The 60,948-nt window shown below is 35.8% G+C and overlaps 1 protein-coding gene across 2 annotated transcripts; it reads left to right on the plus strand.

Annotated features, from left to right (window-relative positions):
• The first annotated feature begins 12,251 nt into the window (after positions 1-12,251).
• LOC110775483 (uncharacterized) lies at positions 12,252-60,408 on the plus strand. 2 transcript variants are annotated; one of them, XM_021980085.2, is made up of 19 exons: positions 12,252-12,613; positions 23,031-23,162; positions 26,453-26,524; positions 29,737-29,807; positions 29,906-30,005; positions 30,079-30,177; positions 32,968-33,094; positions 38,787-38,920; positions 39,012-39,071; positions 42,375-42,610; positions 42,874-43,303; positions 43,676-43,999; positions 44,098-44,697; positions 44,834-45,007; positions 49,428-49,652; positions 49,751-50,034; positions 50,747-51,031; positions 54,009-54,131; positions 60,054-60,408. In XM_021980085.2, the coding sequence occupies exons 1-19, from the start codon at positions 12,464-12,466 to the stop codon at positions 60,184-60,186; spliced, it is 3,759 nt and encodes a 1,252-aa protein (XP_021835777.1). In that variant the 5' UTR covers positions 12,252-12,463; the 3' UTR covers positions 60,187-60,408. The 2 variants fall into 2 exon arrangements, with proteins under 2 accessions (XP_021835777.1, XP_021835778.1); XM_021980086.2 differs by having other exon boundaries at positions 38,790-38,920.
• The last annotated feature ends 540 nt before the right edge of the window (positions 60,409-60,948 follow it).

Genomic DNA, 60,948 nt, shown 5'->3' on the forward strand with positions numbered 1-60,948 from the left:
GTTCCCAAGACCATGAATTGTTTACAGGTCTGTTAGTATACAATTTTTGTATACTTTAATCTTCTAAATTATGCTACCTAAATATATTTATTACTAATGCATGATTTTGGAAAGTAGTAGAAGAGAAATGATTTTTACAGGTTTATAACTCATGATTGAGTGTGTGTATGAAGTAAAGGAACAACATCAGAATTACACCAAGGAAAAATGAGTTGGAAATCCATTAGATTCGTTGGAATAGTGAAGAGGAACTCAGGCTCGGAACTTGGAACTTCAGATGTAAACTAGTTCCAGTTCCACCAGCATGTAAGTTCCTTCCAAATATGATGGGTCATATCAACGAATCAACTCACATGCACTATATAATTGGAAGTCACTTTGAACATCTCAAAGGAACTCAATCATGTGAAATGCTAGTAAGGTTGTTCCCTCATTTTACTTGTGTTAATTAATGTTGAATATTTTTTTGATAACCTGTTTCCCTTAAATTGTTGTGCAAACTAACCTTATTTGTGTCATAGGTTTTATTTTGAAATTTAATATTTATAAAATGCATAATAATAAGTTCCATTGATCAAAGGAACTCTTCCTAAGATCTGGTGGAACAATCAACGAACTCAAGGTTACAGTAACTTGATAAATGGTACATAAACTATTTGACATTAAATTTATGGTGTCAAAGTTTTTCATGTACAAGTTCTTGATTCTTGTTAACCTAAGTTCCATGGAACAAAATATACGTTTCAATGGTTCTTTCATGAAGTAAATTTTTCAGGAACATTATATTTTGTTATTATGTTTGAGTATATATTTATTTTAGACTAACCTGTTAATCATAACTTTGCACAAATGTATTACACTTGAGTGTTATTTTTCCCCAGATTACTCATATTAAAATAACTCAAGATGGAGAATGAAGACCATAGGAACATGTTCTAGCTTACTTGGAACATGAAAAATGAGGTGGCTTCAACTAAGGGGGAACACCTCGTTATATCTCGACAACGATTGTTCTATGAGAGAAAATTCACCATTATCGTTCGGTTGCTACCTACAATGGAAAACTTATAACTTTTGACAATTAAGGTAAGATTGGTTCCAAATGAAAAGTTGGTAAGTCAAGTTCCCGTTCTATTGTGAATTTTTTTTGTCAGGTAATTAATGCACATTTGTTTAGAGTTTCCAAAATTATGTTTACTCAGATTATTTTAAAAATAAATTACATCATCAGTAATAACTAGAAATGTCATAGTTGAACGGAATCAAAGAGGGAACACATACTTTGTGGATCACAATTTGGTTCCTAACAATAACTTGATATTTCTAGGGGTTATTGAAGATGATCCAGAGTTTACAAAAAAACATAAAAATGTGTGATGAAATAAGTGAATATATTACTTGTGATTGAAACTAACATGTCTATTCCCAGCAAACAGGTTAAAGTTTATTTCAACATTGAACTCGCAAGTTCCTATAGAATTAATCGAGTCTCTAATGATAAAATATGTCACTATTAAAAGCAACAGTAGCCAACTACATAAGCTCATGTCGAAGAACTTCAAACTAAGGTTCAAGTTCCAATTCATGAAGCCAAAGATCTACTCGATCAATCAATATCGTGCAACAAGTTCCACTACTGCTCTAGTATTAGAGAAATTGTCAGTTTCATTCATCGAGTTCCTGTGTGCACTACAACATTCATTCAATCAATTTATCAATGACATCGGCAAAGGAACTCGGAGAAGGTTGGTTCTTGAAAGGAACAACCAGTAAAAAAGGAACTTTTGAAGAATGATTGACAATATTCGAGTGTAAGTGAAAGTTTCCATAAGATATGAGGGCATCAAGATGATGGAACTAGCACTCAAGGAACTCGAACATAAATTCATCAAAATTAGTCCAGCACCTCAAAGTAATCATACACATGATAAAAAATTATATAAGGTACATTTTTCTTATTCATATCATATCATGTTTTAATGTGTTATATTGTTTACTTATTAATTTAATTGTACAAGTCTTGAAATGCATTATGTGATTATGCTTTCCTTATGATTTCATCTATTCATGGACTGTTTAGAGGATCAATACTTAATGAAGCAATGACATGAGCATAACCTAGTCTTTTCTATGAGTTTTGTTGATTTGGAACTCCTATACATATTTAGATAAGGCAATTATGTATGCTTAAAGTAAATGTGTCGCAGTTATATTTTGTGCTGTAAAAGGCATACTCACTTGCCCAAAGAGTATTAGAGGTCTCATAATAGAACTATATGGATGCTATCAAACAAGAAAATCCTAAGTTGCCAAAGAAACAATGGAAGAAACATTGATGGAACTAGGCAAGTAGATTCCCATAAAAATAGTTCTTTATCTTGCTTAATATTGTCAGAGGGAACAAACCTATATTTTAACCAACTTCCACTTATCCACACCATATGTATTTGAAGAACAACATCTTTCCACAAGACTGGTTTGTGTGTTCGTGATTGGGTTGAGCATTATACTACATTCGCAAAGAGTGTTCTATTGTGCCGAGCCATTAGCATTATTCTACAACCTTTGGGTTGTGTGTCCGTGCTAAGTACAATCATACTCTACAATCCAGTATTGTATCTCTACGTTGTATTCTTTATTCCTATCATTAACATTTCATAACTTCGAAGATCCTTATTTCCAAAATTATCATTCCACTCATATCCCGACACTTCAAATATACTACTTCCCACGAGCTCTAAGTTAATATTCATTGATTTGTATGGTTTGATGATACATAAAGAGTTATAAATGGATGGATACATTTTGAGGGGGAAGTTTGTGGAAGAAGTGAGAAGCAAGTTTATTATACTTTATCAATTGATAATTCGAGGGAAATCATTAGATGGAGCTACACTTACAAGCTCCAAAATGAAGAGAGGAATGGTAAGAAACTCTGGGGGAATAAGAGAGGAACAAATGTAAATGATTCATATTTGGTGGTGGAACTCAAGTATATATGAATATATTCTCTCTTTACTGTTGTACTTAAAAACTCTAGGAAAGTGCCACAACGTGTAATGACACCCTTGTTTAAAAAAAAAAAAAAAAAAAAAAAAAAAAAAAAAAGGTATGATGAAAAAAAAAAAAATAAAAAAAAAAAGAAAAAGAAAAAGAAAAAGAAAAACAAGGGTGATCAAATCTTTATTATTTCCTAGATGACATATGATTCTGAAGACGTTTACTCATGGAATCAGTTGAAAGGGGAACATAAGCAAAAATTGAAAGAACTTGATGAAATATGTTCAAGTTCCTTTTATCAGTGTGTTTCTCAAGGAAAGTTGGTGGTTGAAGAGAAGTAAACTTGATTGGTACATATCATGGTTATGTTTAGAAGAAATTTCAAGATTGTGAGGTAAAGTGATAAACTCTAATGATTGTTGAGAACCTCACTTTGAAAACCTAACTATAGAGCACACTATCTATTTCAAAGTTCCCTCTATTCAAATTGCTCCATAAATTTCTTTCATACTTCTTTGAGCCCGATATTACAATATCATACTCTCTTAATCCATTTTTGACTTTCAAATTTGATCTATGCTTGACTTTAATTTATTATTTGTCAAGTTCCTTCAGTAATTTTAAAGTTGGATCTTTGGATTGTGAATTGGAAATTCGTGTAGCATATGCATCCTAAGTTTGAAAATTGAGCATCTTGAGACTTTTAGGACTAACAAGTGTTTAACCTTTATGGTGGTAATTGTGGCATATAGCAATATGTATATATGATTTACCTAAAGCAAATATGTGTAAAATTGTCCTTTTCGATAATGACAAAAGGGGGAAGATTATGTATAATGCTTATTGTCTAATATAGTCAAGTCTAAATCCTCTTATGCATGACTTGTTCAATAGTTTCCAGTCTGTATTATTAAGGGGGAATTAATGTACATCTTTAATGTTTAATTTGCGATAAGCATCATTTGTTTGTCATCATCAAAAAGGGGGAATATTGTTGAGTAATATAGTGTTTTGATGATTATGAACAAATGATGATTATCTAACTAATGTGTGTATTGTTTAGATGTGCATGAACAAGTAATGACGGTTAATACAGATCATTTAGTTGGAAGATTATGAAGATATATACAAGAAGAAGTGAAGTTCCTGAAAGGAACTCAAGAAGTGAAGGGAACTTCAGAAGAGAAGTCTAATTATATAAGTATACCATTAGACTTAGAGTTTGTGTCCTTAACTACTGCATACTTGTTTATTAGTTTAGTTTTCTTCATCTTGCTTGTATTGGTTGTCATCACTGACTTTATGGTTTTGATGACAACTAGCAAACGACTAACCTATGTTTGAGTTCCAATATGTATACGAAACAAATATAGGTTTGATGAAGAAACAAACATGAAGAGTTCAAGTCAATAAATCAAGTATCCAAGCTGCAACAAAGTTCTTCAAAGGAACACAAACAGATCAGTTCCTCAGCAGATCCTACGAGGAACAACGAGTATAAAGTTCCTGAGTAGGAACAAGCATGGAGAAGTTCCAGAGGCGGAACTATCAACATGAGGCTCTTGAGTTGGAGCATCATGAAGCATGAAGAAGAAAATAAGAGTTTATTTTCTATGATTCATGTAAGTATGTAGAAACTTGAATAATTGAGGAACACGGTGCCAAAAGGAACTTGTCGGAACTTATGAGAAATAACGTCAGTTTATCTTCCTAGAATACTCCTAGTTTTAAGGTAATTTTAAGTGTCAATAACGTGGCTTTTAACACTCCTAGTTGTTAGGGATTTACCTTTGACTTTGAGTATTTATCTCCTAGTAAAACTCTATTTACTTATGTTTTTAAAATAAAAGATAATTTTTATAAAATCTTATTTTAATTAGGATTCTGATTTTTATATCATATATTTATTTATTTATTATTTAAAATTCGTTTTTAATAATGTCCTATTTATTCTAGGATTTGTTTTGAATATCTTTTGTAGTTTAATGTGTTTAAAATTTTATTTTTAATAAATAAAAAATAATTAATCTTTTTGTAAAATAAAATCTGATTGTTAGTTATTTTATTTTAATAAAATTTATTTTTCTATTTTATTAAAATCAGATTTAAAAGGTTTTGTTTTAGAAAATTAAAATCATTGTTTTACGTTGTTTTGGAAAAACTACATTAGTGGAGAAATAATAGGAGATCATGGAAAACCTGATTATGCTTAGCCCTAACTCCATGATTTTCTCTACTGACTAAAGTCATGGGATCATGCCTAAATTGAAGGGCTTAGTGGTTGTTAGTGGAGAAGATTATGGAGAAAGTGGTTGAGGTTTCTTCCTCTATAAAAGGAGAGCTTTCTCATTCATTCAAGGGTGTCTGACTTCTCGGTCATTCCACAGAGTCTGGTTTACGTGGAAGGTAATTAAAGAAGATATATTTGTTCCACGTTTTTGAGTCAGTTCCTGCAGTTCCGAGTTCCTGTCAGTTCCGAGTTCCTTTACAGTTATTCACTCTCTACATATTAGAGTTTAATCAATTATCAAATGTCTATATTTTAAGAGTTGTTCAAGGGTTGAGTGAGCTCTTGTAATGGGTAATTTGTCAAGGGTTTGAGTGAATTCTTGTATAAGTTTTGGGCAGGAACTTGAGTGAGTTCCTGATGTGTATGGGGTAGGAACTTGAGTGAGTTCCTGTTGTATTTGGGGAGGCTTTGAGTGAAGTCTATGAGAGAGAAGCTGATAGGCTTTGAGTGAAGCAAAAGAGTCAAGAGAGACTTCTAGGGAAGTCAGTGAGAGCGTAGTTGTTTGAGGAATAACTATTGAAACTTGAGTTCGTAGAGGAACTCAAGTAATGCCCGAGTTCCTTATAGGTTTGTAACTGAGTTGTTGCCCTATAGTGAAAAGAGTTTAAGTTGAAATCCCTAGTGGGTCGAGGTTTTCTTTCTAGTTGGGCGTAGAAAGTTTCCTCGTAAAATCTCTCTTGCATTGTTTCTCTACTTGCTTAAAGTTTCTTTATAATTCCGCAAAATTGGCTAGAAAGTTCCATACTACAATTCACCCCCCCTCTTGTAGTGTTCCATCCGAATAACAATGATGCATCATTGGGATCGGGATTAGAGAGCTTGTATTTATTTTTGTTTTGCTAAGTGACTTGGTTTGTTAATTTGGACTTGAAATTTGTCGTACTATTTACATTTCCTTATTTGCGTTGATTGTTTTTTTAATTTAATATATAATCGATTATTTATAAACCTAAAAGTTAGTTTTATGTTTTCGGCTGCAAAATTCTGAATAAGCCGTTACTTTTTCACACGGGCAATAATACTTTGGTAATTCTCTATAGTTATAAATATTATATTTATAAAAGGGTTATTTCAGAAAAAGGGAATTGTCGTGGTGTTACATTATCCAACTCTGCCAAGGACATTCTTGTTATTCCCGTGTTTTCGGTTGCTTCGGAAAGTTCTTTTAGCATGGGTGGAAGAGTGATTAGTGCTCACCGTTCTAGGCTTCATTCTCAAATCGTGGAGGCTTTGATATGCTTGCAAAGTTGGTTGATTGATGATGTGAAAGGTAATATTTAGAGTTATATATGTATCTTTTTTCTCTTACTTTTATTATATAATTTACATTCTTCTCTAATATACTTTTTATTTGGTTTTATAAATGCAAAGGCACACTTGATTGGAAGAATTCGTCATACACAATGAATGAAGATTGTGATTACGATAATGAAGCTCAAGATATCATTGACATGGTGTGTAGCATATCATCATTTTATTCTTTGTTTTATATTTGTATATAATTTTTGACTAATATTCCTATATGGTTGGTCATTGACTCATTTTGTTATTTTTTTCTTTGTTTTAGGATATTGATGATGTTAATAGTGATGAAGAATAGCCCTCTTGAAGTTGATAGATGGACCAAGTGAAGAATGGAAGATGTAACATTGTAGTTTGTTAAGAATTAAGAATTAAGAATTGTAGCATTATTGAAGTTTCTTAAACTTTTAATATTATTTATGTAGGATTTGTTAAAGGATTTTGTGTCATTTAACACCTTAAAAAAAATTAGTTTTTGTAATTAAACACCTTACTTATTTTTTATTATATTTAAACACCTTAAAAATCTAAAAATTTATAAATCAACACCGCTTAACGATTTCCATAAGAAAAAAGCGTTGATTTTTAACCATGCTATAACTTCCAAAGCATAATTTGATGGTAGAAGGAGTTGTTTACCACCATATCATGCATTGGGAACTTTAGTATAGTTAAAAACTAATATTTTCTCTAACAAAAATCGTCAAGTGGTGTTGATTTCTAAATTTTTTTGTTTTTTAAGGTGTTTAAAAACAATAAAAAATAAGTAAGGTGTTAAATTACAAAAACTAGTTTTTTTTAAGGTGTTAAATGACAAAAAATCCTTTGTTAAATTTGATTTTAGTGAATGCTTGTGTAATAGTCCTATATTTTAAGTCCCATTTTAATAAAAGACTAATCATTCTTTAGTAATCCAAATACGTTTAAAGCTTTGTTTAATGCAGTAGGAGTTAGTTAATTTGTACTTATGATTTTAATATATTTTAAGAAAAACAAAATTTGGAGGAATGACACGTGTATGTCATAGGAAGTGCCACCAAAAATGTTTTGTTGTCAATTATTCACTACATTTTAGATGAAAATGGCAACCCAAAAATCTCTCTCCTCTAGCTTGATTATCTGCTGCTGCTTCTGTTTCGTTCGTTTTCTACAACACGAGTTCGGATTTTGCCAATAGTTTCTTCAGGAAAGTTGTAGCCCTTGAAAAGCTAATCAATTTAGCCTCAAGAATCACTCAATTTGGAGTTGTATTGTGGGAGATACGCCCTCTTCTTGTCACTGCTGCTGCAGTTGTTGCTTTCAGCACCAACTTCTGTTTTCCATGATTTGGGGATACTTGTGTTCATTTCTAGCTTCTGGTTTCTAAACAAAAGTTGTAGATATCTTTGAGTAGATGATTTTAGGCGCAAAATTCACTCAATTTGGAGCCATATTTTAGGAGATATGCTCTTCTGAAATCAGTCGCTGCTGCTGGCTACAAGTTGTGTTGATACCTCAATTCATTGTTGTTGCGGCCTTGTTGTTATTGATCTTTCCTCTGAGTTCCCAACTCTGATTTGATTAGCGAAGTAGAACCCTTGTTAAGATAATATATGGAGCTTATTAAAGAGTTGAGTTCATTCATATATTATGAAGATTGAACTATGGATGTATAATTGGGAGTTCAAGCAAAGGAGTGATGGGTATCATGAAATTGGTGTTGATGATCGGATTATGAACCTGAGATCGTACTCTTGGAGTATTATTGTCGTATGCTTAAGGTACACATTGTCCATCCATTTTTCTAAAAGTTGGCTTTTGTTTCCTGAATTTTAAGAATTATATGATTTACATTTAAGAATAAAATTTTGATTTATTTTCAAGTTCTATGTTGCTGTGATTTGGAATTTGAGATTTCGGAAAGAAAGTATGAAATGTACATTTATTTTAATATTTCAAAGAACTTCCTATTTTGATTTCCAATGTGAAATATATGATTGATATGAATGTGTGAATTGTGAAAGCTTGAGTGTGAGATTTGTGAAAAGTAACGTGTGTCTTGGTATATGATCGGTGCCAGATTTTGTTGAAAATAGTTATGCCTATATAAGAATGATATGGGTTGTGAAGTTACTAGTCATTTGCATTATGGAAAGCTATGGATAAGCCTAAGTTAGTGTAATTATGTTGGTATGTTTGATAAATAGGGTTTGAGCATCTTTCTAAGTATTCGAGCTATGGTGTGACAAATTTTGAAATAACCTACGGAGTTCATGATTAGAAAATTATGAGTACGTGACTCATATATATTGACCTATTTTTTGGGATTAATAAGGTTATCAAGAACTAGCTACCAGTTGACCCATACGTGAGAGATTGATTTCTTTTGTACTCTTTGTTTTCTTGAACCACTATTTGAGCCATAAAATTTTATAACAAGATCTACAAATTATTTTTATAAGACTGTTATTTTCTTTATTTATGTTATGATTAAATTTATCGCTAAATGATAATTTCAACAATATACCAGTTATTGTATGATCTTAGTTTGAATATGACGAAAATGATTGGTTACAACGAAAAACACTTTTTGAACTAAGTTTTATGATTTGGTAATCATAGGAAGTAAACTAATTGATCTTCTAGAATCTAGTTTTTGAACTACTCAACATATTATGTATTTTAATCAATTACTTGATTTTCCAAATTATGAAGTAAGACCTATATTTAGCAAGTTATTCTTATCGAGTGGGAAGCTCAACATTTTATTAAATTATTTCGTTTGAGATATTTATATGATTTTCTGTAAAGAGTATGTTTGAATTTGAAAGACCAAGATTATTCTCTGAATAAGATGAAATAATATATTTATATTTCAAAACGATTAAATTGTGGATTTACATATCCGTTTTATACTTTAACCCTAATGAGAATTAGTTATAAGATCTATGTGATAGAGTTTTGTACGTCACCATGTGCGATTGAGCATGAAGTTAAGTTTGACTAGTATGGATTGAGCTATTAAGCTTGTTTGGGTATAGTATTTTATTGAGAAGTCAGATTCATTTAGAATTACTTATAAGTGATCATACTTTATGACGATTATGCAATTAAAGGATATGAGCTTATTATGCTATTGCGAATATAAGCTAATGGTTTAGAGGTGTGATCTTTGTGTTATATACCAAATTGATTGAGCAATTGTGTACTTCAAATTAAGGGCTCTGTGGATTAACAGTGAGTTTGGAAATTTGAGCTGAAGAATATGATTTGTGATTAAGCTTAAGAAATTTGAATTGCCCTAAAGTTTAATTCGCACTCAGGTGCGGTTAAGAGTGTAGAAATTTATATAATACTATGTTTAAAATTGTTTTTCAAAGCATCATGTATACGAAATTTGTGAAAAGTTATGAGTAATTCATTTTGATCTTTAAGCGAATATATTGAATTTTGTATAAGTATGGTTTGTGCCAAGATTTTTAATTGTGTTTAATTCAGATGTGATTTGGTTTGTGATACAAGCCTTGAAGACTTATTTTATATATTTCTTAAATTTGTTAAATTAGTTTTCAAATGTGTTTTAGTGGGGAAGAAGCCGTTAACAACGGCCATGAACAACACTTGTGTATTTGTGTGTGATACTGTGATCTGTGTAAATGCACATCTGTGCATCTGTGTAAATGTACATATGTACATCTGTGTGGGGACATGTCCTAAAAAGTCTTGCAAGCATGTGTGAAAAGGTGGGTGACGACCCCTAAAAGTTTGGAGACAGTGGTTCTTCAACCCATCTCTATTCGTGTTATCTTCCCCGATTTATATATACGTTTGAAAGATTAAATGTGTTTGATTATGCTAGAAGTAGCAAATATTGTGAAGTTTGTAAATGTGTGTGATTCGAAATGCAAATGATTTGCCAAAAGAAAAAAAAAACAAATATCTCTTAAATCTTTGAACTTGTGCAAGCCTTGAATTATCAAAGATTTCTAAGAAAAACATTTTTGATATTACAATGTGATATTATTTCCAAAATAAATTTCGTATTAAGTTTATTGTTCCCAAATTAAGGAATGTATATGTGTGATGTGGAGGTGAGCCTCAACATGAAGATTTTCTCCATGTTATATCGGGAAGCGGAGAATTAGTCTTAGTTAAGTTGTGTTAGTTGGTTAAGCTCAGGTAAACTCTGAGATACGAGTTGAGAATTGGTGATGGATTCATTTTCAAAGCATGTGAGATTAGTTACGTTGAAAATTGGATTTGAGGATTTCTAAAAATATAAATCTTACGATCTTTGGAAATCACCTGTAGATTGAGTCCAAGCCCTTGCTTGGTTTATTTATGAATTATGAACATCAAAGTTTTGTTCAATGTTTCAAGTACTTTAAATCATTGCAATTTGATTACTGAGCTTAATTTGATTATGATTTGATTCGTATTGAATCGGTTTTATCTTCGAAATAAATAACTCACGAAATTATGTTTTAAGCCACTAAAATGAGTTTCAGGTTGGGCAATGTGTACTCAGTTTCCCTGACTTTGTTCTTTGAACCTGTCCTGGTGGGGGCAGATTCCTATTCGTGATTTTGCAGGGTTAGTTAACGCTGGAAGTTGAATCAGGGATCGCAAATGCAAAAAGAGATATTGCTAGCTGAATTTCATATAGAAGGTTGTAATAGTTTTTGTGTGAATATTATTAAAGTTAAATATGAGGAGTTATTGAATATTATGGATTAATTCCTTGTGGGTTAAGAGCTAAGTTTGATTAATGCTATTAAGTAATTCTAATTAGCAGCTCGTTAAGAGCGGGCTGTTATAGCTTGTACAGGCAAATAGTGTTGTTATTGAAGTTTTATTAAACAATGTTTTAAGGTTAAAATTAAAATTAGGGTCGTTTGATGAAAAAAAGAAATTAGGATCCGTTTTGGACCTGGATTCATAAGATCAGTCGGATCTGGATCTTCAATTTCATTACCCATCAAATTCGGGTAGGATCTGTATCCTTGCCTACAAACGGTTCTGGATCTGAATCGATCAGGACCTTACGCGTTGCCATCCTTGTGAGTCAGGACACATACAAAAAATAAATAAGGCAAATTTGCCAAAAAAGACCTTTTATAACTCAAATTTTGCGAGAAAGGACCTTATATAATTTATTTTGTGAAATCACACCTTAATGTAAATTTTATTTGCGAAAGACAACCTAAAGGAAGTTTTCGGCATTGACTGAGCTTTTCCGGCCATTAACTTGCACGTGAGCAACACGTGTTGCTTAAGTTTGGCTAAAGACACTTTTTTCCCGAGTCTTGAATTTTTAAACTTAATTTTTTTTCGATTTTTTTTTCAACTTTAGGTTTTAAATCTTAGAATTTTGGAGGAAAATTGGGTTTAATTAACAAAATAAAGCTACACGTGCTTTTCACGTGCAAGTCAAAGGCCGGAAAAACTCAGTCAATGTCGGAAACTTCCACTTGGTTGTCTTTCACCAAAAAAAATTACATTAAGGTGTGTTTTCACAAAAAAAAAAACCCCATTAAGGTGTGTTTTCACAAAAAAAATTTACATTAAGGTGTGTTTTTACAAAAAAATTATATAAGGTCATTTCTGGCAAAATTTGAATTATAAAAGGTCATTTTTGGCAAATTTTCCAATAAATAAAATCAATCGTGATTATTTTTATTTTAGTGGGAACTGGGAAGAGTAAGAATAGAAAAGAAAAAGAAAAAGATAAAGAAAGAAGGTATATCGGGTTTAATCCTAGTTGCAGCTCATCTTTTGAGATCAAGAACGCTGGAATTGAATTGGAGGTGAATCTGTAATTGGAGATAAAGAAGCTGGAATTGGAGGTAAATCTGTAATTGGTGATCAAGAAGCTGGAACTGGAGGTAAAATATGTCGATACCGAGGGAGCCGGAACAAGTGATGAAGTTTCGAGGAGGATCCGTGCTTGGGAAGAAGACTATCTTGAAGAGTGACCATTTTCCAGGCTGTCAGAACAATCGCCTTTCTCCTCACATTGAAGGCGCCCCTAATTATCGCCAGGTCTTTCTTATCTGCAATCATTTCATTTTTAGTCTACCACTCAAATTAGGTTACTCAATTGACGAGGGATTAGGGATTAGGGATTAGGGATTAGGGATTAGCTTTGGAGATTAGGGATTCAACCCATAAATTAGCTTTGGATTAGATTAGGGATTCAACTCATAAATTAGCTTTGGATTAGGGAGTTACTAAATTATAAATTAATAGTATAGAGTCTTCTTTAAAGCTAGATTGTTCAAAGAAAACATGTTATTGGTACTAAGAGTATATCTGTTCAAGTCATAGCATATCATTTGCGTTCATCACTTTCAAATGCAGGATGTTTAAGGGGACAATTTAAACAATTAAGGAGGACTTACAAGAAAAGACCTATAAGTAGATACAGTGGCGGATCCAGAATAACAAAGTAGTGGGTGCGGATCCAGACCTACGGTAGATTAGTCGTACAAATTGGCAACCATAAAGCTTCTCTTGAATCCAAACATCTTCGCTAAATCGAACTCTGTTGTCATGTTGAGCCTCAAAAACTTAGGCTTGGCTCAAATTCAAGAATCTAACATGCTAGCTCGTAGTTGATCAGACTTGAATCTAATTTTTTTTTTTTGGTGGGAGCTCAATTGAAACTTAGCCCTACACAAGGATTCCTCAATACTATAATAACCATTGTCATATTTTTTCCTGTCGTAAACCTCCCACCTTGTACCATATGCTTTAATTAACGATGTGGTACACAATTTTATTGACTTTGCCTAAGTGAGTGATCTATGGCAGAGGGAGTGTTTCATTATCTATGAAATTTTTAAATTTTTATGTTCTTTATAATATATATAATTATAGTCCATAAAAGACTTATACGGGTATTTTTTTTGCTAGCCTGATTTGATATATCCAAAATGCACCAGTGACCCACCCAAGCTTAAAGATTCAGAGGTGTCATTCACCAAAGTTAAAGTTAGCTTTTATGTGTCCCCCTTGCTTGTGCCCTATGCTTATTATTGTTTGGGAAAGTTGTTTTAATTCCTGTAAGTTGCTTGTCATCTATCACTCTATGCTAATGTGTTTACATATTAGTTCTTAAATGTTTAATTATTTTGTGTAATTAGGCCCTGTTCTGTTCACCTTATTTCCACTTATTTCAGGAAAAATATGTTCAGATAAGTTCTGATAAGTTCAATTAAGTTCAGATAAGATAAGTTCAGGAAAAATAAGGGTTGACTAAGTACAATTTATAACTAAAATAAGTTTTGATAAGTTTTAATTGTTAGCTAAATAAGTAATTGGAACGACTTAACTGGATATTGCGTAATACGAACTGAAACAATTGTCGTGCCGTGGCCGGACCACTGCTCTAAAAGACAATTCCGCGCTACCTCCGATGCAGTAGAACGCTTGCGGTTGCCCTCCAGGGTTTACACGACACCGAGAATTATGTGCACTCACAATCCCCGATTGGAGACCAGAATATTTGCCCAGAAAGAGAGGAATTTGAGAGAGAGATCGATTGTAAGTTTCTGTATGTTTTTGTGGAAATGAACGATGAATTTATAGTGAGGCTTTTGGGAAACTGTAACAGCAAAAAACGGCTAGTGGAGAAGTTACGGGAGTAATGGGGAACTGCAACAGTCATAAAACGGCTAGTGGGGAGTAATGACGTGATTAATGGAGCAGTTTCCAAAGTTAGTGGGTTGATTAAGTCTTCTGACTTAATCAAACCGCCCTTGTCCAAAAAGAATAACCCGGCCCACAAAACCCACCCCACGCCCGCGAACCGCAAGTACCAAGTACCAAGTACCAAGTACCAAGTACCAAGTACCAAGTACCAAGTACCAAGTACCAAGGCCCACGGCCCACGGCCCACGGCCCTCGCCCGAGCCCGGCCCGGCGCGCGCGCGCGTGTGTGTGTTGTGACCACCCATGCCACTCACATGCTTTCTTAAACAAATGTTTCCCTCAAACCCCCAAATATAAACATTGAATATGGTTTGTGTTTTTCCCATGTGGGACTTTTCATATTCCCACATTTTCCCACTCATTTTCTTTTGTTTTCTCACTAGGATTTCCAACAATCCCCCACAGGTCCGAAGATGAGAAGAAAAAGAAAGAAGTAAAAGAATTGAATTTCTGGGCAAAACAAACAATTGAATAGGTGTCAATGTCTTGCGACTTGAATTGACACTTAGTGACATTCAAGCTAGAATCTCTTTCCTACCAAGTGACTTTCGTATTGAACTTAATAGGGGGTTAGAAACTCATTACTCAAAGCACACAATTGAACATGTATGATATTCTGAATCTCCGCCAATAAAAGTGACGCATTATACTGGCCATACGTCCATAACCTGGATGCTCATAGGTGCTCTAGAGAATAGCCCATGCAATTCTCATAGGAAGCGGCCTCACTTCCACACCTAAGTAGGTGAATCCCATCAAGTGTGAGCTACATCACACCACCAAAAATATGGATATGGGTTCATTAAGAGCCGTATGCTCAACCTCGTTCAATAATAGCAAGCACATCATAGACATCTAAGGGATTGACAGAAAATAAAATTTGTGCTTCTGAATTATTACATAATGTTCCCCTTTGAACTCATGGTGAGTAGGAGTTCATTACCTTACAATTCATCCAATGGGCCTCAAGCCCATCCCCTCCGACGTTTCCAAAACTAGTTTCTTACATAGGCCTTTCGTTAACGGATCCGCGATGTTCTTTTCGGACTTGACATAGTCCAGTGATATCACTCCACTTGACAGCAATTCTTTGACAGCCTTGTGCCTCAAACGAATGTGTCTTTTCTTTCCATTGTAGGCTTGGTTGTTTGCCACGTCAATAGCAGATTGCGAATCACAATGAAGTGCAACTGAAGGAGCTGGCTTCCCCCACAGTGGAATATCTGCAAGCACGTTCCTCAACCATTCTGCCTCATGACCTGCCAATTCAAGAGCAATAAACTCAGATTCCATAGTAGACATAGCAGTACAAGATTGCTTACAGGATTTCCAAGAGACAGCTCCACCCCCTAGGGTGAAGACATAACCACTAGTGGAGTTGACTTCATCATTTCCGGATACCCAGTTGGCATCACAATAACCCTCCAATGCTCCTGGAAATTTGGAGTAGTGCAATCCCCAATCCATGGTACCCCTTAGGTACCTAAGCAATCGCCTTAACGCACCCCAATGCTCATTGCTTGGGTTATGGGTGTACCTGCTCAATCTACTTACAGAATAGGCAATGTCAGGTCTGGTATAGTTCATGAGAAACATGACACTACCAATAATTTTAGCATACTCAGATTGACAAACAGGATCACCTTTGTTTTTCTTTAAATGAATGCTTATATCATAAGGGGTCTTGATTGGATCGACATAAAATGAATCAAACTTTTTAAGAAGCTTTTCAACATAGTGAGCTTGGCTGAGACAAATGCCATTTGGAGTTCTAATAATTTTCACTCCCAAAATCACATCTGCCTCACCCATATCTTTCATTTCAAATTTTGAACTCAAAAATTCTTTTGTTTCATTCACTCGATCCAAATCAGTACCAAAAATTAGCATGTCATCCACATAAAGACAAATAATCACACAACCAGAAGAATCATGTTTATAATAAACGCAAGAATCACCTTCATTTACATGATAGCCATTACTAGTCATCGTCTTGTCAAACTTGTCATGCCATTGCTTAGGCGCTTGCTTAAGCCCATACAATGACTTGACCAGTTTACAAACTTTGTTTTCTTGACCTGGAACAACAAAACCTTCAGGTTGAACCATATAAATCTCTTCATCTAAATCACCATTTAAAAATGCAGTTTTCACATCCATTTGATGCACAACAAGATCATGAATGCATGCAAGAGCAATTAAGGTTCTAATGGTTGCAATCTTAGTTACAGGAGAGTATGTATCAAAATAATCAATGCCATGTTTTTGAGTAAAACCCCTTACCACAATCCTGGCCTTATATTTATCAATGGACCCACATGATTTCAACTTTTTTCTAAAAATCCACTTACAGGTGATGGGTTTACAACCTCTAGGCAGATCAACCAATTCCCAAGTATTATTACTTAGGATTGACTGAAGTTCGCTATCAATGGCCTCTTTCCAGAAAACTGCATCAACCGACCTCATTGCCTCTTCATAGGTTCTAGGGTCGTCTTCTAGGATAAATACATACACAAAATCATCAGTGATCAAGAAAGGTTCAGTTAGGAAAGCAGTAACAAAATCATCACCATAACTTGTTTCCTTTCTTGCCCTTTTGCTTCTCCTTGGTTCTAAATCAGACTCATTATTAGTAGTGGAACAAGGAGCAATGGGTAAAGCATTAGAGGTGCTAGAGGATGGTACATCATTACTAATGCAAGAGATCTTTAAAGGAAAAGTGTTTTCAAAAAACTCAGCATCTCTTGCTTCAATAATGTTACCACTTGCATAAGAGTTGTTAGCACCTTTAACTAAAAAACGATAAGCAGAACTTTGATAAGCATAACCAATAAAGATAGAATCAACCGTTTTGGGACCAATCTTGTCTCTTTTGAAACTAGGTAAGGCAACCTTTGCTAAGCACCCCCACACTTTCAAGTATTTCAGGCTTGGTGCTCGACCTTTCCATAGCTCATATGGGGTCTTGTCCAGCTTCTTGTGAGGCACCCTGTTCAAAACATGACAAGCAGAAAGAATAGCTTCCCCCCACATATTATCAGGAAGCCCAGAACTAATAAACATTGAATTCATCATATTTTTTAAAGTTCTGTTTTTCCTTTCAGCAATCCCGTTTTGTTCGGGTGTGTAAGGAGCTGTTGTTTCGTGAACTATACCATTCTGTTCACAAAACGCCTTAAGAGTGGTAGGGTCATACTCACCCCCCCTATCACTCCTAAGTCTCTTGATTTTCCTGTCTAGCTGGTTTTCAACTTCAGCCTTGTACTTGAGGAACATCTCCTCAGCCTCATCCTTAGACCTGAGAAGATAAACCATGGTGAATCTAGAGCAGTCATCAACAAAAGTAATGTAATATCTTTTACCGCCCCTGCTTTCATAGTTTTTAAAATCCCCCAAGTCACTATGAACAAGTTCTAGTACTTCTGTCTGTCTATCTATTGATTTAAAGGGTTTCTTTGCAAATTTTGCTTCAACACATACTTCACATTTTGCAAAATCAGTTTTAGAAAAGCTTGGAATCATGTTCATTTGTTTGAGTCTTTTAATTGAAGCAATATTAACATGACCCAATCTAGCATGCCATAAATCAATAGACTCAGCAATATAAGCAGAAGAAGTACTAGCTTTCTTATTCATAATTTCAATGGAAACATCAAGAGTAAACAACCCCCCATTACAAAAACCCTTTCCCACAAATTCCCCATTGTGAGTGATAACTAGCCTATCAGAATCAAAGGACAACTTCAAACCAGCTTTCATAAGTAAACTACCGGAAATTAAATTCCTACGCATTTCTGGAACATGCAAAACATTAGTTAAAGTGAGAGTTTTTCCAGAAGTGAGAGTGAGAACGATCTTCCCTTTGCCTTGAACAGTTGCAGAAGCAGAGTTACCCATGAATACATTTTCACCATCAGTCTTCTCGTAGGAAGTGAACATTTCTTTGTTGGTGCAAATGTGCCTGGTTGCTCCTGTATCAACTATCCACTCAGCAACATCACCTGCCAGATTAGCTTCTGAAACAACAGCAATAAAATTGTTAGGATCAGCAACTGCTTCAACAAGGTGAGCTTGATTCTGATCTGGCTTCTTCTTGATCCTGCAATCCCTGGACTTGTGACCAGCCTTCCCACATTCAAAACAGTTACCCTTAAACTTATACTTCTGAATTTTCCCTTGAGGCTTGAACTGACTGCCCTTCCCCTTAAACTTATCAGAATAGAAATTGCCCCTAGGTTCAACCAGATTAGCTTTAGCAGACCCAGAAAATACAAATTGACCCTTATTCTTAATACGGTTCTCCTCCTCAATTTTTAAGTGACCTACGAGTTCCTCTAGGGTAAGGTCTTTCTTCTTATGCATTAACTGGTTTCTAAAGTCTTTCCATGAGAGTGGCAGTTTCTCAATTAAAACAATAGCAAGAGTTATATCACATATACTCAAACCCTCGGCAGCCATAGCAATACAGATATTCTCATATGCATGAATCTGATCAATAATAGGTTTATCATCTTCAACTTGAAAACCTAACCATTTACTAACACAATAACGTTTCGTACCGGCATCATCAGTTCCATACTTTTTCTCTAAACCATCCCAAATATCCCTAGCATGATTATAGCCCATGTAAATGTCAAGCAAAACGTTCGACATATGATGTAACAACATCCCCTTACAGGTTCTATCATCCTTAGCAAACTTAACCTCAAAATCATGCAATTCATCATCGTTAACAGGTTTCACAACATCAGAAATAACATACGCAACATCAATATGCTCCAAATAAAATCTCATCCTAACAGCCCAACGTTTATAGTTTTTCCCATCAAGAGGTTCCAATTTCGACATATCAGGAATAAGAAATTTCGACATATTCATAGCCATAACAGAATAATTGTCTTTTAGATTGTTAGCTAAATAAGTAATTGGAACGACTTAACTGGATATTGCGTAATACGAACTGAAACAATTGTCGTGCCGTGGCCGGACCACTGCTCTAAAAGACAATTCCGCGCTACCTCCGATGCAGTAGAACGCTTGCGGTTGCCCTCCAGGGTTTACACGACACCGAGAATTATGTGCACTCACAAGCCCCGATTGGAGACCAGAATATTTGCCCAGAAAGAGAGGAATTTGAGAGAGAGATCGATTGTAAGTTTCTGTATGTTTTTGTGGAAATGAACGATGAATTTATAGTGAGGCTTTTGGGAAACTGTAACAGCAAAAAACGGCTAGTGGAGAAGTTACGGGAGTAATGGGGAACTGCAACAGTCATAAAACGGCTAGTGGGGAGTAATGACGTGATTAATGGAGCACGCCCGCGAACCGCATTCGCCAAGTACCAAGTACCAAGTACCAAGGCCCAAGGCCCAAGGCCCAAGGCCCACGGCCCTCGCCCGAGCCCGGCCCGGCGCGCGCGCGCGCGTGTGTGTGTTGTGACCACCCATGCCACTCACATGCTTTCTTAAACAAATGTTTCCCTCAAACCCCCAAATATAAACATTGAATATGGTTTGTGTTTTTCCCATGTGGGACTTTTCATATTCCCACATTTTCCCACTCATTTTCTTTTGTTTTCTCACTAGGATTTCCAACATTAATAAGTTCAGATAAGTTTAGTTAAGTTCAGATAAGTTCAGATAAGATAAGTTCAGAAAAAATAAGTGAAAATCAGGTGAATAGAATGCAGCCTTATGCAATAATAATAAAATACTTGAGCTTGTTTCACGATCTTGTCAAGTCTAGGTCTTAAGCCTATACCAAGATCGGGCTCTAGAGAAGCCACTATTGAATAAATATCAAGGGCAATAAACAACACGCTGAACATCTCACACATCATCACCCAATATGTACTCTTGATGACATTGTACAACAGAGCTCCATAATCGAGAGGAAACCACCATAACATTTCCACCAAAGCAACATTTTCAACAACCCTTCCAAGACCCAATCCTCCTTTTGCCTTAGGATCACACACGAAATTCAAGCTCACAGGATAATCCCTATTGTCCTCCTAACTACAGACGATAATAAAAACCCTCACCATCCTTCCAATGTTATTTGCGTTTGTCATCAGAAATTTAAAAAAAATAGAGTAGAAAAAAATATAGAGGTATACTCGACAAACAAGATTTAATTACAAGTGAGAAGTACACCAACTTCCGTCCATTTCACCTCTTAGAAATCTTTGTAATCACTCTTTCCAAAATGACTTCGATCGCGCAATAACCCATAGAGGAACACTTAAATAACTTATCGATTTAGGCTGCTTTATGTTCACCTTGTTTCTACTGAAATTAAGTTCGAATAAGATATGTTCAAGAAAAATAAGCATAACACTCTTAGTCTTAACTTGACAACCCAAAATATGCCATCTATTTGAACCACAATACCTTATGAGAGCAAAACAATGCCATCAATATAATTCAAATTGCAACATGAAGTTTCTCCTTAATCGAACCTTCCGAAATCTCTAGAGGTTGATACATCCAGAGTAAAGAAAAATGTGGCAAAGGATTTATATGACACAATAATCAAGAATAAAACAGTGGACACCCTTTTATCCTCTCCACTGAATGACGAATCTTATTCTCTCAAGGACATCAACAACGAACTCCCAACTCACTATGCCATATTGCCATAGGATTTCTCGAAGTGTAGCTTGAAATCATGTCCTTTGAATGATTTTCATCTAGCTACATTTGCAACAAGAACCACATTCAAGACCTGCCTGTCCTACACAAAATCACATTCTAACCATACATCGAAATTGTGAAATTGTATAGGAAAATAAATCTCCCTACCGACCGTGATGATCCAACCGTCTAACTCATATCAAAAGAAAGGGAAACCGTAGTTCCCCATAAGTTAGGCTAGTCCCGTATTACTCCTTGAGTAAATCAAAGTATGACTATCAAAGGTCCAATTGTTCTACCATGGACTTAGTACATAGGTTTATGATGCATTCTTACACAGATAAAACACAATTAATTGCACACACACCGTCTTGCGGAGAATTATTGTACTACTTAATTGGACATAGCTAACTTTCCGAAATTAAGACTCCAAGGCAATGTTGACCTAAAACCCTAGGTATCACGTGTGCACAAAAAAAAGGAGAGAAAAAATGCAAACGTACTGTTAGTTGTCTCAACCTACCGTAGGGAGAAGAGAAGAATATATCATTCACTAGCCACAAACGAAGACAATCAGAGCTCCAATTCGGCCATCACAATCATCTCACCCCTTCTGTATGTAGTTTGTACTAAAAATCTAACGTCATCATGCGTCTTGTGATGTATCTTATCTTCAACTAATAAATCTTGGGATTTTCCCTTAAATCGTAGTTCAGATTTGTAATGTGAGTCTTTAAGGACCTGGATAACTAGGGTTCATTGTAGTTCATCTGTACTTGTTCATTTCTTGCGATCTATGTAGTTTGTAGTGCTGTAGCAATTTCAATGATTGATTTGTAATTAATAACTAACTTTTATGTGTTTATTACTCTCATTTTCCATCCTCTAATTGCTTATAGTGTTAAAAGAGTTATTGACAGCTTTAGGTTATTCTTGAATTAGAAAATGAATAAACTTATTTTTTAGTCAATGGATGTTAAATAAGAGTCTAATGAAAATTGAAGACAATTTCTTTGTTTTGTTTGGTGATCGGCGTGTGGATGAAAGCTTCATTGGCGGAATTTTGGTTATGATCATCTCCTTTTCTATCCCCTACCCCTCTCGATATACCTCGTCCCAAATTGCTCACACCACTTTGATCGACACAAGAATTTAGGCAAATTAATTGACTTTATTATTTTATTGTGTGGTGGTTGATAGTGGGGTAATATATAGTTAGGGGGAAGTGGATCATTGCTTCAAGATGTGAGTGAGTTTCCTTTTTTTAAATGGTTTTTTTTTAATATAATAATAAGTAAAATGGTCCTAAAGTAAGTGAGATACATAATAAATAAACAGTGGGTTCATGCTATTAGGGATGCCATTGTGGCGGGGCGGATGCGAATGAATGTCCCTACACATCCCTATCCTACTTGAAGTTTCATCCACATCATCCATTCCGGGTACACTATTCATCCTCATCCCCGCCCGAAAGGGTACAAACTAAAATCTATCCCCGCGGCCCCGCCCCACCACCCACCTCCATCCCCGTCTTATCCCTGACTCATATCTGTGCCAATCCCGCTTAGTTTTTTTTTATTTAGAAAAACCTTACAACATATATCATGGAACAAAAAAAGTACCTATCATAACAAAAAAAGTTCCAAACATACAGAGTTAAAAGTCTCACCTAAATTCATGTTATCACATACAAACAATCCAAAGACATAATTATGTTTTTCAACTTCCTATGTTCTTTAAATTTTTTAATTCGCGTAGGAAAGGATATTCGGGTAGGGTTTACGAGTATGAAGAGGGGCGGGTGCAGATGGGTCGATACGAGTCCAACACAAAATCCACACCTGCCCTTTGACCCATGACGGGTACAACTTTTATACCCATCCCCACCCCATCACCCGCCAGACCTCCCCCCATACCAACCTACTTGGGGTAGATGCAGGGCGGGTCTCCCATGAAACCCTCCCGCTGGTATCCCTAATGCCTAAATAAAAGTGTCCCAAGAAATTTGGGACGAAGGGGGTGATTGTCTTAAGATGTGAATGGGATATGTATTTTCATGCTCTTATGATTTGTTTGACTTAAATTTTCTTTGTTGTAACCATCGACAGGCAAATTCCTTACAAGTTCACGGGGTTGCTATTCCTAAGATAGATGGAATCCGAAATGTTCTTGAACACATTGGAGCACAAAATGACAAAAAGATACCTCATGTATTGTGGATAAATCTTCGTGAGGAACCGGTATGTTAATTTCTTCTCTAATCCGTGATGATAAATTATATTCTTGTAGTCTAATCTTTCTTGTTTGCGAGTTTGTGTCGTCCCCAATTGTGACTCTCAGATTTAGTCTTTTATGTTTGCATGGTTTTTACTTGTCCCTTAAGAAAAATAAATTTACATGTGACAAAAAAAGTTGTGTTTCATTGCAATTAGGAACCTACTTACATATGAGATTAAAATGAGTTTCCGTATAAACTTGTTTGAACTTGTGATATACATGTTCATGAGAATAAAGCAAATTAATTGATATGTGGTAGTTGATAGTGGTTTTGTGTGTGTGTGTGTGTGTTCTAATAGTTAGTGGGTAGTGGACCAATCAGACCAGAAATTACTTTTATTTTATTTTTAAAATTCTTTCAATTTTTTTAATTTCACATGCTATTTTGAAATGTACTTATTTTACTTATTCATTTATTTTAAATTTTACTTATTTTTTATTATCTCTTACAATATTTCTTCTATAATATATATATACATTTTTTCTCTTATCCTACTTTCATTAATTTCACTTTCTCTTCCTTGTTTTTTTCTTTTTACTTCCCGCTCCTTTCTGGTCTGATTGGTGACAATGACGATCTCCTACGACGATTCATGTTAGCCGACCCCAAATCATTTTGGGACTAAGGCTTTGTTGTTGTTGTTGTTGTTGTTGAGTGAGAGTTCTTTTTTTAATTTTATTTTTATAAAGTAGTAAGTGAAGTAGTCTGAGAAATAAAAAAATAGTGGGTCCTTTCCTTTTGTAGAAGTGTTGCAAGCATGGTGTAAAAACTAGCCCGAATTAACTCGTATCGCCCGAGTTAACAAGGTTTTGGAGGCTGGCGATACGAGATATCCCGAGTTGTAAAGGTGTTTTTAAAGACGGCGAGATCTCGGCCGGTTCAACCGATCCGAACGAATTTTGTCCGCATTAAACGTTATGAACCTCACATCTACTCAGTTTTCAGTCGAATTCCCATGTTTTCGACAAAAAGAAAGGGAAAAATGAAAGAAATGGAGAAACTACATTGAAATAGAGTAGAGAACTCCATTTTCAAATCTAAAACAAGAGAGGAGGGAGAAGGTAGAGAAAGGAATTCATTTTAATTATGTCGCGTGTACGGTTTAGGGGAGGGGGACTAGGGTGGGTAGTGAATGGGGCTAACATGGGGCATCTTTTTAAATTTCAAATTCCTTCGCGACAACCGCGACACGGTCCGTGACAAACGCATCAGTTCCGTTACCGAGACTCCGCGACCGATCCCGCGACCGTGACCGATACCGCATTTTTAATCTATGGTTGCAAGAAACTTAGGATAACTTTATGAGGAAAAAGTTGCAAGTAATCCGGGACGGAAGGAGTAATTGCTAAACAAGGCTTATTTATTTCTATGAAATTTGGTAAACTATTAGGTTACCCTTTAATATTTCTCATAAAGAAAAGTATTAGTAATGTGTTAAGTATAAAAGACATCATTTTATCAGCCAAGTCTCTTTGAAATAGGCGAGGAGCCTCTCCCCGCTTTTTCTTTTTAGTTGTAATTTCTTCAGTTCGTGAGGGTTTGTCATCCTAGTTGTATCTTTTTTTTTATACTCCACCTTTCATGAATATGATTCCCCCACATTCAGCACAAAAAATGTATCTGATATAAAAAACACCCCTCAAGGTGGTGTTACCACCTGGATGCGTGGCCATGTCGTTTGACCCAACCATGTTTTGGTCGGACATGGGAGGGAGTAAATGGAATATACTCAACAATTTTTCCAGCTTTACCTAGATTATAAAGTTAAGTGATCAGAATGTATGAAAATGGATCAGCATGAGGGCATTTGTTTGCTGGAGGGAGAGACGATCCTTTTTGTGGTACCCTCATTGTTATTGTGTGGTATCCGTCAGAGATCCATGACATAATAGAGAAGTGGTTTGCTTTTGGTGGGTGATGTGGAAGGGAGTTCATCATTACTAAGAAGTAATGATGGATTATAATATTAAGACTCCAATATGGCTTCTTGCCTTTTAACGTTTTAGAAGGGAGCTAGAACCCTAGAATGTAAAATCTCTCCCCTCAAGCTATACTTGGACCTTATTAACAGATTGGAAAAAATCGATGAATGCCACCCTTGAGAGGGACCAATCTGTTTTTATACTCAGTAAGCGTATATGTACAAGTGTATAATATACTTTTGATGTAAGTATTAACAAATATCTGCTTCGCTAAGAGAAGGCTCCTCTTAATGTGAGAGATTTTGGTTGACATTTGTATTGGGAAGAATCAATACAAACGATATGGTCCAGAAATGAAGGCCGGGGTTGGCTATCTCACATGACATTCGCTTGCTTGTCCTAGCTAATGGTGAGCCATGTTCACATATTTTCCTTTATTGTGAAATGACTTATTATCTACAGAGAAGACTTTATGTGGTATTGTGGTGTATAGTGAGGCTTGGGTAAGTCCTTCAATGTATGGGGTTAAATATTTGTTTTTGGGGTTTGGTGTGGGGGAAGAGAAGAAGATGCTTTGGCCAAATGCATCGATTGCTAATTTGTGACGCGTCTGCCCAAAGTAAAATCAGCATATCTTTAATGGAAATGCTTTCTGTTGTGATATTCTTTGGTATAACAGTCACCTTCTTAGCCTCTTTATGGGCTAAGGCGGCCGGGGCTTTCCTAAATTATGTTATAGGATATAAAGAAATTAGGGTAAATGTTAGTTTTTTTGTTTTTCCGATTATAACTTGTTCTCTTGATGTACTTTGTTTTGTGCAATTTCAATAAAATGTTTTTGCTTATATAAAAAACAATGTACTCTTTTATAAGGGAGAAACCTGTATTTGTCAGGCTACAATTGTAAAGCATCTCCAAGATATTATGTTGGGTTTAGAAGGGGAACTACTGAAAAGCCCATGTCAATTCTTGTCACTGAACTTTAAACTTCTCTTCTGCTGCTCAGGAGTCGCCTACTCCCCTCTAATTCTTGTCATATTGTTGATTCCTTCTTGACTTTATGAATGGCTGCATATGACAATTGTTTTCTATTCTTGATTGAGAATCTTTTTAGGAATGACAATTTAATTCAGATATAGTATCATGCATCTGAATAAGTATGAAGGCAATCATGTATTGGCAAAAGTAATTAGGAAATTCATTACTGTTCATGCTTTAAAGGCTGTTTTTCTTAAAGGTGATTCATTTTTTCTTATTTAAAAGTTCTTTTAGAATCTCGACTGTCGTTTTTTTCTTAGATTTTTCTTTTCTGTGTATATTTTTGTATCAGGTGGTATACATCAATGGGCGTCCCTTTGTGTTGCGTGATGTCGAAAGGCCTTTCTCCAATCTTGAGTATACGGTATGTTTCAATCGAAGGAATTCCCTCTAGAAAAGCAAGATCCTAAAATATTAATGAAAATGCTATTAGGCTCTTTAACTTTTTAGAATTTCCAGTATTAATTTATCCTAATATAATTGACTTTTTAATATGTAATAAAGATATGTGTCAGAGAGACACAAAGGAGGTGTCACTCATATACAAAAGGAGGGTAAAGCACAAAAAACTCAAGCCTTCAAGCTATCATGAAGTAATTTATCTATAAAATCTAGAAATGTCAAGTATAACTCAAGGCTAAAACTCAACTCCAACTCTACAAAAGTCTTAGAAAAGTGAACTTGAATAAGTCATGAGGGGATTTGAATCTTGCATTCAAAATACTCTCTGTCCTTTTCTTTAAGATCTTCAGAGTTGTGTTTGGTTCAAAATTTGTTCAGAATTATAATGGTACAAATTATATACGAAGTAAATAGTATTGTTGGTTTTGTCTTTGAGATAACTGTCACAATTGTATAATTTATATGTTACACTTGCAGTAAGTGAAAATAACGGTCAAGGTTAGGTCTTCGAGACCTTGCCAATGCGAAGTGGGAAGATCTTTAAGGAGGGAGGGAGTATATGTTTGTGAAGAATTTCTTAGCTACGTGCTCCTTGTGCCATGTGATGCCTTTGTTGATCAAGGGTCTGCTCTCCATGACTGAAGATACTACTGCGTTTACGTAGCACTAGTTCCATGTTTTTTCAGCGTAAAGACGTAAACTATATGACGGTTCTCCTCTTTTATGCTTGCTTGTTGTTATCCTTGTGGATGTGCTTCCTTTACGGTTTTAATTTATGGAACCGAAACATTTGTTCAGAAAAGTGAAGAGAAGATTAGAGAAGAGAATAGTTATATTCAAGGAAAGAATGGCTAAGTAGATTGTAGTAGGAACAAATGGTGATTTGTGACTACATCAAGGAAGAGAGTTTGATGATAAGGAGAGAGACGATGTGTGTGATCAATGTTCTGATTGATGCATCTTCCTTCTATTTTCAGCTATTTTGTTAAATTTAAATCACGATTAGGTGTATTGCTGTTGATTTAAAGGTGTTTTGGCTTTCATATTTTTTCCCCATGGTTTTCTGGTTATAATATGGTATTTCTCAGAGTTGGAATCTCATAGCTGAAATGGACAATGACGAATTTTTTATTTTAGATAAGGTGCTAGTGAATGGGTGCATTCTGCATGTTATACAATATTTACTTTAATTGTGCTTGGATGGCAATTGTGGGGAGTGATTTCTCTACATCGAATGTGGTGTCAGAAGGAATTGAAGCCCATGGTTGGTGGAATTTCCTTGGTAGTTGAAACATTCTGCATTTTCTTATCTTAATTGTCTTGGCCTCGGGCGTTGTTAGTAAATGGACGGACTTTGCAAGGATTTGCATTGGCAATGAATACGGGGAAGGTGGGCTATTTAAAGTGTGGAAAGTACAAGATTACTAGTCATCTTTTTGCAGTATGGTATAGTTTTCATGCAGTCTAAGTGACCCAAAAACTGGAAGTGAGTGTGATATACTTTGTTATAATATGTCATGGGACCTAAAGAAGTTCATTGTTTGGTGGAAAGATGGTAAGAGGAGGGCTAACAAATTTTAAGGAATATGGAACATTCTTGGTGAAGAAGTGCCTCACTGGCCAGTGGCTACAAATGAAGTGACTGAGGGGTTTAATGTAGGGGAAGAGGAGATTCAGGTGTCCCATTAGCGGTCTACAAATCTCATTTTTCTTTCATCTTCTGATCTCAATAATTTCAAGAAGATACCCCTGATATTTCAGATTCGTTTAGTAATATTTTGAATTTTATTTCTGTTATATCTTGTGGTAATGGTAGTGGTTTACTGCTATCACAATTGTGCTCAGGTCAGGATCATCTTTGTTATTCATCTAAGCCGCACCAAAAGAATGATAAATAAAACATTCAAATAGCATTGTCAGTTCAAATAGTCTCCGAATGGAAAATGAAGTCCGAATTCTCCAATAAGCCCATCTTAATTTGGATGGTTCTGCTGCCCCGTGTCATCTATCGGGGATTTGACCATCTCTAAGTACCAATGCAGTTGCTAGCACTTCCTTAGAACTTGTACATAATCCTGGATGAATGACAACTAGGTACAAGGTTATAAGTGGCAGTGTATAGTCTATACAAGGTTTGAAACTCAAAGGTGGAACCAACTCTAAATTTTGGGCCACTCAAATATTTTACCACATTTCAACCACAAATCTCTCTTTTGTTTTTTTGTTTTTTGTTTTGTATGATTTTTGGTCGAAGTACTGATTCACATCCAAGGATGTCTGTAGTGTGGTTTGAGTTCTTGGAACTTGGAAGTAACAAGAACTTGGAAGTACGTTGTGTGTGAATGTTACCTTAGTTCGTGAATTGGATTACTTGAGCTGTTGTTGTTTTGATGGATAAATGTGACTTTAGACCAGTACATTCTCATCCTTTCATTTAAAATTTACCTTTTGCATTGAAATCTGTTTAATAGTAGTATGCCTATCCGGGAAAAGTAGCGTAAATAAACCCAACAAGGACATGTCATAATCTTTGTTTTACTTAGATGGAGGGAGGGGTCAACTGGTTCTTTCTGCAAAGCTTTAACTTTTAATCTCTCATAAAAACTTTTTTGGTATTCCATCAAAAAGAAACTTTTGTGCCTAAACCTCTAATAAATACAAAGTTCAGTCAAAGGTGTCATCTTCTCTCACATTTTCTCGAACTCTTGTTCCTTCCGTGTTGCAGATTTTGGAATAACATTTTGTTCAAATTCATGAGCATTCTTTGTTCATAGTTCTAGAATATGAATATAGTTTCGCTAATTAACTTGTAACTCATGGTTGATTATATTGTTTTTCGTGTTTGGTGATTTTGCCACCGTGTAGCTTATAATTTATCAATTGTAGCTGTGTGTTAAATTCGTTAATTGACTATACCAACTTATTTTACCATTATGATCTCAAGTTCATATGAATCTGTTATCTTGTTCACCATCATGGAAAAGTCTGTAATTTGAATCATTACTGACAAACAACTTACTTTGTGGAAGAGAAGCACTATGGACATGTGGTAGTAGTCGAGATATATTTTTGTGCTTTTCTCTTGCATTATTATTGTTATTGTTTAAACTTCTTGGTAAAGGGTTTTTAGATTGATTTGTTTCAGTTTGGGTATGACATTCCTAAATATATTAGGGAATTAACAGGGATAGGGTGGAAGACATGGAATTTCGATTGAAGGAAGATATCTTGCTCGAAGCTTCAAGGTGCTTAAGTTGTCCCAATTTATGGGATTTTAAATGTGGTCAATGAATGTTACTGAAGGTATTCTCTGGTTGATTAAACTTATGTTTTCTGGTTGTAGATACGGAAATAAGATCCTTGTCACTGATGAATTGCCAGATGGACAAATGGTGGACCAGTGGGAGCCAGTGACTTGTGATTTTGTGAAGACGCCACTTGAGGTACAGCTAACTGAAAGTTGTGTTTCTGCATTTTACTCTTGTGCCATGTAACTAAATAATTTCCTTGGGTTAGGTATATGAGGAGCTGAAAATGGAGGGCTTTCTGCTTACCTATGAACGAGTTCCTGTTACTGATGAAAAGTCACCTAAAGAATCAGATTTTGATATTCTGGTATGCGTGATGTTTATTTACATTTTGATCTCCTTTATGAAAGTCTACAGATTCCTATACAAGGTTCTATAGTAAAAATATCTCTGGTTCCAGTGGTAGTTAAATACAATCATATTCATGTCTTTAATATACCCCCACCATAAAAAGCACAATATCCATAATTTTAGCTTATTTTAGAAGACTGTTCATTTGCCTACACTTACCTTGCATAGGTCTGAGGGTTTATATGTAACATATATGTACATGTTTTCATGCTTTTTTTAAATTTTATTTTTTATGTGGTTGGTTGGAATAGGTGAGTTGAAGCTCATGCTGAATACAATAGTTGGTTGGGTTGAGTTCTCAACACAATAATTCTCTCTAATTGGTTGAAGCTCTATAAACTAATATCAATAAGCGCCGCCTTCTTTCGTTCGCTTTAGTCCTTTAACTATTAAACATACCTCTCCTAATGACTCTTAAGTAGTTTAGGATCCGACTCGGGGTACTGTAGCCTGTAGGTGAAATGAAGGGTCCGAGTAACATAAGGTGTAGGATTGTTACTCCTTTTAGGAACAAAAATAAAACCCCGTTTCGTATCGCCTTGATGAATCCAGGCTGTCAATGGCTTGGTTACGTTATTTGTACTTCATCCATTTCAGTTTTTCGTATCCATATCCTTTTCCAATTAGTTTGTTTCTTCTGCCAACCCATATCTGTATTAAACCAATGAAGTCTTGTAGTATTTGTATCAACCACTATGTTAGAGATTCATAAACTAAGGAGAACTTGAATTTGGGACCAACAAGTGGGCACTTTGGAAGTTAGAGATAAACAATAAAAATTATTAAATATGTTTGGGTGCCACAAAGTGGGGTGAGAGATGATAAAGTAAGAATAAAAGGTTGACATTAATGAAATAAAGTTAAAAGTGATTAGAACTTAGGTACACCTCAAAATAGAAAGTGAATATGGGAGGGTACTACAAAATAATTAATAGTACAATCAAAAGATGTAACCATTTGCATTATATGCGGTCTCCAATTCTCACCTTTGACTATTAAAATCTATGTTATGTATTTAACTTATTAAAGTTGGTATTTTGAAATTTCATATTGAAATGAATCTAGCAAAACCACACTTCGATAATTTTTTTTTGTTTGTAAGCTACCAAAGGCGACCACTTGAATAGTAAATGGGTATATTTTCAAGGAATGGAGGTAGTATATATACTTTGAAAAATAATGCTACCTCCATTTTTCTTGTACTAACTTTCCGTTTAGGGTTGTATTATTTTGTTCTACTCACTTTTATGTTAATTTTATTTTTGTCAAACCCCTTTACTACTTACCCTCTTACTCCACAAAGCTTACACCTTTCAACTCCCTCTCTGTTTTACCCAATTCACTTTTTTCTTACACCCATTTACCTTTAAACTTCATCTTCATTACTTTATTCACTTATTCTAAGATTTTCTTAAACTATGTATTTACAGTGAGTCAGTAGTACTCCCTGCGTTCTAAGTGTTTACCCCATTTTTTGTCACTTTTGCCAATGCACATTTTGTATTTACAGTGAGTCAGTAGTACTCCCTCCAAATGCACTTTTATCTCTAATAACATGTTAGTAAAAATTATAAATTGTTGAAATTGTTAAAGTACTCATTGAAATGAATCAAAGAAGAATTAAATGACTATATTTTTTCCTATATATTTGATATAATTTACAAGATTTTCTTCAATTTGAATAGTATCAAGATTCCAAATGAGAGTACGATATAAGTAGATTTTTTCCCCCCAAATGGAGAGAGTATTGTAAAATTATTTATTGTTTTACTAAAACCATCCATTCATTGTAATTATAGTTATTAACTTATTATGATTAGTAGTTGAAGTACATGCATAATCCCTCTGTATTTAATTAAGAGATACACTTGGTCGGGCACGGGTATTAAGAAGAAGAATTGAATGAAATAAAATAATAAAACAAGTGGAGTTGAGTAGATATTTTAATAAGAAAAACAAGTGGGGACCATGTCATTTTTAGAGAGTGGGGGTGGGGTGTAGATAGGTTATTTAATTAGATAGTGGGGTTGATAAGTTACTAAAAATGGCAAGTGTATCTCTTAAATAAATACGGTTGGAAAAGGCAAGTGTATCCCTTAAATAAATACAGAGGGAGTAATATAGTTCACATAAGCTGTTCATGGTGCTATTGTAAAAGTACTTCATGCGGAGATGGATGGGGGGCGAACGGCGAGAACTGAATCTGCCCATGGTGGATTAATATAAGAGAATACAACCTTTCATCTTACAGCCACCTCTATACAGTTATGTTTACACTCCAAGTAAAACATCAACATGTTCTTGAGGTTTCACATAGGAGCTGTGGATATTAGGAATGCACCTCGTGGCAGTGACGGTAATATGCTTGGAGATGCATACATAAATGATGTTTTGAGAAACAACCGAGAGTAGAGAGGAAAATGAGGGAAACAAACAAGCAAAGGTTTAAGATGTAAGTCTCCAGGTTGTATATTGGCATGTAACAGATGAAACGTGAAAAACAAAAAGATGTCTTAACAGGATATTCAATGAGATGTGCGGGTTTTCGGGACTGGGTTGGGTTAGTTTGTAAACTACTTCCTGATTCTGATCAACTTTAAGATCTTCTTTTCTCATTCCTTTTCTATATATTTTTTTCTTCTGATGTATCCCTTTCTACTTTGAATGTGTTGTGTGCTGAAATCTTTTGTCGGTGCTGGATATCATTTTACTGGTATGTAGTCATTAGTTTGAAACTGGCTTTCAGGTAAATACAATATCACTAGTGGATCTTAATACCGAGGTAATATTTAATTGTCAAATGGGTCGTGGGCGAACAACAACAGGAATGGTGATTGCTACCTTAGTTTACCTCAACCGAATTGGAGCCTCTGGTAAATGATGCTTCCTTTGACTCATCTTGTTTGCTCTCCCACATTTTGAGATGTTACAAATCTCTTGAGTCTTGATTTCTAATTCAAGTTCTGATATTTGAATTTGACATGAATTTCAAATCTGTTAATGGACTGGAATTCTTACGTTACTGTTGTCTTTAACCTTTTCCAAAATAAAAAGTAAATTAATTTAAATAACTTTTTATTGAGAAGACTTGAAAAACTCCAAACTCCCTAAATGTAAAAAGAAAGGTGTAAGAGATCAGCCAAGTCCTTATGTGGATGCCTCAAAGTTAGCTTTTGAAGGATCTGCTTATAAAAAGCACAGCCTGTTTCTAATAGAGTCAATCACTGTTTTATCTCATGATGGAGCTACCAACTCATTGACAATGCTTAGCGTAGGAAGATGACTGGTTTTTTTTTTTTTGTTTTTTTGTTTTTTTTTGTAGCAACTCAATTTATAATATGCTAAAGAAGAAAAACAAAAGCACTCTTTTGGGATCAATGTTGACTTCCTCAATACAAGAACAATAGCTATCAAAATGATGCATTACATTTATATCATGAAGGCTGTTTGAGGTGTAAAGGCCTCTGTATGCATGGCTCCGCTAGATTTTTCTCCCTGTTTTTCCCTTCTCCTAACTTCTCTCATTTCTTGGTGGAGGCACTACTTAAAGATGTTCCCTAGCCTTGGTAGAGAATTGTATGTGGGGAAGGAAGGGGGATTGGCTGATTATGAGTTTGTGTCAGCCCTTTATGTATTAAGGGTGAAATGATATATTCATGCTTATGGAACCTAGGATTTGAAAGACACTAATTCCGTCTTTGGTAAATGACTTTTCAATGGCTTTTGGTTTTTTCATTTGGTTAAACAACCAAAAGTTATAAGGGTTATAAGCTGACTTTTAAGCCAAATGGTAAATTTTGGCTCTTTGCTTTAGGGTACAAAAGTCGTCACTCATTTACAAAGTAGGGTGAAGGACAAAAAAACTTAAGCCCTCGAACTATCATAAAGCTCTTAATCTATGATGTCTAGAAATGGGATACACGTATCACACCGAGGCTAAGTCTTGATTCCAGCCATATACAAAGGAAATTGATTCCTTGACGAGGAGATTATACCCTTTACTTGTATTCTTTATTTGCACACCAATTTGCCAACATAATTTTCTAACCCTTCAAAAGGCCAAGCTTTCTTCACCAATTTTTTCCAAGCTACAATCACATTTTTCTTAGAACTAGAAATGACCCAACTATAACAACTAAAGCTAAGTGCCAAAGAAACAGAACCCGAGAACAGAATAACAAAACATGTATAAGTGACTCGTCCCCAGTAAGATATAAACGACAACGGCTTGCCATCGAAAAACATTCCCCTCTTTAAAACATTTCCAGTTGTGATGGGATATTTTCATTGACCGTCGCCCTAGCCAAAAGTTAACCTTTTAGGGAGCTTTTGTCTTCCAAATATTCTTACTAGGGAAGACCAAAGAAAAATTTCTTCAAGGAAATTTCAAAACTCTTCACATAAAAGGTGATTTTCTTGTCCTTCCACCAACCCATCCCATATTCCCCTTCAAAAGACCTTTTTAACATAAGCATTTACTCTGATTGTTTTTCCCGAACTTTAGGAAGTCACGAAAAGGTGGACTTTCCAACATTTCTGATTGCCCCTCCACGCTAACACCTCTTTTCAAATATTCTTATTTTGAGTAAAGCAAATCTAGAAATTTAGTTTTTAGGGTTTGATTTCACACCGAATGCCAAAGGGGTTATAGTTGCATATACCTATGATAATAGAGTTGATAGGCTTCCTGTGACCTGCTGTGTAGCGGTAGGAGGAAGGCAATGATTATGTGCAATTTTTTAGAAAACAATGACCGGCAGCCAGCCCGCCCACCCCAGACCAGACCAGACCAAAGGGTAAAATATCGGCCGAGTCAACTGGTAACGGCCGTATTGTACCGGGTTCGGGGGCCAGTGATATGATACATCCCTGTTGTAACGGCATTTTGAAATACTGCGAGATCCCGGCCGGTTCAGCCGGTCCAAACCAATTTTGTCCGCATTAAACATTATTAACCACAAATTTTGGCTGAATTTCTCATGCTTTTGACAAAAAGAAAGGGAAAAAGGAAAGAAGTGAAGAAGGTCCATTAAAATCAATGGAGAAGTTCCATTTACACATCTGAAACAAAAGAGGAGAGAGTAGGTGATGGAATCCTAGGCTGCTTTTATTAAGTCACTTGTAGAAGATTCCACATGTAGCGGTGTAGGGCTTGGGGGATAGGTGGGGATTGGGGTATGTAGGGGCTGAGGTAGGCTCACTGGATTTTTCTTTTTCATTTAAATGCTACTCATTAATATCATTTTAGTTATTTTCAAGGGTTGGGGCCTGTTGTGATGTTGTTAGTGGGCTTTTTAAGCATAAGTGATTATTATTATTAATTTTTTTTAACTTAAAAGGGACCTCAATTAAATTAGCGAAATGGAGCTGCAGCCTGCAGAGTTCGGGTCAGAGTTTAAAGCTAAGTTTTGCGGCTCAAGAACAACCATACTAGAGCTAGGTGCATCACTTAAGAGAAGTTTTATACAGTCCAGGGGAGGGGTCTGAAAAGTACACCTTTGAGAAAACATTTAAACTCTTCCTTGCATTCTTTGCCAACAGATCAACCACCTTGTTAGTTGTCCTACTTTCAAAGATCAGAGTCGTGTCCTGAAGGTTATCCAATCTTGCCCTGCACTCATGAATCAACGATTTTCCTTGAGTTACAATCTGAAACTATGGTTAGAGCATGAAAAGTAGCAAGGCAATCAGTCGAAATAATACAATGGGCCCAGTTACTTCCTACAACCCATGAAAGGACTTCTTTTATGCCCAATAATTCAGCCATCAACACATCATTAGCATAGCAGACAGTAGAGAGACCTTCAAGCTACTCCCCTTTAGAGTTTCTAGCACCAGTAGCTATTCCCGCAAGGGAGGAAGGGGAGACAAAGGATGCATCAGAGTTAATCTAATAACACCAATTGGAGGGGGGGACCAAACAGGGGAGTTGGGCTTTTCTTCCTTTGTGGGCTGGTTCTGAGTATAGAACCATTCTAAGGCAGCCCAAGACGAGTGATTTTTTGAGTTGAGAAGGGGAGTGTTTTTTTTTTTTGAGAAACACCACTCATTGCGGCGCTTCTAGATTGCCCACAAACCAAAGGCAACGCAAACATTTTCTGGGATGTTACTAAGATTGGGATTAGTAGAAAGGAGGGGGATCTTAAACCAAACCGCAAAGGGAGGATTACCATCAATTTGGATGCCTGAAGCATCACAAAATTCTTTGGCACAAAAACAAAGTCTGAACAGATGGTAATTGTCCTCAACTAGCCCCGGGCAGAAAGATCAATAAGGGTTGGTTTTCACTCGAAGGTTTGAGGTTCTTTTTAGTCGTCAGCCTATCCCACCAAACTTGCCATAGAAAAAAAAATCTGAGTTTGGGGTGTCCCGCTGCCCCCTAGATCCACTCCCAATCGTCACTGTTTTTTCCACAGGAGGTTTGATAGACTCCATAAACCCCCTAGCCATATGGGAGCAAAATTTACCTTTCACCTGCCAATCAGAAAAGATTTTGTCTGGTTTGTGGTTGAACTTTGTGGAGCAAATAAGGTGGTATAGATTTTCAGGTATGGAGAAGGAGAGAAGGTTATTGAGTTGGTGCCTGGACAAGGTAGCAACTTCATTGGCCACAAGGTTTTCCTCCCCTCGGTTGATAGGACCAGACCTAAGAGACTTGTTTCCCACCCATCTATCAGACCACAGACTAATAGACATACCATTCCCAACTTCCCAGGCTAAACTTTCTTTGTAGAGTTCCCAACCTTTTCCCATAGCTTTCCAAATATGCGATCTCAAAGCAAAGTGATTATTATTTTTAATAAGCCCAAAACGTGGGATAGCTTTGATATTTTTGTTTGTAATAGTTTATAAGATTCTTCAAATAAATTCCCAATTGATTCAATTTAAAAATTCAAGTAAAAATAAAATTTCAATTTCTTGTCCTGACAACCGGAACCTGGCCCGCGATAAACGCGTCATTTCCTTTACATCGACGGCTGGACCACTACCGTTATTGCAACCGAAACCGCATTTTCGAACCATGGTCAAGACAATAGAATAGGAGTGCCGTAACAAGGAAAAAAAACGCAGTTGTAGTCTAGGACTATAGGGTTGTCGTGGAAGCGGCTTGTGATGATAATTGGAATGGATGCTGCCAACGCGGCATGAATTTTTTCAAAAATTAATCATAATGAGTCGGTTATATATTTTGTGAATAAAATACATATTTCATTAACTACATAATTAATTAGTGAATATTTTTGGCCGATTTGAACAAAAGAACAAAACGTAACGAGATACAAAAACGTTGTAACTCAACGAGTCACTATTATGCAACGGACAATTGCGGTAAGAAGGACAATTTTTTATCTCGATGCTCTGAACGTGGTTTTGTGGGACAGGAACTCCAAATCCGTTACAAAACGGCTGAGTTTTAGTTCCATTGAATCATGTGAGGATTACTTTTGAGCTCTAAAATATAAGAGCACCATGACAATTTACATTTGTTTCCAGTTAGAACATCACTAAAATTTCACCCACCTGAGCTCTTAGGAAGACAGAGATGTTCTCAAGCAACAGAAACTGCCTTTGCTTAAGCACTTTCTCTGGGACGATAAAACACCTGACACGGTGACACCAGTATGCTAAAAAGGACAGATTTTATCAGTTGGATTTTATCACCTGACTCTACATGTATAAGAAAGCAGCCAAGCAGTCCAACTTTCTTTCCTAGTAATGATTTTCTTGATCAAGGGTTGACACTTGGCACTGAAACTGTGACGTTTCTAGAAGAGAGGGGAACTCCGAAATATTTGAATGGAAGAGTTCCTAAGAAGACCGGAAGTCATGCAAAATATTATCCTAATCACAGCATTTACCTCCAAAATAGATAGAGCATTTACTCAGGTTAGCTCTTCTGAATTTTGGATTATCTTTTGAGCTGACTGGCATCTGTGCAAATATTCCATACATGCAGGTAGGATTTCCCTGCCTTAAACCTTCTTTTGCCGGAAAAGGTTCTGTAGTTTCACCATTCACATTGACAGAATAAAAAGAAGTAGTAAGACATTCTATTATCTATGTCACATACTGAAAGGGAAAATCCAGGAAAAGCATTGAGTGATAATTAAAGGCCCACTCAGCTGAGTCATTAGCCTTCTGAAGATAAATTTTAACCATACATGTAGGAGAGATGTTCCTACCATACCCTTTTATTAATTCATGACTCAGTATGATGTTATAAAAAATAACCCTCTCTTTGATGAAAGCAGATTGGTTCTCATTAATAATATCAGACAAGACAACTTGAAGCCCGTTAGTGAGAATCTTTGAAATAATCTTATAGAGCACAATGAAGCATACTATATGTCTATATTCCTTCATGCAAGTAAGTTTAGTCACTCTAGGGATCAATCCTGAATCCAAATATCTACTAACTGGACTGAACCCAAATGGAATACCAAGGAATCATGCACCCATACTCAGCTGGTATCTTGAAACGCCTTTCTTAGGAGTGTATTCACATTTTTTTCATGAACACAATTTTGTTGATAAAAATTGTGAGTTTTGACCTTTTGTGTTCAGCAGGCATTCCAAGGAGCAACTCCATTGGAAGAGTTTTTGATCTGAACTGTGGTGCTGACAATTTGCTTAGTTCAGAGGAGGCAATCCGCAGGGGAGAGTACACTGTCATTAGAAGTTTGATCCGTGTTTTAGAGGTACAGCTTTATGTGTTTCTGTTCATCTTAAATTTCTATAGGTTTCTCAGAACTAAATCCTGACTATCTTATTAATGAATGGTATACTCAGGGTGGTGTTGAAGGAAAAAGACAGGTGGATAAAGTGATTGATAAATGTGCCTCTATGCAGGTATTGTCTGGATTCTGGAACTAGTTTCTTTCTTCAGATTCAATAAAATCACCATCTTTAGAGGCTGTGCCTAGTATTTCACCCGGTGCTGGTTTTTACTTTCAATAATGTCTGCTGTGTGCAGGGGCGGACCCAGGAATTTATAAATGGGGGTCCAATTTTTTTTTTTTTTTATTTGCTTTCTAATTTCTCTTATGTGCTCTTTTAGGGTGTTAAAGTTGAGAGGTAAGTAGACGAAATATTAAAAACGTTATAATAAAATACGTGGAGGATTTATGATCTTTAATTTTGTTTTTTCATAACAATAAAACTCAACACTTAGTTCAAATTACAACAATAATTTGGCGCAATTTCAATTTAAAATGAAAAAAACGAGTTTATCATAATTTGAAAGAGATTTACTTTATTACAATAATTGTCACTGAACAAATAGCACACAAAAACACTTATAAGAAAAAGGAACATCATTCTTAACGCTTATTGGGCATTATGCTATTATATACGAATGAATGAATTAAGCTTCTAAGTCTAAGAAACATGGAACTATAAGTCTATAAAAGTGGAGTATAAAAATACATTATTAGAAGTATATGTTATGAAAATTGCAAAACCTTTTTGAAGAAAAAATAACAATACTTTTTTTTTTTTTGTAAAAGCAAAATCATGAATCATTATAGGAAAAAATAAAATTAAAAAGGGATGACGGAAAAATGACTTGTAAAAGGAAAAGGAGAAAAAGTAAACATGAAGAATTTAGATGATTAACTAAGGACAAGTAAAAGACAAAAAAAAGGGGGATAAAAAATCAAATTTAGCCTCCCAATACGAGGAATCGAACCCTGGTTCCATGTGTAGAATGGCATTTAAGCAACCATTATGCTACAAGTATATTTCATTGTCATTAATGTAAGTTAATCACACATAACTTAAATATTTCAAGTACAATTAATTACCCTATATCAATTTTACAGTTTTTTCCCAATAAATAATGGGGATCCCTTTGGACCCCTCGGGGTATATATAGGTCCGCCCCTGGCTGTGTGTAGGATTTTTCATTCATCATTTTGTTGTAGTTCATTACTTAATTTGGTTTCTTGATCAAGCTATATCAATAATCATCATTTGTGAACTGTTGTGTTATAATTTAGGCAGTTAGATTTGTCATTCAATTTATTACACCTTCTCCCTTTCTTTCTGAATAAATGCATCACTTTGATTGATACGCTTGACAATGCACAACTTTGACCACTAATATCTCTTATTGTCTATTATTAAATGCTACAAAAAGTTGATATAGTGAAAATATACATTGTGACAAATCCAACAACATATTCCAGAATTACATTTAATTTTGTATGTACGAGTAAAAGATCAAGTCAAAGTTAGTATATGAATAGAGTAAAAGTCCAAGTGATTCATCTATTTAGAAATGGAGAGAGTATGTACTACTACCTCCATTCCTAAATGTTCTTGGCACTTTGGAATATGTGACCAAAGTTAGAAAACATTGACCATGAATTCTCACTATTACATATTTCAAAACATTATCATGTGAGATCTTGTTTCTTTCGTCCCGATATATGTTTCCAAAATAACAATTTTTTATAGTTTTTTTCATAGGAAGTTGATATAATGGTTAAAGATTAAAATTTCAATACATCGCCAAAAACCACAATTGTTGATGTCAGTGTTACATAAATAAGGTTCCACTTTTGACTATAACCATACCGATTTTTTGCCAAGTTTGAAAAATATTTAACTACGAAGAAATATTTTAGCAAGACATCAAGAGCTCATTTTTGGGTAGTTTTTAATTTGTTTCGGATTGTAGGGGTTGCATGCATACAGTAGGAGGTTATGAACAACTAACCAATGCATACAGTAAGAGGTTATCTACAAATCATGCTTGATTTTGAGATAAAACTAGTCTGTAAGCTTCAGTAATGGATCTAGAACGTTGAAGTTGTATGAGGTATCAAGAGAAACAAGTGATGCTTACTATAAGCTTTAGACTACTACACTTATACTATATCAGTGAAGAGGGAAACTGAGGCTCCTAAGAACTTAAGAAGTGAATGTTGCTTCAATTTATTGCACACTTGCTCCTAGTACTTGATATGCTGTGGAATCAACTTTGATATAAAGGAGAAGATGCTGGTGTTTGGGAAGAATCGAGAAATATAAAAATAATTTCTTTATAGTACTATTTTTCTTTTTCTTTTTATAGTAAAAGAAATATGAATTGAGGAGGGTAGAATCGAGAAATATAAAATTAAAACAAATAGAAATTAATAAAATTAAGAGTAAACTAAAAGTAATAGAAAATTAAGAATGAAAACTAAACTAAATCGACTATGAAATTATTAAAATCAAGGAAGATCGAAATGAAATGAAGGCCTATAATGCATAAAAACCACTTAAAACAACATTTAACCTATAAATAAGCAGAATAAAGGCTCAAAACACTGTAAGTAGACCAAAATGACTCTTATTGAGCCTAGGTACTACTTTAAGAGTGACATAAATGTAACCCCGTTGCTACAGTCTATTAGAGACACCTCTCTCCGTTTTCCTTTTCCAAGCCACTAGCACTCGATCAACTTCATTGTGCTGATCCTGACAAACTCTAAACAATAAGTTCAAGATAAAGCTCATGGAGGTGAATCAGGTATTCAGGTGATCTAAAGGGTCTCTTCTTTGTTGTAGAAACTTCACGGAACGAATTGTTTGTCAAGAAAAAATTAAGCTTCTTTGAGTAGACTTTCATTAATTATTTGCCAAACACAAAAAGTGTTCACTGATAAAAAAATGTTCCAAAACAATAAAAATAAATTTCCAAACATACTTGTGAAATTTCTAGTCAGAGCTGTAATACATATCTCATGGCTTGCATAAGTCCCATGAAGCTGAATTAGATTGCTGGTGTATGGAAGCTTGTTCCTTTAAGAATTGAGAGTATGTCATGTACAAGGACGGAAATAAATAATTTGATTTGAAAAATTCTCATTGTTTTAAAAAATTACTTTTCTTATGCTTTTCTTGATCTGGTTGTTTTCATGATGCATAGCTTGAGGGTGAGAGATTTTGTTTTTTGTTTTTAATTTTTTTTTTATTTTTTTTTTTATTATTATTATTTTTATTATTATTATTATTATTATTATTATTATTATTATTATTATTATTATTTTGTTGTTGTTGTTGTTGTTGTTGTTGTTGTTGTTGTTAATTTTATTTTTATCTTGGCCTCCTTTTGTGTTGGATGCTGCTGCTTATTTCCGTATCCATGTACACCTTCATTTGCAGAATTTACGAGAAGCTATTGCTACATACCGTAACAGTATTTTACACCAACCAGATGAGATGAAGCGAGAGGCTTCACTGTCGTTTTTTGTGGAGTATCTGGAGAGATATTATTTTCTTATATGTTTTTCCGTATATCTTCACACCGAGGGAGCAACTTTAAATGCATGTTTGTCTATTCAGTGTAGTTTTGCTGATTGGATGAGAGCTCGCCCAGAACTCTATAGCATATTGCGTAGGTACTTAAGTTATGGAAAATTTGTTTAGATTGTTATGAATGATATGCATACATTTTTACAATTTTTTATCCTCTTCTATTCTATTTTGCTTCTTCTAACAAATCTTTTATGTAGGCTATCGAGGAGAGACCCAATGGGCCCATTAGGTTACCGCAAAGTTATGGAAAATTTGTTTAGATTGTTATGAATGATATGCATACATTTTTACAATTTTTTATCCTCTTCTATTCTATTTTGCTTCTTCTAACAAATCTTTTATGTAGGCTATTGAGGAGAGACCCAATGGGCGCATTAGGTTACCGCAATGCAGAAAAATCACTGACTAAGATGCCTGAATCTACAAATGGCCGTCCTTATGAGATGAGTGTTGTTACTGCACTGAGAAACGGAGCAGTGCTCGGCAGTCAAACTGTCTTGAAAAGTGATCATTGCCCTGGTTGTCAAAACTTGAGTTTGTCGGAGAGGATAGAAGGTGCCCCAAACTTCAGAGAGGTTATGGGATTTTCTGTTTATGGTGTAGCGAATCCGACGATTGACGGCATTCGATCTGTTATTTTGCGCATTGGTAGCTTGAGAGTCGGTCGTCCAGTATGTTGGCACAACATGAGAGAGGAACCTGTTATCTACATTAATGGAAAGCCATTTGTGCTTCGTGAAGTTGAAAGACCTTATAAGAACATGATGGAGTACACTGTACGTTCATAAAGCTTCATGCAAACCTTTATCTTTTAGCATGCCATTTGCAGCTTCACATCTTTGGAGACTTGAATAAACTTCACATGAAAGTAACTAGATATGGATGAGAAAACGTGGATTGTGAAGCAATCCACATTTCCTTTATTTTATCACTTTATTCACAACCCTATGTTTCTACCTCGCAATTTCTTATTCTTTTAAATAAATAAATAATGTCTACCTAACTTAAATCTCATTTGATCTACATCTGTTTTTACTGAAAGAAACATACTTAGGCTGGATTATATTAGCTGTTTTGTAATGCCTTTTGGTCCTTTTGTGTCGTTTACTTCCTCAAATATATAAAATATCATTCATATTTTGGCTTAGGGAATTGATTGTGAGAGAGTCGAGAGAATGGAAGCTCGACTAAAGGAAGATATTCTGCGTGAATCAGAACGCTTTGGAGGAGCTATTATGGTTATCCATGAAACAGATGATGGTCAAATATTTGATGCTTGGGAACATGTCAACTCTGATTCAATTCAGACACCGCGTGAAGTTTTCAGCTGCCTACAAGTGGAGGGTTATCCAATTATGTACGCACGTGTACCCATAACTGATGGAAAGGCTCCAAAAAGTTCCGATTTTGACACTCTAGCAAAAAATATTGCATCAGCTTCAAAGGACACTGCTTTTGTTTTTAATTGTCAGGTAAAAAGTTTCCATTGTTGATGCAAGCTATCACTTACAGTAATGCTGGTTTACTTATAAGGATGTGGTGGCTGAATGCACTTTTTATCTCTGTGCAGATGGGCAGAGGAAGGACAACAACTGGTACTGTTATAGCCTGCCTTCTCAAACTAAGAATAGAGAACGGAAAACCTATACGGATTCTCCAATATGAGTCTATTGGGGAAGTGGATGACTGTTATTCATGTGGTGATGAAACTATGGATGATTCAGCTGCATCTAGCTCAAGTATCATTGATCAAGGAACATCTAGAAAGCCACCTCGGACTTTTGGCATTAATGACATCTTACTGCTGTGGAAGATCACGAGATTATTTGACAATGGAGTTGAATGTCGGGAGGCGTTAGATGCTGTTATCGATAGATGTTCAGCTTTACAGAATATACGTGATGCTGTCCTACGATATAGGGAATTATTCAATCAACAGCGTGTTGAGCCCCGGGTGAGAAGGGTCGCATTAAACCGTGGTGCTGAGTATTTGGAGCGTTATTTCCGTTTGATTGCTTTTTCTGCATACCTTGGAAGTGAAGCCTTTGATGGCTTTTGTGGCCAAGGAAAATCTAAGATGACATTTAAGAGTTGGTTGCAAAGAAGACCTGAAGTCCAAGCAATGAAATGGAGCATAAGATTGAGGCCTGGACGATTCTTTACTGTTCCAGTAATATTTCTTTTGCTTAATATAATAAATTCTTATAAAGGAAAAACGTAAATGAATTCTTCAATATCCGTAACTTGTCAAGAATGCATTTCATTTCAATTTGGGTATGCCAATAGTTTAGCCTTTTCTGATGTAGGAGGATCTGCGATCTCCGTATGAGACTCAGCACGGAGATGCAGTAATGGAGGCTGTTATTAAGGCTCGAAATGACTCTGTGCTAGGAAGGGGCTCTATACTTCAAATGTACTTCTTTCCTGGTCAGAGAACTTCTAGTCACATACAAATACATGGGGCACCTCACGTTTACAAGGTATAGTGGTTTTCTACTTTCCTTTCCGTACCAATTGTTTGCTTACTTTATTTCTTTGGTAGAAAATATAACTGTTCTGGAGAGATGGGAGTTCGGGAAATGTACAGGGTGAATGGTAGAAATGTCTTGAAACCAACTAGGGAAAAAAAATTTACTTATTCATTTTCTTGAAATTAACTTGAGAAAAACCCGTGATTTTATAGAGCATTGTATCTTCATTTTATGAATAGTCTACTATGTTTCCTTAGGGAAACTATGGGAACATTACCTGGAAGTATATGCTTCTTGTAGCTCTCCTTTGTGACCAGTTACGAGACTTCAGCCACTTGAAATATTCTTGTCCTCTAATTTCTAAAATGCTGCTACTGCATCTGTCTGGCACATTTTTGGGCAGATCTGTACTCCTTTAACTTTTGGTTACTTTCTGATATTTTTTCCTTTTCCTAGGTTCCTCTATTTATTTGAAGATATTCTTGATTTTTACTTGTTACACTAGCCTGTCACCTTAATTTTTGAATAAAAGTAACTAAACCTTGTTCATTAGAACAAAATATGAACCCCAGTAGGAATTCAGTACAAAGTTTTACGTTTAACCATTATGGCATTGCTATTTCTTGAGATCATAACCATTATCATTATCATTACCCCATTGCCTCAAAGAAGCTCCCGTAAAAAGCGGGGTAAGGGGGGGCCGGACGTACGCAACCTTACCCCTGCAATTGCAGAGAGGTTGTTTCCAATTGACCCAAAAGCGATAACGGGACGACCATCTTCTATGAGATGAACTGATAATTTGTGTAGAAAATTAATGGCAGAAATATGTTTAATTTGCTTGAAAGATGATAAACACAAAATGGGATACAAAAGGGAGTGACTTGAGGCCACCAATCTCCAAAGTTAGTGACTTGAGGTCACCACTCTCCAAAGCCTAAGCTTTACCAAATTTCTCAACATGCCTCTCATAACCTAATGTGCCCTTATTTATAACCATTCTACTACACCTACCTCATTTGTCTTCTACCTAATATTACTCACTACCTATTATACCCTTCCCTTACACTTGGTTCGTTACAATACCGTCCCCCTAAACTTCCACCTTGTCCTCAAGGTGGATAGGTGGATAGTAATCAGCACGAAATTCCCGGCCTTGGTTAATGTCCGTGTGAGAATTGATGGTGAGTCCTTGTACTTCCTTTGGTGGCTGTGGGTTGAGGAAATTAAAAGGAGAAGTGTTGAATGGTTTGGGTGTTTGTACTAGAGAGGTGAATTTAGATGTAGAAGAAAAAATCAGAAAATTGGGAGGTTGTGGGTTGGATAAGTTGGGCAGGAGAATGAGTTTAAAGATGATTTGGGCTGAGATTTAAGTGTGGTGGCCCAGAATTGTGTGGTCTGAACATGAAGTTAGAAGGAGTGTTGACATCTAGAACTAGGTCGGGATGATTAGGTAGATGTAGGGGAGAGAAAATGGGTTCAGAAATTTGGGCCTCAAAAGTGGGCTCTGTCACCTTAATAAAAGTTAAACTATTTTGCATAGGGGTGGTTGCCAACATGTGACAATTCTACTGCTTGAGACTTGCTTTATTAGTAATTACAGAATTGCCCTTATTAGCATCACTTGTATTTGTCTTCTTCCTCAAGCCAACGCAAGACTCAACCAAGCTTCTCCAACACACTCTTTCTTCAACCCCCACTTCTGGAATTTTCTTGGAGTTGTCTTCGACACGCCACCCAAGACATCATGAAAAGGAAGCGAAGAGGTTTTAAGAGCCATTTTGATTTAATCCATTACATCCCACGACCAAAAGAACAAATGAATCTTTGGCTCCATCGGAAATGGACAATGACCAATGGCTAATGGCTTAGTAAGGGTACAAATTTACTATTTTCTTGCAAGTGCAAATCTGAAATTCAGAGACAATCAAATATTCCGCAGCTTTGCAAAACAAAGTTATACTAAAGAGTGAAGACAGCCCGAAGAGAAGGTGTTGAAATTTTGAAATAGTAAGAATCTAATGAGCAGCTCCCACCTTCCCTACAACCAATAGAGGGGAACAGATGTGTTAAAAAGAACGTTGATCTGGGGACTTATGAGGACCAAATAAAAGCCTCAAGGTTCGGATGCCTGTTAGGGACATCTAGATTGAATAAAGTAAAGCCCGTGACCCAGGATTGGGGGCGTACCAAAATGTGGTGGGGGGGGGGGGGGGGGTTGGGGTGGTGTGATGTACTAAAAAAACATTGATCTAGGGACTTATGAGGACCAAACAAAAGCCTCAAGGTTGGGATGCCGGATAGGGTCTTAGGGACACCCAGATTGCATAAAGTAAATCCCGTGACCCAGGATTGGGGGCGTACCAAAATGTGGGGGTGGGGTGGGTGTTGATATCCCAGTGTTATCATCTGATTATTGTTATTTCTTAAGGGATTACACTTTGATGAAGTAATCAACGGGTATAGAAATGCATTTTGGCGTTCCTGATAATACTTTGTCGAAAGATTTTCTTAAAGGACTTATTGTAAGGGATTGGCAGGCTGTTATTGACTAATTCTCCTATGTCGTAAGCACTTTCCTGTGGAGATAGTTTTTGAACCAGTATTAAGACGGCTTGGATAGGTGACCTATCCGTAGGACCCAAGATGGTCTATGAGAGTTCATTCGAGGAGTATTATTTAGGAAGTGTAGGTTGATCTTCTTGTGGTACTTTAGGAATTCTTTTATGTTGGGTTCTTTTTAAGAGTGTGAATTTCACTTTTCCAACCTTTTATGGGCGTTTGGTATGGGATTTAAAGAAAGTGAAACCAGCGAAGGTAATCCCTTCCTTTGTTTCCCTTAGATGTTTGGTTGGTTTTTTATGACAATCCCTTTCCCCCTTTTCCTTTTTGGAGTTCCCCTAAATCTTTCTCTACTGATTCCACCTCCTCGAACCCGAACTTGTTTACCTCATGACCATATTTGACTAACCTTACCACCTTCATCCCAACCCAACTGGAAATTTTGGACCACCATGTCCCCACAAATAATCGACCCATGAACAACATCACCAACACCAATAGACACACCCAGAGTTACCTGGTTCGCTTCGGTTCGGGTTCGCGGTTCGCGGGTAGCTGATTTTAGGTTCGCGGGAGGGGTATGGATTTTAGGTTAGCTGATTTTAGGTTCGCGGGAGGGGTACTCCCTCTTCCAGAAAACTTACCCACCACCACCTCACTACCGCTCTCTAGAAAACCTGTCGGCCACCACCTCCTCCTTTGATCCTCCACTGCGACCATCACCACCTTCTCCTTTTCCCCACCTCTTACTCTCTTCCCTTTTCTTAATCTCATTTTCTCTCCTCCCATCCTAAAACAAAAATGGCCTCTGAGTCTCCTTAACCCCCACCATGGCCTCTTCCTTCCTGGTATTCCAGTGCCCTAAACCCACCGGAAAAATCCTCCTGAACCACCTCCTCCATAACCACTGCCTTCTCTTCCATACCCTTCACCATCATGAGTTCATGACCACTGCCTCCAATTCCATATCCACCACCACTAGATCTTGTACATCTGCCTCCACCACCGTCATATTCACTGTTGTTCTTCCTCCCTCAAACTGATTAAGTTTTCCATTCTTGTTTGTCAATTGTTCTCCAATGTTCAATGTTCGCAGCAAATTTCAAAAAGTAAATTAAATTTAACTGGCCTGGCCAGCTTCAATGAGTTTTTTTTTAATGAGAAAATTTAACAAACAAAAGGCAGCATGGTGGTTGTTATGTGATTAATACAGTTCATTTTTTAATTAAAGAAAAGCATGTTCAATCTTTTGCATTTGCCAATTAAAAACATGAGTTTAAGAGAGAGGAAGGTTGAAGATGAGTTGAAGAGAGAGAGAGAGAGGGAGTCAGGGGTCCATGCATGTGTTGGGTAAAAGAAGGGGAATCTCTATATTTTATTTCTCTCTCATGGAATCTTTAGCCCATTTAATATTGCATTGCTTTCTCCCCTGATTCGACAGAGGGAGTAAGATTAATGAGAAAAAAGTTATTTTCATTTATTTTAACATTCCAAGTTTATTGGAGCTGAGAGGAAAAGTGTCTGTCATTTCTTTTCCCTATATTCATAATAAGTTTATTTTTTAACATGTACAAGTACTTCAAAGTTCAAACTTTCAAAGAAAGTATCATTTTGTTGTTTTTTCCAATTTTCCTCAAAGGAGTCCTGGTTGCCTTTTTATAAGCAATGGATTCTTTGCTTATTTAATCAATTCTTTTCTTATCAGAAGAAAATAATCATATTTACCACTGGTTTAGCTCTTGCCAGTTTGCTGAATTTGAGATGGTTGAACATTGTAGCCATGTGCTAAGAAAATTTAACTGTACTAGTAGTTTTTACGTAATACTTGTCAGATTATCTTCTTATGTATTCGTTTCCATTTACTTAGGTGGATGGATACCCTGTCTACAGCATGGCAACTCCTACTATTACTGGTGCTAGAGAGATGTTATCTTTCTTGACAGGTAGTGCATCTATTGATGGCGGGAAAAAGGTAATAATAACTGATTTGAGAGAGGAAGCTGTGGTTTACATTAGTGGTACACCTTTTGTGCTCCGAGAACTGAACAAAGCAGTTGATACACTGAAAAATGTGGGGATTACTGGTCCAGTGGTTAGTTCCTACTGCCTTATACATCATTAACAAAAGAAGAAGCCTTAAAGTAAAGAAAATAAAAACTTACTGCTCTCCCTCATCTGTAAACTATGAAGGTGGAACACATGGAAGCACGTCTTAAAGAAGATATAATATCAGAGATTACTCGAACTGGTGGACGGATGCTTTTGCATCGAGAAGAACACAGCCCGACGCTAAATCAACCTAATATTGTTGGATACTGGGAGAATATTTTCACAGAAGATGTCAAGACCCCTGCAGAAGTTTATGCAGCTTTAAGGGATGAAGGCTGTGATGTAACATACAGGAGAATACCATTGACCAGAGAGAGAGAAACTTTGCCATCTGATATTGATGCAATCCAGTGCTGTAAAGACGAGTACGTAACATTGCTATCTTTTTATTCTTGTTTCAACTGTTAGTCGGGGCAGCCATATCAACTGTTAGTCGTGGCAGCCATAGGCAGCTGCAAAGTCCTCCCGCCTTATAGTACAAGGCTCTAATTGCTGATAAAAAAAGAAGCCAAAACCAGATGACTTAAATGACTTTCCAACAATCAGAACTTACTATAATGACAGGAGGAGAGGAAAAACACCAAATTTTTACCTTTCTCCCTTTTTTTTCTTGTTTCTATCAGTCACAGAGTGACAAGTCATGTCAACTCCTCGTTTTTGTAGTTTAAAGGAAATATGTTATGTAAGGTGTGGCCACTTCTTTTGAGAATCTCAAAAAGTCACGTGAACCCCCCCCCCCCCCCAAACTTTTTTGCAAGGCTTTTAGTTTAATGTAATTTCTATTTTACCCCTCTGTGACAACAAGCAATACCATTATGATGTTTTAAAAAAAAAACTAAAGGTGCGCGGTTCGCCTTGCGCATAGGCTCCAGGGAATTTTGCGTCTTGATGGGCCTCGCGCCTTTTAAAGAATAAGCTTACTGGACATTATACAATATTGGATTATATGGCACCTTATATTCTGAATACCATATCAATTCTGCATGCATAAACAGAAAGCCTTTAATTTGCAGGTCGAATGCTATTTATTTACCATATCAATTCTGCATGCTTAAACAGAAAGGCTTTAATTTGCAGGTCTGCAGGATGCTATTTATTTGTGTCACATACAGGATTTGGAGGAGTGGCTTACGCAATGTCAATCATTTGTGTAAGACTATATGCCGATGGAAATGTACATCATCATGTTCCCTCTTCATTCTATGCCATACCTACTCCACTTAATGTACCTGATGTCCAATCATGTTGGGCTTCTGATGAAGCGGCACTGAAACTAGGTGACTATCGGGATATACTCAGCCTAACAAGAGTTCTTGCTCAAGGGCCTAGGAGCAAAGCAGACGTCGACAATATCATAGAAAGGTAAGAATCTATTGAAGTGAGTATGGTTGGAGCTTAAGTGCATGCCATGCAATATAGCATAATCGGCAAATACGGGTCGAACCCACAAGGATGAGTGTACAAAAGTTATGTCAAACTACTCAATTATATTAATTGTGTAAAATCCTAATATGACTTCTGTCATAAAAATAGTAATGCAAAAAATGAGCAAGATGTAAACATTACTAATGATTCTAAAATTAACATGGAGTCACTTCGAAGAATTTGGAACTGCATTCGTAACATCAGTGTAGACACAAATATTTAGGAGAATGGAGGAAGGGACCACCCAGTGGGTAGTTTTACTTTTACGAAGAAAAACTTACATATTGTTAGGGAGTTTAAATTGGTTCCATATAGTGGTCCAAGGGAGGTTAGAGAGGGAGATACCTTAAAAGGAATATAATTTTAAGTGAGTAGAATTTAAAAGAACGGGCGAAAATGGAAAGTAAGTAGAACATAAAAGAACATAGAGAGTACTTAGATGGAATTTTAATGCCAGGGGTTCAAAATGCAATACCTAGGAAAATCAACGACAAAATCGCTAGAATAAAAATCAATTAGGTAAAGAAGCCATTACCAGATCTAATTTGAACAATGAAATTAATGACAAATGTGAAAATTGAATCAAAGAACAAGAAAAAATTACCAGAAAATTTGCAGTTGAACTAAATAACAAAGGGCATAAAAAATCGAACCAGATGTTGCTACCCTGATCTGCAGTACGCTCTTTTTGTAATGAATGGAGATTGGAGAATGGGGTGTTTATATCCTAAAACAACATTAAGAAGATAAGAGAAAACTATCTTCATAATAAGATTTTCTATATCCTCGAGATCTTCGGCGATTTTGCTTGACCTGAAATCCTCTCTATCTCTCTATCCTTTATGGAGAAGGAGGAAGTGGCAGTGGAGTTTCTCTACAATTGCATAAAACACATTTCTCTTTAATTTCTCTTCAGTTGTTTTATGAGGAAGTTTTTTTTTCCATATCTCTTTGTTTTCTTCTTGTCAATCTTTGGCAACTTTAAATAATACTCCCTCCGTCCCTTTTTATTTACGTATTCTGTTTTGAGTGTCCCATTTTAATCTTTACTTTTGGAATATTTCCTTTTATATAATAACATAAATACCCCTAATATTCTATCGAAAAGTGTGTCAAGTCATTATTTTAACCAATGAAATCAATTGGGCCATTTAATCTCTCACACTCTCCCATTGAAATATTAAACCTCTCACACTTTTTCAATATCAGAATTTTGGATAAAAGTGAAAATATTATAAATAAACGTAATTTGTATTGTAAATAAAGAAAAAAAAGGAATCTCAATCCATATATATAGAGAGAGTGGAAAGGAGCAATTGTTGTGGGATTAGGGGGTAAGATGGTAGAATATGTTTTGCTAAATAGAATAAAGTGGAAATGGGTACATCAAACATAAACACCTCAAAATGGAAATTGGATGCACAATTACAAAAATAAAAATAAAACAAAACAGATGAAGAATAAAGAATAGACGCATATGCTCAGCTGTTTCGCTTACCCTTGATGACCATAACCAGACTACAATAGATCTCATACGCCTCTCCAAAAACTTAAAAAATGAGAACAAAAATACAACAAAATAGAACGAGTCTTTATGATCCACCTCCCCCCTTACAAAGATCCAATTCTATACCTTTTTGTCAATCTAGGCTCTTAAACACCTCTACAACTCCCTCATTTTTTAAGGATGAGCTCTTTGATGGATTGTTCCAAAATGTAAATGAAGGTATAGAATTGGATGTCTTCTTGGGATAAACAAACAAGAATTAGTTTAATATATCACTAAAAAGGTTAAGTTAGTGGTTCTTAGTGATTTTTTAGAATAGGAACGAAGCAAAAGTATTGGCTTTTAGTATAGAGTTTTTCATGCCGGTTTGTATAGGCTAATAAGGGGTAAAGGTGAGAATAACAGTTTGTTAGAATAAGAATAAAGTGATAGTTTAACCAACAAAAAGAAGGAAGAAAACGAAAAGTGTAGCAAACAAAAAAAAAACTAGGAGGGAGTTGGGTTAATATAGTACTTTTTTCTCATGAATAAAAGGATAGTTGGACTGAATCTCACTAAAATATTAGGAAAAACAATAAACATACTCACAATATATTTTTTTTTATAGTTTATGGAATATATATATGTTACATCCTTATTTATCACTTCCTCTGTTTTTTTTTTACTTGTACCATTTTTCTTTTATGGAAGTTGCATATTATTTGCATCATTTCTTTTTATGGTATGTTTTTACATTCTTTTTGACTAAATATCCACTTCACCCTTACTCACATTTCACACTAACCATTGTTACCTAACATCCTAACCTTTTCCTCTCTTTTGGTTGTTATCATATAGGCAATTTTGATATGTACAATTTTTCTTAATTTGTGTGCCCAACCCAAATGATGCAAGTACAAAAAACGGAGGAAGTATATATGAGATTAAATTTGGGACCATAGCATACTAAACGAAAGTGCTTCTTTCTCTCCATTGTTGTCATACGGCTTCTTCTGACACTAAGCCAATCATACTTGGAAAAACGAGATGTAAAACAATGAGAAAATAAAGTTGATTTTCAAAAGCCCAACTTCTCTAAATAGCAATCAAGCATTCAAGCCTAATTAACTGAACAGTTAAAACATTAAGCACCGATGCCACATGCAAAATTGTGCCAAATCAGCCACTTACACCTGAGTTATAACATGTCTCACCGATAAAATTTGATTTTTACTGTATAAAGTTGATGAGTGCATGGATATTCAGCGTTTTAGCTTTTTTAAAGTATGATTGGTTAATATTAGTTGTTCCAATCCCCTAGCAATCATGTTTATGTAAGAAACTTAGTGTTTAAGCTAATAATTTTAATGAAACCCAATTGCCTTTACATTCAGCATGGTTAATTTTTTGTTTGCTCTATCTTTAAAGGTGTTCAGGAGCAGGACATATACGTGATGATATTGTTTACTACACCAAAGAACTGAAGCAAGCATGTGATGGCAATGAAGAGCATCAGGCATACCTAATTGATATGGGTGTAAAGGCATTAAGGTTGGTCAAATCGCTTTTTAAAACTCCAATTTTGTAGAACCTTTTCTTTACCTTTATTATTAGGTCATATGGAAAAGAAGCCTTTACCCTTAACCTGCTAGGTTATTACTCCCTCCATCCCAATTTAATCGTCGCATGTAGGTTTTCACGGAGTTTTATGCGATAAGTTATTGTGTGCTTATATTAAATTTTAATAGAAAACTAGATGTGATGGATGGATAGTGGAGTAATTTTTTAATTGAATGTGAGAGGGAGTGAGACCATGATATTTTAGTAGTTGAAAGAGAGACGTAATAAAATATTAGTGAGTCCATGGCATAAAAGAAAATGCGACAATTAAATTGGGACGGATGTAAATAAAAAGTACGAAAAAAATTGGGACGAAGGGTGTAGTACACATGAGGCAGAAAAAGAGGAACACCAAAGTAATAAAACTTTGAGGAGGGTAAATGGCTTGCTCTACTTCAATGACCAACAACATGCTCTCACTAGGCATTGTTGGTCTTCACTCTGTGTAACTTGTCGCCTTTCCTTCTTCATGTCACATGCAAAAAATTTCATCTTATAGATATTTAACATATACTATTCATTTGGAAGGTGTTTAGTTCATTTAGTTAGAATTGAATGGAGTGAGATACTATACTAAGCGGTCGTTTGGTTCAAAAAATTGGAATGTAATGGATTGTAGACCCATACCAGGGAGGTTTGTGTTTGGTTTGCTTAGGGAATGGATTCTATATCATATGCCCATTGTTTGGTTTTCTTTATAGATAGATTATGTATCACATACTACTATTTCATAATACAATCAAGTTACAGGCAGTATACTTGTTATTTTATTTGTGTCAAAAGAAAATGGAAAAATTATTTTTAATAATCCAAACATTTCGATTATTATCTAATAGTGCAACCTTTATACCTTATTAATTTTTATTGCACCCAACCAGTCACCAATCCAATATAGCAGGTAACACGTACGTGTTGTGCATCCATTCGCTATAATTTTTTATATTTTAAAAATCTTTTTTTTTGCTTTTTTTTTTTTGCTTTTCCTTCCTTCTTTCTGATTTTTTCTTTCTTCTTCCTTCCACCTTCATTCATGGCGGCTATTTTTTCTCTAGTGGAGAGCTTAGCCCTCCTCCCCACTCTCTCTCTCTCTCTCTCCACCACCACCACCACTATAAAACCATCGCCTTCCTCCGCTCTTCCACCACCTCCCCCACTACCGCCACCCTCATCTCCTTTCCCCTTTCCTCCACCCCGTAACCCACCGTCACTTTGTCCTCTCACTTTCCCTCACCCCGCAACTCCTCGCCATTTTTCTCTACGTCATTGCCTGTCTCATCCTCATCATTATCATTATCATTACCCCATTGCCTCAAAGAGGCTCCCGCAAGAAGCGGGGTAGGGGGGGGGGGAGGGTCGGGTGTATGCAATCTTACCCCTGCAATTGCAGAGAGGTTGTTTCCAATTGGCCCAAAAGCGACAACGGGACGAAAACGGGACGAACATCTTCTACTTCATGGAAAGGAAGCGAAGAGGTTTTAAGAGTCATTTTGATTTAGTCCATTACATCCCACAACCAAAAGAATAAATGAATCTTTGGCTCCATCGAAAATGGACAAATCAGTGAAGCATCCTTGAAAGGAGATTGAAATGAGCAACCACCGTCACCACCGCAGCTCCACCATCACTGACATGCCGCCTCCTGAAAACCTTTTGGCTTCCACCATCTGAACCCAAAAAATATTTACCCATAAAAACCTGCCTAATTAAAGCATTCGGTGGTCGAAAATCGCAACACAAACTCACGCACAATCCCTCTTCCCTCGCTTCTGGTGCACCGCCACACAACCTCGGCTCCACCAGTCCACCACCTTTGAACCACCCAGCAACGTGCCTCCATCCACTTTAATAAAACACCGATCATTTTGGACCAACCCATCTCACCTCACGGAAGCCCAACCCATTTTCTACTCCTCCTCTGCTTCATGCCTCACCAAGTATTGATGTTGAAACGCATTACTATACATAAATCAAACATCAATCTTTACTTATTATGATTATTTTTTTTAAAACAAAAACTAAAAGCCGACCTTTTTAGCCGGTTTCCCGTCATTTAGGTGCAATTAAAGGTAATGGGGTGCAAATGTTAGATTATTAGATAATAATCTAAATGTTAGATTATTAACGGAAAATCGTCGAAAGGTTGGATTATTTAAAACAAATTTTCCAAAGATAATTGTGTTCTCTCCAATTAATTTCATCCTTAAAAAAATAAAAATTATGCCGATCCATATAACTTTTAAAAAAAAATTAAAAAAATAAAGGGAAAAAAGCACAACATTACAAAGATTTTGCCGAAACAAAAAAGGATTAGGTGGAATGGCAGTGATGCATATCATGTTGCAATACCATCACAGTCATTTACCAAAGTAAGGATTTTAGGGAAGAAAAATAAAAAAAATTAAAATTTACACCGGAGATCAAGAAATGATGATTGAAGGTTGTCGGATCGAAGTCACCGGTGATACCTCTTAGAGTAGCAGCATCATTGATCGTCGATTACACCAGGGAAGATGGATGGTAGTTGATGATTGAAGGTGGTCGAATCGAAGGTCGCCGGTGATGGTCATTGGTCGATTATGGTGGACAATTGCAACCTCCTCTCTCTCTTTCCCTTCTCTTTTGTGATTAGGGTTAGTATTTGAATGGAATGGATTATGAATCATGTGGTAAGAGGTGGGTATAGATTTCTAGGGGTATGGGTGGAGATAGAACCCTTCTTGATATTTTACTCCATCCAAAAAGCCTCAACCAAACAATAAAATGAATATAATGGATTCTAACTTCATTCCAATCCATTCCAAAATAGACAACCAAACGACCTCTAAGTAGGTGTGGATTCAAACCCAATACTAGTCTGAACATTTTTGTTTTGATCTTAGAAGTTGGAATGAATTATGTATTATTATCTCTGGTATTTGGTTCATTGTTGAAAATCGTAGTATATACCAGAGGTGGACACGTGACGTGACGTGTAGGCCTACATGTCGGGTCCCTCATGCCCTAACGGATGACGGGTTGTGCCTAAACGGGTCAAAAGGAAGGTCGTGTCGTGACGGACTCGTGCCTCTCTTTCATAAATGAGAACGATGCTTAGCCCATCCCAAGATGTCGTGGCTGGATTATAAGGGATTGTGGTGGAGTTAGAAACCTTTTGGTATAATTGCAGTTCAAAATAACCCAACCAAGCACTGAAATATAATCCATTCCAAACACCCCATAGTCGCATGGAAAAATTACATTGAATAATTCAACCTTTGACGATTTTCCATTATAATACAACCTTTTTGAACTATTATCTAATAATCCAACCTTTTGACCCCATTAATTTTTATTGCACCCAACCGGTCACAAACCCGATACAACATGTAACCTATAACGTATCATGCAATTATTCGCTATAATTTGTTTATTTTTTGAAAATTATATTTTTTTTCTTTTCCTTTTTCCTTCTGTTCTTTATTTCCTTCCTTCTTCCTCCAGCGGCAGCAGACACCTCCCCTCTTTTCCTCCATCTTCCTCCACCGCCCTACATCCCCTTTTTCTCTCCTCCTTCCTCCACCGCCACCCTTGCTCAAATCCCCCTACCATTATCATCATCATCAATTGATCATCAGTCATCCCCTTCCTATGTTTCTGATGAGCTGAGTACTGATTAGGTGAGAGAACAACGATTGATTAGATGATTCGATAATTGCTCATTTCTCAATTTAAGAACCATGGAGGGGGTGAAATATTGATCGAGGTTGTTTGTATTGTATCAATGCAATGATTGAAGGGGGGGGGGGGGGGGATTGATTTTGATGCTTTTGTTGGGGTTAGGGATCTGTTGGATTTCAAGTCGATGGCTAATCCGGGGCATTTTTTTCGACTTTTGGTTGGAATTTGTGAAATTATTTAAAGGATTTGTGCAATCTTGAGTGAAAATGCTGAATGATTTAGTTGGGAAATATCGGTGATGATGATGAAATTGATGATGGTATCTATGATTGTGGGGGAAAAAGATTGATTTTTGAATCGGAATTCGATTGGGTTATCTAGTTTTGGGGATTTCAACAAACATACTTAAGCATGGAATGTAAGATTGAAGTACATAGGCATATGCTTGCTACTGTTAGAGGTATGCTATGTAACACTGGGATCCATAGTCAGATGATGTTATTGTAGATTGGTTGGTTTATTAGATCCATAGTTAGGCGGGAGAATAGTGATCGGCCATTGTCGATTGAGGGCGTTAGAGAAGGCAAACTGAAGACAATCTTAATGGAGGAGATATTAGAGAAGGTTGTGAGGGAGAAGGCTATGGAGGCAGAAAGGAGGAGGCGGCAGAATAAATAAATAAAATTAGTATTAAAAAAGTGGACCTACTTGGCCGGTTCCCGTCATTCAGGTTCAATAAAAGTTAATGTGGGTATAAAGGTTGGATTATTAGATAATAATTCAAAGGTTGTATTATTAACGGACAAAACGTCGAAATATTGGATTATTCAATGTAACTTTTCCTAATAGCATCCTCTTTATAGATAGGCAACCTCGATTTTGGGCCTTCCGAAAAATGATAATCTTCATTGGGATCAACAAAAGCTCACGTCGAAGGAAAGTTTGACCATTTATAAAAGTGTGACGAGGTTCCTTGTTCCTTCCTAAAACTAAGCGGTAATGCTTGGAGTAGCCACTATACTTTTTAGTCATTCTCCCTTTTATTCTTCAATGTGGCACAAGAGTAAGGTATCTAGTAACACTATCCTTCACATGTGAGCCCGTCTTTTTCTTGCAATCTGGTAAGGTCACAACATCCTCGCGGAGGCCTTTTATACTTCCCACATTATGTTAAATGGCCCCTACTTTGACGCAATTAATTTTGTTGGGGTACTTGCTCCAAACAGATTTTCCAATCTTTTCCTTCTTGCATTCTTCAAATCAATGATAAATCATCATTTGGACAAGTACATGCTGATGCCGGAGGAGAACCTTACTGAATACAAGCGTATCTTTCTCATCCTAAAACCAACTGGTTATAGGTAGATTAGCCCCCTAGGAAATAAATTAGTCATTTCCCCTCTTATTCTTCAATGTTGAACAATAGTCCAAACTCCCCATGTGGGGTTATATCTCAACAAAAATGCATATTTACAGGATATCAATTCAAACACGGTCTTGTTTTTGTGAGGCATGTGGGAGAGTATTTTGGTTGTACTGCTGTAAACTTGTGGTCAATGGATAAGGGATGGGGGTACTAGAGTAAGCAAGTCGAACGTTGTTTTATAAACGGAAGCCAACTACATGATGCCACATGGTTCTGTTGATGATGTTAACCGAAGACATCCCTAGAGTTGGGACTATTCTCAATTAATCAAATGGTGGGAATACTTAAGAAGGACGTATGTTCAAGATTACTAGATAAGATTGTGGAAGTTGAGATTGCAAGATTTCTACGCTTATGAATCATGCTGATAAGTATTCAAGGTAGATTTGGCTCATAACTAGGAGATTGTGGTAAGAGGGGAACAAGTATGCACATTTAGTGGCCCTGTCCTTTTTTGCTATCTTCCCGGATACTTAAGAGTTTGCTACTTTGCTCTAATCGGCATCCTATTTTGAAATATTGGTTGTGATTGCAATGTAATGTTACTCTTCATGTTCCATCTTCCAGCCATAACACGTGTTGATGTAATGTGACTTGTTTCCCTTGGTTAAAATCTAATTGTTGATGGTGGTTTTTTCTTCAATCAAAGATTCTGCCTTAATAAAATAAAAAATAAAAGTTATTTGCTTCGTTTTACTCTGAAATTTTTGTCAAGTTATTTGATTATCCATGTATGAACTTCAGAGTAATTTCCCTGATTCAATCTGCAGGAGATACTTTTTCCTGATTACATTCAGGTCTTACCTTTACGATGTTTCTGGTGCTGAGATTACATTTTCGTGCTGGATGGATGCTCGACCGGAACTTGGCTATCTATGTGATCACCTCAGAATTGATAAATAATTTCAAAATAGTGAAACAATATTCTTTTTTACAAAGTTGTTTTCTCCCTGTGAATAGATTGTACAAAGTTATTCTCTGTCATGGAATTACCGGTATTAGTCCGTCGAAAAACTGGTCTTGTTGACAAGGTTATGGTCCAATGAAATAAAGATGTACTAGTATAGTACCCGTGCGTTAAAAAATATTATGATTTATACGAAGTATATGTCAGTATTTCAATCATATTGCCTAATTATTCAATGTTCATTTACTATCAATTATTCGTGCTAAAAAGTAGTTCTAAGATGCACTAAGATAATTTTATTTCGATGATCACAAATTTAGTTGTTTACAACTCATTCAACACAAGTTTTAAGAAATTTACGCTCTATATTTTCAAATAATTGTATATGCAAAGTTTCACATCAAATTTTATACTACTATAAGAATAAAATATATTGATAACAATTATCAATTTTTTACAACTCTTTAATGTTTGGTTTTAATGTGATACAACTAATTACTTAAAATGTTTGGTACTTTTAAGTTTCCAATATGATTCAAATATTTATTTTAAAAAAATTATATAAATGTTGGTGATTAAGATAGATTTTTTTTTTCATATAGTATTGGGTTTTTATTTTGATATGAGATATTGGTAATCAAAAATAAAATATTTGGCTCCAAATATTTTGGGTTGTAAGGTACTTTAAAGATGGAGGAACATTAGGAAAGTCGGGATATTTCTTACTCCATACTCCCTCCGTCCTATAATATAGTGTT

This window comes from Spinacia oleracea, chromosome 5 (genome assembly GCF_020520425.1).
Source record: "Spinacia oleracea cultivar Varoflay chromosome 5, BTI_SOV_V1, whole genome shotgun sequence".
NCBI classification, from domain to species: Eukaryota; Viridiplantae; Streptophyta; class Magnoliopsida; order Caryophyllales; family Amaranthaceae; genus Spinacia; species Spinacia oleracea.

Bases quoted from the DNA above. Each gene is read 5' to 3' on its own strand.
- LOC110775483 (XM_021980085.2), top strand. From the start codon at position 12,464: ATGTCGATACCGAGGGAGCCGGAACAAGTGATGAAGTTTCGAGGAGGA. The intron at 33,095-38,786 runs GTAAATGATGCT...TTTTGTGTTCAG, and splicing joins CAACCGAATTGGAGCCTCTG to CAGGCATTCCAAGGAGCAAC. The intron at 38,921-39,011 runs GTACAGCTTTAT...TGGTATACTCAG, and splicing joins GTTTGATCCGTGTTTTAGAG to GGTGGTGTTGAAGGAAAAAG.